The 62966-nt window shown below is 43.6% G+C and overlaps 2 protein-coding genes across 2 annotated transcripts; both read left to right on the forward strand.

Moving 5' to 3' along the window:
• Positions 1 to 3781: 3781 nt before the first annotated feature.
• Positions 3782 to 42651, forward strand: POU2F2 (POU class 2 homeobox 2). Its single transcript, XM_053452150.1, has 16 exons — positions 3782 to 3968; positions 34623 to 34682; positions 34861 to 34895; positions 34981 to 35016; positions 35643 to 35807; positions 36265 to 36453; positions 37293 to 37398; positions 37479 to 37570; positions 38078 to 38224; positions 38307 to 38448; positions 38601 to 38749; positions 39258 to 39434; positions 39904 to 39967; positions 40578 to 40740; positions 41513 to 41586; positions 42173 to 42651. Exons 1-16 carry the CDS (start codon positions 3872 to 3874, stop codon positions 42454 to 42456), a joined length of 1980 nt encoding a protein of 659 aa, XP_053308125.1. The 5' UTR covers positions 3782 to 3871; the 3' UTR covers positions 42457 to 42651.
• A 10254-nt stretch (positions 42652 to 52905) lies between these two features.
• Positions 52906 to 56707, forward strand: ZNF574 (zinc finger protein 574). Its single transcript, XM_053452330.1, has 2 exons — positions 52906 to 53158; positions 53858 to 56707. The coding sequence occupies exon 2, from the start codon at positions 53862 to 53864 to the stop codon at positions 56457 to 56459; it is 2598 nt and encodes an 865-aa protein (XP_053308305.1). The 5' UTR covers positions 52906 to 53158; positions 53858 to 53861; the 3' UTR covers positions 56460 to 56707.
• The last annotated feature ends 6259 nt before the right edge of the window (positions 56708 to 62966 follow it).

The raw sequence follows: 62966 nt of genomic DNA on the forward strand, positions 1-62966 counted from the left end.
CAACAGATTGAAGGAGTGAGCGTGGTAGGAAAAAGGAGAAACGGACAGATATAATGAAATCGAGAGGTATAGAAACAGACAGGTAAGCTAAAAAAATACAAATAAAATAAGAAAATATGGAGAGAGAGGGATGGAAGCAGAGACAGAGGGTAAGAGAGAGGCAGAGAGCCGTGTCTGGGGGGAGGGGAAGCAGTATCGATCCATGCGGCTTCCATCATTTTGTGACACAGAATGTCAGATGTGCTGAGGTCCCTTTAACTCCTTCCCTGCCAGACCCCCCCGCCTGCGCCCCCTCAATCACTCCGTACCAGCCGCTCGATGAAAGAATTGATTTTCTTTTTAGCAACTCAAATGTAGTTTGTAATGAATTAACTCCCGTCCCTGCACGCTGAGGAGCGGTGCGAGGGAACGAGGGAAGCAAGAGGAGAGAGCAAGGAAGAGCTAATGAGAGGGATGCCAGAGAAAGGGGGGCAAGAGAGGGGGCGAAAAATATAAAAATAAAAATAAAAGGGTAGACGGAGAGGGGAAGGGAGACATAAAGTGGGAGCTGAGCGATTAAAACGGGGGGGGGGGAATGGAAACTGTGAAAGCAAGAGAGACAAAGGTAGGAAAAGGGAAAACAGAACAAGTGGCAGAAGAGATGGGTAAAGGTGCAAAATAGGAAATAGAACATCGGTGGTTAAACGCTTCCAAACGCAGGAAAATAATGGTAATGGGGAAGACAAGAGTAAATGGATGGGATTCAAATAAACGAGGAAGTAGAAGGGGAACGAGAAGCGAGGTGCGATGGAAACAGGGAAATTGGTAAAGACTGGTATGGAGAATGATTTAGGATAGAAGGATGAGCTGTGAAAAAACGAGCTGAGCGCAAGACGCATTTTTTTTTTATTTAATTTGTTTTTACCAATGTTTTCTTTTTATGTGACATTCTAATAAATATTCCCATACTTGGACTTTAGAGAAAGATCAATGCAGTCAAATTAAGAGAGGTAACTCAAGAGACAGTGAGTAGAAACCTGGAAAACGAATGAGAGCAGGTAACTCCAGAGAGAGAGAGAGAGAAAAAGAGAGAGCAGGCACCTCCAGAGAGCTAGAGCAGGCACCTCTAGAAAGGGGACAGCCACCTCCAGAGAATGAGAGAGAGCAGAGAGGCACCTCCAGAGAGAGAGAGCGAGAACAGAGAGCAGACCTCTAATAAAGAGAGAGCTGTCACCTCCAGAGAGAGGAAATATGATGAGCAGGCACCTCCTGAGGCAGGGCAAGTATCTCCAGAAAGAGAGTAAGTAGCTGAAGAGAAAGAGATAGGCATAGAACAGGTAGCACCAAATGAGCAGGTGCTCCTGAGAACAGACACCTCCAGGGAGAGAGCAGGCTCCTTTGAAAGGAGAAGAGGGAAAGAGAGAGGGTACATACAGTAAGAGAAAGAGCCGGTATCACCAGAGACAGAGAACAGAACAAGACGGAAATAGAGAAAGATGGCAATAACATAAAGGGAGAGCTGGACCACCAGAGATTGAGGGGGGTAATGCAGAGTAAGCAGACAAACACCCAGAGAGAAAGACAGGACAGACAGAGAGAAAAAGAGGTTCAAAGTCACAGTCATAGAGAGAAAGCGTGGCCAAGGAGAGCAAGTGGTCACAGTCAGAAAGAGACATGACATCTCACATGAAGAGAGCAAGGAACCAGAAGGAATGTCAGCAACGGTCAGCAGCAGAGACAGCACTGCAAGCAGGGTCAGAGACACATAGGGCCAGTTTGCATTGTTTTCAATTTGTGAACAAAAAATGATTTTTTTGCACCATTAGTAGCGTGTATAGGTGATGTCAATAAAGTATTTTTAACCTTGGTGCAGATAGGGAGAGAGTAAGCAGGCAAAGTATAAGAGAAAGCAGACAGCGAATGGGAGAAAGCAGACAGTGAATGAGAAAAAAGCAGGTAGTGAATGAGAAAAAGCTGGCAGTGAATAAGAAAAAGCGGACAGTGAAACAGGGAAAGGTGCACTGAGTGAAAGAAAGTAGACGCAATGCAAGCAGTGAGTGGGAGAAAGCAGGCAGTGATTGAGAGGAAACGGGCTCTGAATGAGAGAGAATGTAGGCAGAGTTGAGGGAAAGTAGGCAGTGGATGAGAGAAGGAAGACAGTGAATGAGACAGGACAGGGGAAGAGTCAAAGGGATAAAAGGAAACATTGAAAGTGATAGAGGGAGCAGGCAGAACCAAAGAGAGAACTCAGGCACTGAGAGGCGGGGGGATGCTAACTCTTATAGAACAGACATGGATGACCAAAGTGGGAAATAGGTGCTAACCAGAACAGTCCAGAAATCTGAGAGGACAAAGTCTGAGAGACAGATTGAGGAGAGGGCAGGCAGTCTCCAAGGGACAGTGAGCGCTGGCAAGAGCCAGAGGCATGGCATCATAACAGGGAAGCAGGTGGGGAAGATGTTTTGCATAATAAGGAAAACTTAAAACAAAGTGGTTCAAAATACTGAGCCCTTTGAATTCTTTTGGCAAAAAGCAGGCCTTGGCTAATGCATGCGGCTACCCATTATTTCCTTAAGATTTGGACACTTTGCCACAAACTTCAGCAGTTCCTTTTCTAAAAGTTAATGCATTGGTAGCCTTGGCCGGAGAGACAGAGATATCAGAGGAGAAGAAGAAGCAGGACTCTGATCCTTACAGGTGCAGAATATACCCCAGGAGCAGAGACGTTGTAAATTCCAATGTGAAGGAGAACAGGACAGACCACTGGAAGTAAGCAAGTGGCTGGGAAGTTACTTGGACATCAGGGGTAATGTGTGACAGCGGGGGACAGCATCTAACAATGCATGACAGCATGAGACAGTGTGAGACAGCAGGGAATTATGTGAGACAGCAGGACCCAGTGTGACATAGCAAAGCAGTGAGAGACCCCCATGAGTGTCACCTGTCACCCTACACCATGTTTATGTTTGTGTGGAGGAGGGATTATGGAAGCCCCCCTAAGTTTCTGGTGGGTGTGTGAGGGCAGATGGGGGGGCAGAAGCTCATTTGATTCCACCGTCTCTGGCATTGAAGGGGTGTCCAGAGGCCGGGGGGAGGAGCCCCTCCATTTAGCCTGTGCTCTGTCCCTGCTCCCTCCTGGAAATCTCCATTCTTCCAAGGGAAATAATTCCTTTTGTGTGCATGGAATGGACCTCAGGGAAGAGGGGGGGTGAACAGTGGACAGGGTGGAGGGGGAATAAAGGGGGGGGAGTAAGAGGTAGCCAGAAGGGGAGGGGGGACTTGGGCATCAGGGGGGGAGGTCTGTGAGGGACGAAGGGGTCGCTTATACAGCTGTCATCAGACAAGGAAGAGGGGAGGGAGAGAAGAGGGGGGAGAGGAGGAGATATTGTGAAGTGTAAGATGAAATAGCCAGGACTCGCAGCCACTGTGTGCTGCTGTGCAGGGGGGGCTCGGATTCGTGGGGGCCATATTGTAAAATTAACCGGCTCCAGAGAGAGGAGGAGAGAAAGAGAGAGAGGAGAAAAAAAAATCCCCCACACACAAAAAAGACTTTAACCGGTGAATGAATATCCGAGAGGTGGAGAAGACATCTGTATCCTGCAGAGCATCCCTCCTTGGACCGATGCTCTGCCTGTAATTCGGACCCCCACTCACTCCACGCACTCACACTATTTCCCTCATCCAGTATCTGTGCAGGCGACACACTCACACCCTCACTCTCCCCCGCACTACACACACCAGGAGATTTTTTTTTCTCCTGTTTCTTCCCTTCTCCATCATTTCTCTCTCCCCCCCCTCACTCATTCACACACACCCTCCCTCACTCACTCCTGCATCGCACAGCACACCCTGGCCTAATTCATCGGGTTATGAAAGCTGCCTGTACGCTGCTATGTTCGTTCCACTCTCCGTTCCCTTTCTGTTTCAGCGAGCCGGCTCTGAACACACATGGCCCTTTAAGTCGCCTCTGTCCCTGGCAGGTGCTGACGGTAAGCAATATCGGCGCGGTGGGTCCGGTGTTAGCGTGCAGGAGAGGCAGGCAGTGTGTGCCTCGCTGCCAGACCCCGCTGTTGCCTTTTATTCATGCTTGTATTGATCTCTGGCTGTCAGAGGCAGCGAATTCAGCTCTTCTGGTCGATAGACAGGGAAAAAAAAAGAAAGAGGGAGAGGGAGCGAGAGAGAGAGAGAGAGGGAGCTCCAAATCAGAGACATTGGGATGTTTAGAAATTAGACCAAAGATTTTTAGGGGGTATCCCAAATAATCAGCACCCTCCCCCCAAACCTACTACCACCTTGTGCCCAACCGATACCTGATCTTAATTTCTATGGACCCCCACAAGTGGATTTAAGGATGTGAATGGGCTGTAAGGTGTCTCCCCCTATCCTAATGGGGGAGTCCCAGACACTTAGAATAATTAAGGCTGATTAGCTTAATTGGGAGAGACACTGGTGGTGGGAGAGGAGAGGGGGGCTTAGAGAATGGAGAGACAGTAAATGAAATAATCTCATGTTTGGTGACAAAAGGGACGATGTTAACCATTCCCTGCCGTCCTCAACTGTACCCCTACTTTACTTTACTTAATGTCTTCTTCTCAATGGGAAGAAAATATCTGTTCCTGTCTTATGACGAGGACACTTTGTTTGGTCTACAGACACCATGCAGCCTTCGTAATTTCCTTGGGTTTTCGTGGGAAGTTGTTGGGGGGCTCCAACAGACAGGGAACCCCCACGTTACGGCCCACGCTATTATCTGTCAATAGCCCCATTTAGAGGAAAAAATATCTATGGAATTATATATTGTTACATTGTATCATATGTAGCTACATTGTAATGTCTTCTCGATTGTCTTCTTATTGGTGGGACACAAAGAATTCCTGATCTATTATTGATAAGGAATAGACAGATCTGTTATACTGTATGTGTATCAGGATAACGTGATGATTATTTATGTTATTTCGTGGGTAACATTGTGTTTTTATATATTATAGTGGGAGGGAAATACAATATTTTTTCATATTTCAGGTGAAATGTATATTATTAGTGTATATGTTCCTGGGGTAATGCTATACTTGTCTATAATAGAGATGCATGTATTTATTTTTTTTTTTTTTACATACTATAGGTAAGTTTAATTTTTGGCAAATATATGTGTCCCTAATATTTAATCGCTAGGGGTAATAGCAAAAATGCTGGGTTTTTTGGAACTGTAATTCTCACTTGTTCAGAGTTATTTTTTTTATACTCCTTTATAAATTAATATGTTTTCTGAGAATAAATTTCGAGCGATTTTGGTTCGTTATACCCATTGAACTTTGCCATGCCTGTATCCTTGGCCTTTTGCCTTCCCAAGATATATTTACCCACCCCCCCTACTGAATAAGTCCCTACCATTTCTGCTGAGAGTCTATTCCATGTATAATACGCTAATAAGGTATGTATGCCTATTAATAATGTATGCTTCTGTGTGTGTGTGTGTGTGTGTATGTATATATTATATATATATATACATACACACATACACACACATATAGTATCTATATTCATAATAATATAATATAATATTGTGCGCTTCCTTGCAAATATGTATTATTTTACTTAATTCTTTGAGATAATTTCATCCGCATCATGGCATTTGGGAAACATGGAACATTTTTATATGTATATAAAATATAAATAATCTTAGTGTATATATATATATATATATATATATATATATATATATACACACACACACATACATACATGCAGATAGTATATAACAAATCTATATATATATATATATAACAAATCTATATATATATATATATATATATATATATATATATATATATATATATACACACACACACACACAAAGATTATTTGTATATGCATTAAATGTATGTGTATTTTTCTATGTCTGTCTATATCTATCATCTATCTATTGCTTGTGTATGTATATAAGTATGTTTAAGAAGCTGGTATATTTGTTTCCATGGTGCCAAGTTATCAATATTTTGGGTTGAAAGTTCCTTGATTTGGGACTATTCCGGGCAGTATATCTGCATGTGCTGTAATGGATTTTTAATGAGCTGATTTAATTTTCTATTGACGATCTTGGACGATCCACTGCTTGCTTTCGGGGGTTTAGGAGATCCGGGCTTTTAAACCCCCCTTGGTTTATCACGAGATTAAATCAGGTTCCCGTCCAGAATTCAGTGAATTAAAGGGCTTTTTTTTCCCCTTATAGAGGAGTTTGAATCTCATTAAAGTTTACTATCTCCAAAAATGACCCCAATCTTTGAGTCGCGGTCGGAGATGTAAATGGTGGGGTTGCTGTGCGCGTGCTGTATGGCTATTTCATGCGATGGACAGTAATATAGCCTACAGTAAATACCCAGCGATAGGATCGTGATAAGGCTTTTACAAGCTACAAAATGCTTTGCAGGCCCATTAGACTGTAAGCTCTCTAGAACAACAACTCCTTGCTTCAGAAAGATCTCAAAATGATATCCTTAAGCACCTACTCTCAATGTCTGGCTATATGTACTTATACTTAAGAACTATATACAGAATTAGAAGAAGGTAAACCTTTATTTAAAAAAATGGAGCCGTTCTTATTTCTTTAGGGAAAACAAAAATTACAAAACCTTTCTGGTTAAAAAAGAAAAGAAAAAAAAAAGATTTTTTTTGAAGTCCCGCCATCTCTGAATATACATTCTGGGGCATATTCTTTAAGTTTTTTCAGCTGTCATTGCACAGCATCACGTAAAATCCTGTTAATGACGAAGTGAATTTTATTTACACGCCGTCGTCGCCGCCATTTCAGAAGGTTCCTGCCTCAAATAGTATTCCATTAAAAGCACATTTTTTTTTTAAAAAAAACATGGATTTTCCTGTTTTTTTTTTTACTTGCTTTCAATACTGTGGTTTTAGAATTAGTTGTACATGATGCGTTCCATCTTCTGGACAGCCGAGGCATCTTGTGCATGGGACTCAAGGGCAAATTTTGGAAAGTGTTATTTTCAGTTTTATTTTATATTTTTGAATTTTTTTTTTTACATGGAATTTGGAGAAGGGATGTTATACAACAGGACTGGACTGATAAATATAGGGGAAAGCGGTGTAATAGCCATCGTCAACTTTCTAGCTATTTCCCTTTGCACCTTTGAAGGCGCGTTGAACAATAGGACTGGATAATTAAATGGGGGAAAAACAGGTATTATCCGTCATCAACTTCTTGGTTATTTACCCATCTCTGTGCCTTTGATATAGGAGATGGTGAAAGGGACATTGGTGGTTTTCTAGAATTTTATTGAGGACATGGTTGTCAAGAAGAGAGGAACGTGATTCCTGCCCTGCAGGTAAATGACCTCCAGGTGTGCCTCGTGAATATTTCGAAGGAGGCTGATGGAGGACACCAAAATATGGAGAATTTTGGTCTATAAACTAAGCTGTTGCGTTTTGTGAAGGTTATCCCAAGGTAGGAGAAGAACGGCTTGTTAGGCTATTGAAATGAGAACCATTTGTATCTTCGCTTAGTGGCAGTTCCACCACCCTTTAAGTGGGTGAACCGGGGATCAAGTCCCTTTTATATTTGCTGTTGTATCATCTTACTGACCCTCAACATGCTATCAATTAGAACCTGGACCACAGACCCCACAGCCACCTCCGCACAACGGCCGCTAAATTCTAGCACGGCCGTGGCAGCCGGTAGTCACTTCTTTGGACCGTCCACCATAATCCCCGACACTCGGATTTCTTCCATGTATTATTACTGGCCGACGGCCCGACCTCCAACCCTTAGAATTATCTGTTGATTAGCTGTATATATCGCGTATCAGTCTGTGTGAGAAAAGGCTACATTGTATATCACAAGTTGACAATTATATCATTATTGCACATTAAATATTAGATAATATACTTCAGTCTTTACTGGATCCATCATATACATTATAATGTATATACAATTAAAATATATTTAAGGGTTTGCATCACAATAGCCCTTTGGAATTTTATTACATACACAATTCTGTTTATTGATGACATATGGAGTGTTGGTTTTATAATCACAAGGAGAAATTTATTGTTTTCCACTGATCTATAAAAAGTGGAGGGTTGAGAAATAGTAATATTATATAATTTGGGTTGGATCCGTAATATTTCCACTCCTTGTCGGCAGCTTTGCCCCCACGCTGGTGACTTTATTTACATATTAATTTATTTAATTTATATAAGTTGTATAGTGTTTCTGTGGATTTGGTCTGCAAAGCCTTTGTCATAGTTCTAAGGTGATTACATATACCTGCTGTTTATTACTTGGCAGCTACTTTATGTTAATCGAACAGCAGATATCAGTTCTGTATAGCATTTGGTTTGTTTAAAAGTATGCTTTTTAACACACACACACACACACATATATATATATATATATATATATATATATATTTTTTTTTTTTTTAAATATATTTCTTCACTGATTTTGATAGTTGTGTGTAACAGTTATATAGCAGATCCATATTTGCACACTGATGTGTGTAAATATATATAATATATATATATTATATTAATATATTATTTGTGTGTATAAACGTGTGAGTATTATTACTTATTATATATATACACACACAAAGTTAATTTTTTATTAAAAGTTTAATTTATTTTAACCGGATAAAAATGCAATCCAGTGTTTTCATTCCCAGCCAAGGAATCTCTCCTCAAGGCAGGGACTGAAGAGGCAAAGTCTTGTGAACTCACAATGAATGCCCGTGTAATCTCATTAGAGCGGAATCTTAATTGTACTGAAACTATTTTGATACATAAAACAAGGTGATTACATGAAAGCGATGGGTAGGGTACTGCAGAGAGAGACGCGTTACGGAAACATTTCGCCGTGGATCCCGTCAGCTGTTTGTCAGCGTTAGGGACATCGGCTGCTTCCCGGACAATTGCTGGTGATGTCACGTAGAGCAGTAGGAAGCCGGTTCAGGCACTCAGAGGGTTAATATGTAGACAAACATCTGGTATTTTAGTGTAGAAATATAACGTTTTATATTTGTTGTCATCTCTGAAACCTTTTATTATAAAATTATTTATATTTTCTATTTGGCATAAAAAAACGATACGTGATAAAATAGGTACATTTTTCTTGTGGACGGTAATTGATGACTGGGTACTTTTATTGATTAGTTAACGTTGCACGTCGGGGATTGGAAATGATTAAACCTAACCGCTTCTCTTAGAGCGTTGTCGGACTCGTGCCTTATGGCACCCTTTGAGAGCCGCTCAGCTGTATTTTTCAATAATGAGCGAGTTAAAGGAGAACTGACCTAATTTTTACTAAATTTAGCCAAAGTAACTTGCATTTTGTATCGGAGACCATTCTTATTGTGACGTTGCCACCTGCCAATACATTAAATCCTTCCAAATACTTTCTGATGCGTACTCCGGTATGTGACATCACACACGCAGCTCTGCTCTGAGGGGTACGTTTGACGCCTGCGCATTAGGAATCACCATCTGAAAACGAGCCAGCCTCACTTTGAGTTGATGCCCATGACATCACATGCCGGCGCGTACATTCCCAGCAGGTACTTCTACACCTTGGTACGTTTTGCCGTATGCCAACTGATGAAGTAGTATACATGGTGGCGCTTGATGGTGGAATTCGGGGCAATGTGATAATAGGTAGGAACTTCATTATAAAATAGTTTTCGAAGAGTTAACAAATTTCTCTTTTAAGTTTATCAAGAATTTCATTTTACGTTTCCATGGATACATGGAGGACAACAGCTCACTTTTTTCTGGAACTATAGTCTAGAACCCAATCTTCCAGATTAGCAAAGAAATGAATGTTCTGCCAATTTGGACATAAAAAATGACTTGAGATGTCTTGTCAAAGTAACTGTATCTCATTTTATGATTGCGAAAAGGGGGCAATGGCATTAAGACACTGTGAAGGTATCTGGAGCTCATTCAGTTAGTTCTTCACTAACCCAACGTTTAAGACTAATGGTCAGCATTCTAGTATCGGAGGTGTGGTGGAGGATAATTTAGGGAATTTAAGCCTCGCTAGGAAGGGCACAAGGCCATCCTGGACATAAGAGAAGACCAAGGTTTGAAGTCTCACAGCTGGTAGAAGTATGGGCAGACTTGGTGGGCCAACTGACCCTCATCTTCTGTTCTATGTTTGTTATCACATGTGCAGTTTTATTTGTAAACTGAAACTGCTAAGGAGAGAGTCTAAAGACAAAGAAAAAAGTCTTCATATGCTCGCGTCTTTCTCCAGGCTTCACCACGGCCACATTTTCCTGGTCGACATTTCCCCTAATCCAATTATCACTATCTCCCGTCCATCCGAAATACTGCCGACGGACTCTTTTTCCTCTCTGGCAGAACCTCGTCTTCTGCGCCCATATGAAATTCCCTGAACTGCTTCTTTATCTCCTCCAGAATCAAATTTAAAATCTTGTCACTAACCTACAAATCCCTTTACCACGTTTTTCCTTTTTTTTCCCATTTTGGCCTCGTGTGTAAATATTATCCTAATAGTCACCTGCGTTGTTCACAAGACCTACTGGTCTCCTCCTCTCTGTTAACCTTCTGTCATTCTTTCTGACAAGGACCATCCTTATCTTTGGAACCCACTACCACTATATGCTATGTGAACTAAAACCGCTGCGGTAAAAAAAAAACAGGGCGTATTAGGACATCAGGAAATTCACCTTCAGCGTTGGATGTATCGTTCATACATCCAATAGTCATTTTTTTCTGTTTGAAGGCCCACATATTTTAAATTATTCCATTCTGCAATTATTATTACTATTATTATTATTATCAGTATTATTTATTTTTATACATTATCTTAAAATACAGTAACACAATTAATGAAATAATCATGTATTACAGGTTTTAGAATATTATTATTTATTAAGTATTTTAATGTAAATCACTTAAATATTTTTTTTCAACTTTCAACAGTACAATTTGCCAAAAATGTAAAAAAAAAAAAGATTTATTACTTGATAGCATTTGATATCCTCTCCTAAACATAAGTAAGACTTTAAGTACATATTCTAATATGTGTACTGACCATGTAAATAATGAATTGTATACATTTTTCTCCTGTGTATTTTAATTCTATCCCTGTGGTGAATAAAGTAGTCAGGGCTTGTACATAATACATGAGATAAGTCCCTATTTTAATGGTGTTATACCATTAAAGCAATGTGTATATTCATGCATTGTGCCCATAGCTATTCTTCTATTGAGTAACTATATATCATAAGTATGTAGTATGTGTATACCTTATGTATGTTCCTGGTGTTTGCATTTTAATATGTTATAAATATTACATGCATCTTGTATCAGTATAGCTCATGTATATTCAATGTATTTATCCCCCTCTCTCTTCCTTACACTAATCTTGTCTTCTTATAGTCCAACTTTCTTTAACGTATAGAATCCATACATCAACATCCCCACACAACTTTGATTTTCCTACGACCTCCTTTATCACAAAGAATGGTCAGGATTCTGTGAATATTAATTTAAGATGTATTCTCGGAATAATTATTTTGTTTTTCATTATTTTACCAAAATGGCTGCGTTACTATTTTATTTGTTTTATAATTTGTTTTCATTATTTTTTTTTCCCATTGAGCTCAAACTCTGTCCCAAACTAAAATAAGTAGATAAATAATATATCTATCAGACTATATATCAGATTTTAGCTGCTGGGAACATGTAGTACATTAATTGCTTATAAAAAATAAGTGCCTAATCTTACAATTTTTCACTTTTTTGTTCTTGAATAGGAACATTCTTGGTCGAAAGCTTGTAGTGTGCCAAGGCTCCTTTATAGGAGTGAATTTCTATCAATTCTGATTGTGCCAACTTGTGTATAGAATATATGGTCTTTACCCTCTATATAGGTCACCACGAGAAGAGAAGAAAATAGTAAATGTTCCCGTTAGAATAGTAATTTATCAGCTTGCGACAATTTATGTACTCGATTGACACACCAGAAAATGTAAATTATTAGCGAAGCCACCGGTACCTTTTCACTTGTGTTATTACATACAGTTCTCTACAAGATGACAGCGAGACAGAATATTGGTAAAGACTCCTATAATAATAATATTTTCTAAGAAATAATGTATTTGCAATGGCCATTTAGAATAGGTTTTTAGAATGTAGAGTTACTAGTGATATATTTTGACACCAACCACTAGCATTTTCCAAACATAACAAAATTTACATCAAAACAACCAAATCATACGCTAATAAAATGTCCCTTCTGCATGTGCTACACAGTTCTGGAATATGAGAACTAGTAACATTGTTTCCCACAAAGTGTTTATGCTGAACTGTCAAACTGATTTTAATTATAGTTAATTACAGTAAATAGTTGAGCTCCGGGCATAATTAGCATAGAAATAGTGTCAAAACAATTGGAGACTTTTTTCTAGCTGGTGGGGTTATTAAGCACAGCATGTTTAGTCACTCTATGTAGCCCTGCTTACTGATCATGGAAGGGAAAATAGAAAAAAACCAAGATGGCACCAGGTGTTGTGAGCCACAATTATATCAGTATATTTCAAACGTGGAAGGGTTCATGGAACATGATGCAACTCATGAAGTGCATTGCTCATACGCTCCCATGCTTGCTGTCTGTGCTGACAATCAGACCACATCTTAGTGGGTCTGTCAACCATCTTTTCTTAGAGGGTCTGTTGACCACCCATTTTCATTCTTAATGGGTCTGTTGACCATCCACTTCTATGCTTGGTGAGTCTGTTGACCAACCTTTCCTATTTTTGGTGGACTTGTTTACCATCCTTTCCCATTCTTGGTGGATCTGAGGACCATCCGTTCCCGTGCTTGATTAGACTGTTGACCAACCTCCCCCATGCTTGCGGGATCTGTTGACCATCCTTTGCCATTCTTGGTGGGTTGGTTGACCATTCTTCCCAATGCTTTACAAATCTGTTGACCATCCACTTCCATATTTGATTGTTTTGTTGTCCATCCTTTCCCATGTGTATTGGGTCTGCTGACCTTCTGTTGCTTGCTTGTGGGGTCTGTTCATTATGGACTCTCATAATTATGGTGTCCTTTGACCATGCACCCCAGGCTTGTTGGGTACAATCATTCACTTCTACCTTGTTGGCCCTGTTGACCATTTATACACATACTCATTAGATGTGCTAACTATTCAATCCCATGTTACTTGGATGCAATCAATTTATATTTCCTGGTATATTTATGACTGCCTTATGGATATCACCACGCAAATTTTAGCTTCAACGCACATAAAACTTTGGCCCACATGCTCCATTAATACCGTTCCACTGACCCTTGCATTTTGTTTTAGCATTTTCCCTACTTGTTTCCTTTTTAATTTGCCATAAGCTTAGTGAATATGTACATTTCATCTTCCTTTCCTTAAAGGCTTCTTTGATGATTTTTACCTTGTATGCTAATGTCGACAACAACGTTGTTTTTGATCTAAAAAGCCCAAATCTAGAAATAGTTTAGAACATGAATGTTATTTAACTATGGTATTTTTTACCCTTAGTGAAGTAGCCTTTAGCCAAGACTTAATAAACCTTTTCAAAATGTTTTTATAATTTAATTTTATTTAAAATCCCAGCCATATTATTTGATCCAGCAGGATGCGGAGATTGTTAATTGTCATTCACTTGGCTGTAGCCTTTGAGTTTATTGGTGATTATTGAAGGTCCCCGCTTACTATTGTTGTGTAGCAGCTCTCTAATTTATGACCACCATTCTTTGTGAAGGTAATTTTTCTCTCTTTTAGTGGATTTAGTTGTCTGTTATTGATTTTCTCGTTGGTTAATAAGTCTTCTTCGATTGATTGGTCCCATTGTGTTATGATAAGTCGGGTGCTTTGTCGGTCTCATGTTTTACCCCATTGTCACTATTAACTGTTGATCCCGTTCGATTTGCGGATTTAGCTATTGAGTTAGGCAGCAGAAACTCATGTCACCTCTGCTGAATTCCAGCTTCGCTTTTGATTGGTGAATTGGCTGAGATGCACCAAATTCAGCGCTCTAAACACTTTGCACCAAGGGTTACGAACACCCAAAGCGATGCCAATGATCTTCCATCAGGCGATGATCATAGGAATTTGGAGAAATATTTTTACTGAGTTAATCCCATGATCTCTCTGGTTTTTGAATAGGCTTAAATTCATGGTTTCTGAGCAATAATTACGGGCAAGTCCATCTGCTGGCATTCCATCTCTGACGGAGAAGCTAAAAAGACAGGGGTTCTGGACTGGTGTCCTTACCATTACCTGGAGAACTTTCCATTCTTTAAGGGTATACTCATGAAATCAGAAATCTTTAGGCTTCTTCCTACATTTGAGATGTCAACGGAAATACCTAGAATTGATTTCTGCATGCTGTCACAATCCTCCTGATCAATACAATGATATTTATCCATGTAGCTGATATTATCATCGAAGACATGGCGTGACCGGAAGTTGAGTGGTTGGCAGATGCTCTTACGGTTATACCATGGGGCCAGAAACACTTACGGGGAGAAGAATCATAAAGAGAGTGGACGTGTCACAAGTGGTAGGTCACCATCGGTCTGTGTTTCAGGGTGCGGAGAGAAAGGGCAGCTCTCCAGCCTCATTCTAATGGTTCTGCATGGCTAGGTGGCCTGTCGTCCTTTGTGTGTCATTGGGACAGCGGTGCCACACCTATCAGCGTAGAAGCAAACTAAAACATCCAGTCGCCTCATTGGCCAGTAGATCAGACAATCCATGGAATATTAGAATTCCATGGCAGATACATTGAAACATTATTTACAGCCCCTCGTGAAACAGTCTTAGCTTTTGGTTTCCTTTGTTTGGCCCTATTAATTATTGATTCTCTGGGTTATTATACCTTTTGACTGGTTGGTCACTTTTCTTGCTGACCCCATTAGTTGTTGTTCTTGTCATTTGTGGGTCTCCTGGTGGTTAGTCTAATGACTCTTGTAACTGCTGCGTCCAACAATATACAATATATAGCATAGTAACAAATACCTGGAGAACTCTATCTACTTTCCTATCTATCTGTCTGTCTTCGCGCACAGCAGCACATTTGGCAGTATAAAAATGAAGCAGTATATGTAAGAAACAGAGTGATATATGGCTAGAACATGCAGCAATATATATCTGTAACGTCATATATATGAAAATCAATACATCCGTGCGCAGTAACTAATGCTGGCTGACCAATAAGCACGTGTTCTCCAAATCCCGCTGGTACTCATTTGGATTCTCTCTCTGCTTTTATAACTCACATATCTGTTTTGTGATAGCTAAAAGAGCAGCGGTGCAATTTATATCTCTATAACTCAGAACCGAATACATGTTTAACACAGATTATGTCTATCCCGCGCAGAGCAATACAAAGATCTGTACGGATCGGCGCCGGCTGCGGTATTGCAGGTGTGACTTAGCTTTATCCGGGGCATTAGCTGGCTTAGTGTGCTGGGAGTTAAGGACAGATGTACGTGTGGTCAGATAATACCCACCAAAATGTAAAGTAGCCGAAGAGGGACATTTTTTTATCTTAATGGGTGTGACTAGGGGCGTGACCAGGGGGTGGGACTTTCATGAGACTTTTTATATCACTTTGTGACCACTTGATAGCTATTTATGTAACCGGGTTTACTTATAAAGCCATCTCCTGTAGAACCCTGCGATACCCTCATACCCAGCAAACATTCCGAGCACCTAGAAAAGAGGGGGCATCAGGGGAGGAAAGAGGGGCATCAGGATTTGGGGGCCCGAAGAGGGTTCTTCCTAAAGAACCCCCATTTTCCCTGCCCCTCGTGCTTCCATGCTCTGTCACCAACACACACCTATTTCCACCTGTCTCTCTCTCGTCCGCAGCATCTCCTTGTGCTTTGTTGAATCTGGTGACATCTCCCAGCCCCCTTTATGGATCCTCCTTTGTTATCCAGTTGGAAGGAGGGGGGGGGGGAGACTCTCCTGACCTATGACCCCTTCTCAGCTCTCCATGCTGTAAATGACATGTTGTGTCCCAGGCTCTCAGCTTGTGTCCCTCTGCCAGACGTGGAATGACGGACAGCTTCACCCATCGCTCAAATTGCACAGGGGCGGCAAGGGGGGAGCCCCAGGGGATCAGAGACACTGGTGCATGTGTGTGAATTGGGGGGATGACATGGGACCGACGAGGGAGGAGGGGAAGGGGACAGAAAAAAGGCTGCCTATATATATATATAATTATTATATATTCATGGGTTACATCACTTTTTAAAAAGTTTAATATTAGAAGAACATTAAAATTATTATTATTAGTAGTATTGTCTACATATTCTGTAGGGGTGTCCGATGAACAGGGAAGAACTGGCGGATCCACGGATACCTTGGTGTTTCTGCCACGTAAGCAGCTTAGGGATCCCGTTTGCCCCGCAGCCACCTCTGGGAATGGATTTGATTGAGACAGATGTGTTTCTTCACTACCTTCCTGAGTAAAATATCTTAATTGCCTTTGCCCCCCCCAGTTTTTTATTTTTTAAGGACCTGTTAAAAAGGAAGCCACCGTTCAGTAGAAAGATAGTTTAAGAGTCAATCGACAAAGGTGGAGAAATGATATCAAAAGATAGAAAGAAAGGAGATGAGACAAAGAGAGAGGGACATCTAGGGGCGAACGAGAGAGAGACACTTAAAGAATTTCTAACTATTTATGAAGGAATATAAAGAGTGTAGTATTAATAAATATAGTTATAGGGGCTATAGTTACATAGTAACTATACTGTATACTACAGTATACTTTTCCAATAGTATATGGCCTTTGGCACACATGGTATCTGGCTGTACATCTCGTTACAATTAATACCCAGCTAATTATACCTGGCGTTAATATGTTGCGCAATAAGGGGTTAAAAACATACCTCCTTGACCCCCAAATCCAGTTGGATGTTTTCTTGGATCAAAATGAAGTATGCTAAAGTTAAATTGTTATAACCGTTAATGCCAGCGTTTGCTAGAAAGAGATTCTCGAGGGCTCTACTTCCATCTGAAGAAGAGACTTCTGAGGTCCAGAAAAGTTTCTGTAACTTTACAAATTTTTTGTTTGCGTTGGCCCAATAAAGTTTCTTAACTTCCTCTAAAGACTCCATTTCTCTTGGTCTAATAAGGCAATATATGTTCTTACTAGAAATGGATGCAACTTTTATTAAGTATTACTCTCATTCACCATAATCACTTCAGCTGGCAGTGGATTCCACATCTTAACTGCCTTGACTGCAAAAAGTGGGGAGTGCCGCAATTCAACTCACCTCCCCATAACATCCTATGGCTCCATATAAGCCCTCCCTATAACGCCACACACTATTCTATATAACCTCTCCCTATAAGTCATCAATTTACTCCATACAACCCCTCCCTATAACTTCATATAGGTCCTCCCTATAACCCCCCCGTTCCATATAACCTTTTATCTATAATGCTATGTATTATTTAATATAACCCTATAATTAATTTGGAGAAGGGCCCTATATGTAATGAGGTTTAATCGTTACCGATGATAGGCAGACACCGTCAATAATATTATCATTATTTATTGTTTTATATAACGCCATCATATTCCATAGCGCTGTACTTAACAGGCCTCTTTCACATTCTGCTCCGGGGGGGGGGGGATTTCATATTCTGGGGCAGTGTCTCTGTTAATGTCCTCTGGGGAAAATACCCGCTTACCGGGGTAATTAAACTCACTGACTAATTGCAAATTAAACCAGTGCACATTATAACTTATTACTGGAAGCAGCTCTTTGTCATTTGAGGACAGTTCATCTTACAGGAACGCGGCGTCGTTGGTAACGTCCGCTAACACGTTGGAGACCGAAACACTCGCTCACTAATTACAAATTAATCTTATCTCGTTAAAGGCCTTGCTTGGTCATTGGAAGGAGAATTCTTTTCCTTGAAGTTAATTATTTCATTGGGGAGGAAAGCGCTTCGTATTCAGTCGATCGATGGTAGGACCTGCTTTCCACTGGAAGTCAGGTTCTTCTTTGGAAGGAGCTTCCTTTGAAGGTCTGGTTTTGTCACTGGACCCGCAGCCCCCGGAGGCTGAATTAAACCGGCCTCCAAAGCTGTCCCTCTCCAGAAGCCAGTGACGGGTTGGTTCTCCATGCTGAGGCATGATCTGCAACATGTGTGCTCCTGACATGTTGAGGGGAGACCTTCATTCACTATCACGGATGCCATGTCTGCACCTGTCATCGTGAGACCTTCTTCCCTTATATTTAGATAACGCAATGAGGTTTTTCATCTTGAGAGCACCTTACCTACAGCTCACTATTTAGTGAATAAGCCCCTCCATCTCTATCCCATGGCCTCTCCATTGATATGTTCTGCACCATGTACAATTCACACCCATCTTTGTTCCTTTCTTCCAGTATAATGGGGATTAAGTTCCGCGAAGCATTGTCTTCTGTGGACTTTCAGTTTGAGTGTTTGTTTGTACCCATCATATTTCCGACTGCCTTGTTATACACGTCTCACTCTCTCGCCTCGTCTTGTTGTCTCTTTCTGTCTCGCAATAAAAGGATTAAATTAACCCTCCCTGAATTCGGGATGGGTGGAATGACAATCATAAAAGGAGTTTAATTTCATTCTCTTATCGGAATACACCTATGGTACAAGTGCCAAGCATATGGATTCCAGCATTGGCAGAAGTACCCCTGGCATGTCTCTTTCACGTGCCAAAGCGGTCTCTTTCATGTAACAGAATCGACACGAAGGAGAGAGGGTTTCGGAGCCTTAACCATTAAATGGGAATGGTTGGGTTTCTAAAGAACTAGGGGAGAGTTGCGTTTCTTAAGAGACAGAATCCAGTAGACCAGAAGACAAATGGTCCAGCCTGGAAGAAAGACCCAAGATACCGAGGAGAGAGTTGTAAGGGTTTAGAGGTTTGGAACGTGTACGGTAGATTTAATGAGTAGCGATTAGGAAGCTATTAGACAGTAAATTGATTTTTGTGAAAACAAATAAAAGTGAGCTATCAGAAAGACGACACCGGGTGCGCAAGAATGAAAGTGTAGTAGGACCGGAGCGAGACATAACCCGGGGAGACAGACATACGGACGCAGACAGACAGTAAAAGAAGAGTAAACCAAAGACCTTTGAGCTGGTGGAGGAAGAGTGGGTGAGAAAGGGACGGAGGGAAGCGAGGGGAGAGACAGAGAGGAATACTCAGTGAGTTGGAGTGGGAATGGAGAAAGGTAGAGAGTGTGGATAAAGGAAGAGAGGAGGGAAGGCAGTAACAGTGGGGGCTGTGAGGAGGAGAGAGCCGCAGAGGTGTGGGGGGAGAGGAGGAGGCTCGGGGAAGCGGTATTGTATTGTGCAGTGCAGCAGAGAACCCCCCCTTGAGCCCCCTCGTAACCGATCGATACAAGACTAAGCAATAAAGCATTTTCATTGTCAGATGCCCTGCATATAGTGACTGGTGTGAGAGCGCTTGCACTCCCCCCACCTCCAGCTAATCTGTGCCGGAGAGCTCTGCAGATTCAATCCCACCCCCCCTCAAGGCCTGCACACCCCACCAACCCCCCCCGGCATGAAATGTACCCCCAGCCCCCCTCCCTTAAAGCCTCCACCTTCCGACTCTTCAATAATTCAAAGCGAGCACCTTTTTATTACTCCATGGAAAGGATCCTTCCGCCTAAACCCCCTTTTTCTCATTTCATTTTCCCGTATCCCCCCCAACTTACTCTCCCACCTGCGTCTCCTTCTCGTCATACGTCCACCGCCCCAAGAATACATTCTGCCCCCACATTTATCTCCCTGCACCCCGCTACACTTATTGTTTCTGTCCTTTCTCTCGTTTTCTTACCCCTTCGTTCAGTTATTTTATGGTCGCCTCTCTTCTCCCAACATGGAGAAAGCGGCAATTTAATCATTAAATACGATCCCAAAACCAGGTAAATTCCATTTTGCGTCAATAAAGTGTCAGATCCGAGCGGCCGCGGTATTCATTTGCCCCTCTGCGTTAGAAGGAAATCACAGGGAAAAAAGGTTTCTCGTCTGGGTATTTTAGAAGTTACATTAAAAAGGGGTTTCTAAGCTATAAAGGGAATTATAGGGAGCAGGTAATAAGGAGTTTAGTTATTATATAGAACGGCAGCAGCCATTATAGGGAGAGGCTATGGGGAGAAGCGCGGAGAATTATAGGGAAGGGTTATAAGGAGCAATAGGGGGAGACAGGGGGACGGCGTACGCGGCAATAAGAGGAATTATAGGACGAGCGGCAGGATGAAATTGTAGGGAGTGTCATATGGATACAGCTGTAGAGCTATGGGAATCGCACGGGGCGTCATACAGATAATATAGAACATGACGAGCAATTAATAGTGATTATTGGTGGGAGAGAATGTGGCAGAACGGGGCAAATTTATAGATTTGCTACTAAAACCCCCCTTATGTCGATCATCTATACGGTACGTTATAGAATTGGAATAAGCAGTGAGTATTGTGCTGGTAACCTGCACGCAACCAATGGGAATCCAGGCATTGGCCGCTCGTTGGACAAATCTGTATATGCGCGGACCGCATTTAAAATGAATGGCTCCATTCAGGGAGACGCGGTTATTTGCAAACAGAATTGATTTGTTGTTAGAGGGACTCCGGAAATTGTCACGACTGCAAAAAGGAAGGAGCATGCGGCTGAAGGAAATATCCCGGGGCTTGGAAAAGATACTCAAGGACCGAATCACAGTAGCAGTCATATAGGCAGGTGTTTAAGTCCATGAGTTATGAGGAGCAGTGGGAGAATGTAAGGAGGTTTTACTTTACGGAGAGGGTGGTAGATAAATGGAACAGCCTCCCAGCAGAGGTGGTAGAGGGTAATACAGTGAGGGTATTAAACATGCATGGGATAGGCATACGGCTCCTGAATCTAAGAGGAGACCAACGACTGATTAAGGTTTGAGTCGTTACAGCAGGAAAAACGGGCGACTAGACGGGATGGGAAGTTAGGGCCAGAGGGGCACTTTTTTAGGGGTGTGGCTAGAGGTGGGGCCTTACCATTCTTTGTTTAGAAGAAGAATCTATTTTATTTACACTATTTATAAACATCTCCTGCTGTTTCTATACACATTATCGGGGCGTTTAGGGCTGTAGAACCCTGCGATCCCCTCATACCCAGCAAACATTCTGACCTCCTAGAAAAGAGGGGGCATCAGGGGAGGAAAAAAGGGGACACAGGCATTTGGGTCAAAGAGAAGGACTAGCAATCCGAACAGGGACACTTGGCAGGTGTGTATGGGAGACTTGGTGCGTGGGTAACCTCAATATAATGTGTTATCCATCAAATCTTCGTAATGTAAACGTCTTCCATGTACTATCATAAGCATCTTAAATAATACGATTACTATAATAATATAACGCTATAATATAATAACGGCGGCTCTATGACAGATACCCCCGGTGGTCCGCGCACCGCAGCCTGGCGGGGGGAGGGCGATCAGCGAGGAGGGGGTCTAAATCACACGGGGGGGATTAAAAATAAGTGCTATATGGAGCAATATAGTACATAATAGAAAAAAAGCTATTTTTTCTCCATATTTTTCTAGGGCTATTGAAAGAATTGTGGAGAGGGGTTTATGTTCTGGTGGTCAGTAGGAGGAGCTGGAAAGGGAAATCTAGTACAGCGCGGGTTAATGATGGGGCTATAAAGGAAGGTATAAAATCATGTGGGTCCGGGTAGAGTTTTATTCATTTTTATGTGTTATTGATTGATTTGTAAATGGCCCCTGTCACATATAACGCGCCTGATAAATGATCTCGTTAGGCATCGGAATAATCGGCCCCATTAGCATATTATATGGGGCAGCTGGAATGTTTCCCTGGATGTGACCTCTAACTACCCCTAAGCTAGGGGCATTATCATACCCGCGGGATGGCACGATGTCTGCTTAACCCATCGCAGGGAGGGATAATACCAGCATCTGTCTGGCAATACATATAGATGACCGCTGCTGGGGAGGACAACTGTCATCACCCTCAGCCAGCCCAGAGGGGAAGCTACAGAGGGAAAAGTAGGCTGTGGTATCTGGTATGGTGGAGGGTGTCCCGAACCCAACGAATATTTTTCTAATTCTGCAAAACCAGAAGATTTAACTATTTTTAAAAAGTGTCACCAGCATTACAAATTAACTTAATATAAAAAAAAAAAAGAGAGTGGTAGGTAAATGGAACAGCCTCCCAGCAGAAGCGGTACAGGCTACCGAGGGAATTTAAACACGCATGGGACAGGCATACGGCTCGCGAATCTGAGACGAGGCATTTTTACTGCACGGCATCTGGTGGTTGGCGAGCGTGTGTCGCGGTGTGCATGTCGCGGTGTGCGTGTCACGTGTCACGGTGTGTACCACGTGGTGTGCAGTTGTGTAACGCTTGTATTGTATCACACGTGTCTTACAACAGTGACCTCGTGACAGCCGCTTGCCTTTTTTATTACATTTATTTATATAGCGCAGGCATATTCTGTAGCGGACAATAAGAAAAACACATGTTAAGACAAACTCGTACAGAAAGAGAAGGACTCTGGTCTAGTGAGCTTACAATCTATTGTTTTAAAAGCCCCTCTGGCCTTTCTCATACCCCTAATAAGGGAGGTTGCGACACTGATTTGGGGTATAGGACCTCGGCGTGCTGTCTCCCTCTGTGGCATAATGGGGTATTTAGTAGCAGTGTTTAGTAGAAATGGGCAGAACGTGGGGACGGTGACGGGGGGTAAGAATGGGTTGTAAATGATCGTTGAAACGTATTATCATCATTAACAGTTCCTCGGGCCCCGGCGTGGTGTTCCTCGGGCCCTGGCGCGACCTGCGGGGCAGCACGTGGCATTGTGTGGCACTGCAGGACAGGGCAGGGGTATCTGCGAGCTCGTGCCCCCCTCTCGTCTCTCCGTCCACCCCCTTCGTGCCGCTCTCCCTCGGGACGTAGCTCTAATAATGTGTTTGATCGACTGGCGGGCGGCGAGCACACGATTATTGTCTTGTAGGGAGTCAAAAGTATTGATCTTGTGAGAAATATGAGTGTGTGAAATGGAGTCAGTGTGTCAGTTACAATCAGCTCGGACCCGGGGGAGAGAGAGGGAGAGACGCGGAGTTGGAACGCCAGCGAGAGAGGGCAGGTGGAATGAGAGCGCTGAGCAAACAGTCCTGCGTAGCCATGTTACCTACAGACTGCACTCTCACGTTTCTCTCTTATCTTTACTGTCTATGCTGTCTCTATGCGCTGTCTCTAGGCCCACCATCTCCCCGTCACTCCATGCCATCTCATGCCCTCCATCTCCCCGTCACTCCGTGCCCTCTCAATCCCACCACCTCCCCGTCACTCCGTGCCGTCTCTAGGGCCACGGTCTATATTTTTGTCCTATGCTTTTGCTCTGTCTGCTCTCTCTGCAGTCTCTAGACTCTCTTCTTGTCTTTTATCTCTCACGGTCAGCCCTCGGTGTCTCCTCTGTATTTTCACCTTCTCTTTCTAACGCTCTCTGTCCTTGTAACACCCCTGTTTATACCCTGATCAGTCTCGGACACTCCGCTCCCCTCTGGTGTACTCAGTGCCGTGTATCTCAGCGTTCAGCGCCAAGGGCCACAAACTATCGGGCTGGGGATTTCTTAACCCCGTAGATCTGCCGGGCCATATACAAAAGTCTCATCGGGGCCAAGGACCTCCGTGTGGGCCGTGGTCTATGCTATACTAGGAGTCTATAGGAACCGAAGGCAGCCTCCATATTTACCACGCCATTAAAGCTCTCCATGCGATAGACTATAAGCTGATACCATGTATCCGACGCACACCACGCAGCACACGCTATCCATATCACACGGGTCAAAGAGCTCCTATACCGAGCTCTATATATTTATACATCCCGTATCGACGTCTATAAGTTCATGGTTCATCCATAAACATTATGAAAGGTCTGTACGCCTACAATAGATACAGAGCGATCCGAGCAAACAATGGATACAAAGAAACAGACAGACATATTCCGGAGGATAATAATGATCCGACTTGGATATATTGTGTTTCCTCCGTCTGTCTTCGCCTTCTCTCTGTAATCTCCCCAGCAATGCGTTACACAGCCGTACATATGTAGCAGCACCGAGAGTAATCTGGTACCGTGCGGAGCGGAATAATAACGCTCCGTGCCGTATAATAACACAAGCCTTAGAATAATAGCGAGGACATGCGCGGCGATCCCTTTTACACACAGAAACCTTAACCAACCCAATCGGCACCATATAAATAAATGTAATGGAAACCGGGGGGGTATGTGATAAACATATCATTATATATATTATATATATTTACTATATATATCATATATATATAGCTAATGACACACTAATACTATTATATGCTGATTATATTATTACATAATATGCTATATGAAAGGGCTGGGCCGCGTGGGCAGAGAGAGACAGTCTGGTTTTATTTTAGGAGACATCAAAGGGATTAATATTGAACGGCACAGTAATAAGCTGCGAGTATCTGGCTTCTGGAGTTTGTTCATATAACACGCGAAGATATGGCGTCTCATACATGCTGATATTTTAAACGGAAATATACGTCTAAAGGGCATTTCTTGTGTATGAGGCTCCTCTTCGCGCTCATCTAACTTTGTTGAGCGCCTTCCATCCTTGCAAGTAAACTATACGGTACGGCCCTGAAAATCATTCATTCTTTCCGCATGCTAGTCAAGAAAAATACTTTTACATTGCACACGATCCTCAGCTATAAACATGTAGATAAATGGAACAATCTCCCAGCAGAAGTGGTAGAGGGTAATACAGTGAGGGTATTAAACATGCATGGGATAGACATACGGGTCCTGAATCTAAGACGAGACCAACGACTGATTAAGGTTTGAGTCTTTACAGCAGGAGAAATGGGGCCGATCTGCAAATTCTATGTTTGATCCATCTTGCAGCCAGTTATAAGACAGGGGCTGTGGACAAGTTCCTCTCCAGCTGTTGCGGTAACACAACTCCCAGGGCGGTCAACTAACTTTCATTAAGGAGGCTGGCCGAGCAGCATGAGAGTTGCAGTTTGACAACAGCTGGCAGGCTTCTTGTTGGACACCCTCCGCTCAAGAACAATCGGTGAAGCCAAACAGAAAGATATATGTAAATCTATATAAATACATATTATTATTATTTTTTATTGTATATATTATATATATATATATATATATATATATATATATACACACATATACTTTGCCCTATGTATTATTTCTATATACAAAACCATGAAAACATTTTTTTTAATTTCCTATTGTTTTAATATTTTTATTTATAAAACAAATATTTTATTTATTATTATTATTTTTATACTAAATAATGCCTTAGTCAAAATGTCCTTAAACACACACACACACACACACACACACATATATATATATATATATATATATATATATATATTAATAACATGGGAAGGGGGGGCAAATTAATAGCCCCCTTTTTTCAAGAGACTTTTAAATATCTACAAGTGTGTGTACAGAGGTTAGCAGCGATCCCTGCCTTAATTGAAGGATGCTGGCAGTGAATCGGTTAACTCCACGCACTTTCCAAAAACCCGCAGAGTCATAAAATCTAACGCTGGCAAAATGTGGCGTCACGTCGAGAGATATGTTAACTCTGCCGGTAATGTAATGATACATAATAGCACGTGAAATGATATTACCGCAGGACAAACAATTTAATGGCATGCGAGGTTATATCACAACGTACAGACGGCAAAAACGGCGCACACACAAATCTGCCTTTTATTCTCAAAATATTCACGATGCAGAACATTTAAAGCAAGAAGCTTGTTTAACACTTTAGCGTAATATCGTCATACATAGAAACAAGACCCGTTCGCCAGCCGGTCCTGTAAAGACTCAGGAGCCATATGCCTAAAGCCTCTACCACTTCTGCTGGGAGGCCGTTCCACCTACCTAGCACCAATATAGGATAACTTACGGATCTGTATTATATCAGGTAAAGGTGTGTGTATTAGCCTCTACCACTTCTGATGGGAGGCTGTTCCACTTACCTACCACCCTTACATGACTACAGCTGGACCCCTTTCTGGCCTTAGTGAGTTCAGTGTTAAAGGTGCTGTTCCACCATCGCTGCTGAAACAAACACTTTAATGCAGCCCTAATGCAGCCCTAGAAACAGCCATCCCGGGCATTGAATGCTCAAATCCTTCCCCAAAATACTTAAATCCTGTCAAATTATGCCTCATTCCTAATTTTTCAGGGAATGCTTTTTGTCATGTGATGCAGAAGCAGGCACTGATAGGGTGTTGCCGTTGAAACGGGAAAAAATCTCACTCTCTGTGGTTTTTATGTGAGTGAACCCTCGGCATAAAGAATAAAACAACAGATCTGCTAGCGCTGATTTGTGCAGCACGATGGAGCGCTCGGCTCATGGCTTTGAGTTGAATGCATCCCTGAAGATGGCTGCGCGTTACATTGTAACAGAAGACGCTGGTTTCTTTAGTTATATCAGTGGGGTTGGGCGGCCCGTTGGTTTCGCATTATATGCCATGAAAAGGAAGTCAGAAATGTAAGTGTACAGAGAAAACTTAAGAAAACAAGAGCGGACGCAAGATGTTTAGAGAATGGCTTGTATCAGACGAGGATAACAAAAGCCGCGGAGAGCCGCTGGAGATAGAGAGCTTTCAGCCTTGTGGTCCTCTCTGTGTCAGGTTTGCCTGGTCTGACAGCGCCCTCTGCTGGCCAGCGCTGGTAATGCTAGCAAGGTAAGTATTTTATAAACTCATTCTCATTATAATCAGAGGATGTCCTGTATATCTCATGACATTGTGTTAAACATATTGCATCATCGACGCACATTCTGATTTGGGGTTTTTATGTATTCTATACTCTCTAAAGAGTTTCTACGTGATGGAGATCATAGAATCTCTACAGGCCTTTGTAAACTGCTTCTCTGCCCAGCCTCTGACAGTCCAGCTCTTATGTACCACAGTGTCCCTGTATGGCCTACAACTCCTATCATGCTCAGCTAGTCGGCACGGGACTTGCTGTCCAGTAAGATCAAGCCCGTGATATTCTCCCACCTCTTAAAACATAATGCCCAAAACAGGTGAATTACAAGGCCACGTTTTGCAGTTTGGCTTTTTTTCCATAAAATGTGCTGTTTGGTATGTTTGTGGGCCAGTACATGTATACATATATGTGCAAAGTATGGCTGCATATGACATTTGGTATCTGTGTTTTTTTTTTAATCTGTATGTGCGTATTAGAAGGGGTCAGCTCATCGTATGATTGGCCAGCTCTGTCTCCATGGTAACTACCAGAATGTAGACACCGGGTTGCCTCTAATGCCTTCAAACAGAGGACCAGTGTGGACATTACATCACATGATACGGCTAGCCAATCAGCTCCTTAGAATCCAACAGCAGACCCGCCTGACCTGGGCAGAGCAGCCGGCCAAGTCCGAGCTTCGCTTTGTAGATGCATCTGACAATTAGAGGGATCAAAGAATCCATCCCAGTGTCAGCAAAACACCGCCGAGCAAACCATAATGGACACAAAATTTGCCGGGGTCACTACTGTGCCTGGGAATTAACGGTAATATAGTCCGTACAATGAAAGCAGCCAAGTCCTCGCTGCTGTATTAATGGAGGGAATGGGCGTCAGGTTGCAGGTGAGCTGCGGATACGGAACCTTTTCGACTCAATAGCCTGTTTCTATATCATGAAGGTCCATCTAGATTCCGATGGCACTTCTGGATACCGAGCTGGCCTTTTCTGATGCCTAATGAAATGAACACATTCAAGAAATGTCACCAATATGCATTACTCTAATCTAAATCGGTTCTTATTCCATTAGATGCTCCCCGGGGTTGACCCTTCTAATGATCTCAGAGAGTTAAAATGTTTCAACTCGCCAAGTCTTATCCAGAAACTCATGGATAAGTAAATAAATCCCTATTCATGATAATCAGATTCACAGACGTACGTAGAACAATTTTGTAGGGATCTAGATCTGATTATTCACGTTTCAAAAAAAACGTTTGTTGCTGTTCCCCTTGATAATTCATAACGATCACTAAAATGGGAAGAGGTTCATGGACCGGCCATGACGACCAGCACTTTCCACCCATGCTTGGTGTTCACTCGTAGTCCAGAAGTTGATGATTTTGAAGAGGCAATTGGTTTGGCATTCTTAAACGAGCAAATATCTGGGATACCTAATGAAATGAAAGATTCCTTATCTCAAGTACAGAATTTCTCGTTAATCTTTAATACCGAGACATGAGTCTTCCCAACAAAGGCAAACAGAGCGGGGCATCTAATAACGCTCGCATGACCGTTCCCTTATTACCTATTGGTTTGAGGTTGCATAGAATGTTTTCAGGCGTACGGCGCTGTTTTATATATATATATATATATATATATATATATATATAATGCTTTATGATCAAAATCTTTACATATTGGCCACATGCAAGGAAATAATACAATTACCAAAGCTACAAATCTCATGATCGCACTAATGGATTGGCTGGGATTAAAAATGCCTTGATCCACTTAGTGAGATTGAAATTAGCCGTATCACAAAACCCTTGTCATAGGCTAAGCACCTGCACCGGGGGATCTCAGCAATTGCCTTAATAACATATAGTATTGAATAGGAGGTCCAGCCGCTCAGAGGAGGAGAGGATCTCTGAGCCCATATGGTTACACACTTCAAACCAAGATTCTTGGCTTCGGGGGATGAGACCATAACGATCCAGACTCATTAAAGGCTTAACGGCGTTCTTCACCAAGTTCAGCCAACAGACACCTTTCCATCTGTTGCCAAATTTCAACCCCCATGATGCTCAATGAGCCAATGGTCTTCTCTTTTTTCCTTTAGAATGATGGCTGAACAGCAAGGGACTTGTAGCCGCTCACTATCCAGAATTCCATCCTTTTGGCTTTCAACATTCCAAGGTTATACATTTCTTCACCTCTAGGTGGTGCTGTCCTAAAAGGTATCATATCAGGTGGACTTCCTAATCTCCTGAGATCTTCCTGGTTTTAGTTGCCATCAGTCACACTGATTTTATTTGTTACTTCGGACCAACCCTTATTTCACAAACTCTCAATACTGGATTTCAAAGAGAAAATCCGACCCCCCTGAAGACAAGCTGAGGCTTCACAATTGCCTCAGGCAGGAGGTGAAATGGGACAGAGATGCACCCAACAGAATAAATATATCTAAAAATATATAGACTATGCACTTAGGAGTACAGTGCCCTATGTTTTCTCGACATGTCGCATCTTTGTTTTTGATCATGTCTCAGCTTATACTCTGCCCACGGTATCTTCCTGATCAGTGGAAAGTCATTTGAAGTGTTGAAGACCCAGTGGACCTTCATTTGTTGATGACCTATAACCACAGCTGCTTTTTTCTGCAGTCTCCATGTTCATGTAGATCCCCCTGCGGTGCACCAAACCGCAGCATACATATCTAGAGAATCAAGAGTACATTGTAGGCAATTCCTAACGATTCCGGAACATTGTCAGGATAACACATCTTCCAAAGAAACGTTCTCGTTGGCACAGAAACCGAGCCTGAGTCCAGATTTCATGATGGATGTGCAGATGGCTTTGCGTGGCCTTGTAACCTCTGCTTGCCCCTATAAGCTAATAATGAGGGATAACTACAATATATCATTTAAGAAAGGTTAGCAGAAAGGTAAGCGAAACGAAAAAAAGGGAGACAATTCTAAACACGCAACAATTATACGTTGCGTGTTTTATCATTGATTTTCAAGGGAATCCATTACAGGCAATGTGTTTCTATGCGTTATTCTATTAAACGATTGTTAGGGTCAAACAATTGAGATGTGTATCAAATACAACTACAAGGCTTATGGCTTTTAAAGGTTTTAGTGGTCCAGGAAGCCTGTTTTTCAGGGCCGATATTGCATTAATACCTTCAATTACAAATACCTAGAGTCTAGATACATCTCCTCGGTTGAATGTGAAGGTCCCACCAGAATCTTACGTGTTTAATAGTGTTTTCACGGGCGATGCTATGAGAACCGCAGGCTTCCTTAGGATTCCATGGTCCAGTTCTACCAGAATCAGATCCTTAAATATCCCATCACTCACTCAATGGCAAACTTGGACATCACTGGTCCAAGATTCTGGCCAAGTCATCCACGTGAGGAGATGGTTGAGGACACAAAGTAATGTTGACTGAACTTCAAATAATTCTCTTGTAAAACCACAAAACCCAATGGTTTCAGTGTTGAGAAATTACGTTTTTCAGAAAACCACCTTTATTGTTCCATGGACCTTCATTGCTGGACCATTTTTTGGGGGCTAAATTGAAGGTGAGACTTTTATGAATCATGTAGGGCCGTTTCAACCCCGCTGGAGGATGAAGTCACCAGGGTGGGCCTCGGCAAGTCAGCAAGAGGAAATATTTCAAGTAGCCTCAACTCATGCGCGGCTCACGGTTTAATGAACAAACAGCTGTGACTGGCTTTGGCAAATAGCGAGGTCCCTGAGCTCACACAGCTTAGAGCGCTACAGCTGCACCTGTCTTTCAACTTCATTTGGTATTAAAACAAGGGGGTTAGCAAATAGAGAAGGATAACAAAGAAGTGTAACGGCGTATGACCACCGCTCAGAGTGTCCGTGAAAAGAGTGGGAGCAGCGCCACAGAGCTCTGTGTTGGTGGAGGCGCTCTGATAAGCTCACTTGTTACGGGACCACAAGGAATAAGCCCCAGCCCTCGCACGGAAAGGTGCCAAAATTGTTTAGGCAGCAAAAACCTGTCCAACTGCAGCATCACTTTCATAAAGTGAAGCTCGGCGACTGAACAGCCAGATTATTAACGTTGTTTTCATAAAGTTGTCCACCGGTGTCCCTTAGTCCCTGTCTTCCCGTGTTATTCACCTGCGGCAAATACAATGCTTGCCACAGTTGGTGCTGCTTTTCCGAGCCAGACTTTGCACACTAAGCGGTAATACCAGCCTAAACTGATGCCACAGGTGCAGTACCTTAACCCACAATAGAGACACAATTTGCACAATAAGTGGCTTGTTTAAGGACGTTTGATGCAATTTGCGGCATAAATATTTACACTATTAAGTTGCACGCTCTGCATTACTATCTATGAGATTTTTTGCGACAATAATAACAAATACAGCACATCCTTTGGAACCATAAGATTAACTAGCAGTCTGTGATCCTGGCACGTGATGCTGTTTGGCCACCTGTGCTGATATCTGCCGTGGAGGGTGTCTGGGGGGTGTAGTGGGATGTCTCTGCATATTGGAAGAGACATCACTATCAGCGTGTAACAGGGACCTCACAATGACAGTGCTGTCACTCTCGCCTTGACACCCTCTGCTGGGAGGGGCGGCTCAAATTCTCTGTTATTGCAGGATGTGGTTTAAGGGACAGTCCCGCACTCCAACGAACGTTACTTTTGTTATAGAGTTAAAACTTTCAGCCATGCAATTCCCTCTTCACTTTTTTTTTCTTAAAACGCAGTTAATCCAGTGAGTCTAGCAGTGGAATAGTTAATGTGATTCTGGTAACATGAATGCGGCAATAAAGAAATGAATGCGATACACTTACCGTAGTATTCGGGGTCTGATACAGTGTATCGGGTGAGTCTGTTTCCTTAAAGCTGGGTCTCCAACATTGACCCATAATGAAGGCTTTGGGGAGCTCCTCACCTGAGCACAGGTGAGTTCAGGGCATCTTTTGTGGAATCGATCATGCCGCTGTGAGGCTATCCCAAAAACCTGCACTGTTCAGGCTGCGCGTGGATGGGCACTGGGAACCCATGCTGTAACAGGTTAATCTTAAATTAGATCAGCACCCCCAGGCACAGAAAGTGTTAATGATATAACAAAAAAATAGGCTTGGAAATGTGTGCTGCAGGGTTTGGCGATATAAGGGTTACTAGAAGATAAATTTACTTTTCGAGTGCTGGAGAAATGTGCACACCTGGTATTTTGCGGGTTTAAATCATTTGGGTGTCCCGTAGGCAATTGTGTCTGCAAGTGCCAAAAACGAATGTGGATTTTAATGGTGGCTGAAAAATGTAACAGTCCTGGGTTTAATGCAGTGCTGCAAAGGGTTAAAAACCACAAGCCTGACTGTGCAGGGTTAACAGTCTGTGTGGGAGGGTTTGTTCCTGCTCCGCTTTATGTCTCTCGTTATTCGCTTGTATCTGCTCTGATCGGTACTTGCATCATGGTGATCTCAAACCACTGGGCAACAGGTGAGCTTTGGCAAGTCATGTATTGGGGGGGGGTGCATAGGGGGCAGCATATGTGTGTATAGGGGGCAGCATGAAGTAACGTGCAGGAATGCGTGTACCTGTGGCGTTTGTGGAGAGCTAATAGCTGTTCTGTGTGGTATAAAGTAGGGAGTCTGGCCTTAACACCCCCTCCTTTTATTAACGTTAGATGGAAAAGAATCCCGTCCATGAGATCAGTTGACAGCTGCCATGAGCATCAACCTAAGGGGTCTCTGGGTGGATGGAAGCTGTGAAGGAAGTTGAGGACTAATCAATGTAGTTTTAAGGTGATAATGCAGTGATTTGAAAATTGAATGGATGGTGGAGAGTGTGTGGTGTTTTTATGGAGGGGTAATGAGTCTGGATCTGAGTAATGTGGATGCAAAGTAGGGATGTGATGGGTCCATAGAGGGCTTGGCCAGGTGAGTCTTTTAAAAAACAAGTGGAAGACAAAACTTGGAATCATATTTGATACGGAGTAATGTTTTGTCCTCGTGTGACTCTCAGCACTTTGACCCTCAACGGGTTCAATGTTTTTGGAGGTTACCTGGCGTGCTTTCAGCTCTAGGTCTTTGCTTGCCCAACATGGTGCTAGTGAGGAAGATTAGACATGATGAGTATGCAAGAACAGTATGAGTTCAGCATCTGAGAAAGTAATACGTGTACAATCCCACACCCGTGGGAAAGATCTGCGTAAAAGTGTGGTTTGTTTTGTGTGATGCACGGCAGTAGGCTACGGCAAATAAAATCGCGATTTGTAAGATATTGTCTCTGAGAAGGTTGGGTGCCATGGCAGACCATTAACCACCATGTAGAGGCTGGCCGGTCTCTGCTCACTTTAAGACAGGATGAACTTTCAGTTTCCAGTCCCCACCAGCATCCGCTGGTTGGTGATCACTCACCAGGTTGGTGATCACTCAGGGGTTTGTGTGCCTGCTTATAATTCTGGGGAATGAAGGGAAGCTTCATTCCCCAGCATTATAAGCAGGGACACAAACCCCTGAGTGATCACCAACCTGTAGTCCACCCTCCAGAACAGAGCTTGTTCTTGTCTCCTTCCGCACATCCGGTCTACCTGTTTTTCTACATATTGTGAGACCTACAGCTTTGGTCTAACGCACCCAATGTCCCTAAAATTAAGCACCATCGCCCGGTTTGGGATAAATGATATATGTTGTTAAAGGTCTACCTTATTGTCAAGGTGTTTTTTTGGAACTCCTTGGTTGTCGATGATCAGAAAATGTATGTGTGGGTTAATGGTCTGAGGTCATATTGGCTTGAAATGCATAAGGTTGGATATCGTAGTGCTCACGGTCAGCAACTATTTGTCATCTCGTATCGGGGTTTCTAAATTGCAATGCTGTCCATCCAGTGGGAGATGAGCAACCACGAGGCTCCATCTGCCGTTGGCTGCCAGTCTCCATAACCATATCCAAAGAAGATTCGGCATCTTCTGTAAGATTTCATAGTCGGTCCACAAAACACCGGCGTATGAAAGAAAAGCGCACAAAGAGTGGGCACTGTTGGATATGGTGTAGCTATAATGTTTCCACATTCTAAATATATGAATTGCGTATAAGGTTTGCAATGTACTCTATGTGCTATCGGCACGGGGCGGTTTGGATGTACGGTTTGCACTGTGTTGTTGTTGTGTACCAGTTGGTGAAGTGATCAGTGTCTTTAATACTCTGTAACAAAATGTATTTTTAGATTGTCTTAAAATATTCTGTTCATCTTAAGAAGCAGAAGTGAGAATTCCCCCCCCCCCTTACTAAATAACATGCCTCCTTTCTCAGGCTCCTACAGTTATTCAGCCCTTGCAGGATTGCAGCTCTGCTTGTGGCTGAGGGTAGTCGGAGTTGACCCCCTTCTAGTTTTATACCCACCCCAGCTAACTCCCCAAGGACCATTCACACTTTAGTTTTCCCACTGAGACCTTCAGCAAACTTTACCATGATTCATCCAGTAATAGTCCATCTCTAGAAGCCTTAATAACCCCCAAATTCCCCCTGGATCCTCCACAAACATCTCGTTCCCTTTTACTAGTTTATTGAATACTTGTCGTCTCTCGCCTCCTTGTGTAGACTGAAACGATGGGGCCCGGGGTAACACCGCCGAGGGTGTCTGCTGTGAGACCAGGCATTTGCCACATTAATAAGGGTCAATTATTTGCAAGTTTAGATTGAGTAGAGGGGGCAGCCACCCTCTCCAAATCTTATTGCCGGTAGATACTTTTAGTGGCAGCAGCAGTCGTGCTCATGAGGTCCTATATTAGAATGCATTCTGATAGCTACATTTTAAGACTTATGGATCTCTTCTCTCTCCCCTCAGAAATAAGAATGTCTAAACCGGGCCATCTCGGAAAACTGCACGCAGACGGGAGCGTAACAGGTACTGGAGCTTCGCTAGAACGTTGACTCGAGGCATCATCGCCATACGAGTTTTTATTTTTTATTATGTAATGGAATGTGCGTGTGAAAGTATCTTACTGAATGTATGTGACTCTATCAACGGAGCCTCCCTCCTCTGGGGCCAAGAGTGAATTCTGTTTTTTACATTTTTCTTTCAGATAATGAAAGGAACGGTGCTGACTCGGTACACGAGGTGAGTGATTCTCCTCGATATCTCGTTCTGTAAGTTGGCCATTGTGGTTTTTCATGCACTAACCTATTATTATTTTTTATTGCAGCAAAACAAGGGATCGCCTTTCTCTCTCTCTCCAAAGGTACGTTCTTTACTCTACTAGGCACTAGACCGGAGCAAAATGGCCGTCAGTACCTTGTAAGCCCCGTGGCACCCTTTCTCATCAATAGTGAATCCTTTGTTTATGGACTGACATTCAAAATTCTGAAACGTTTTATCTTGTGATATTAACTATGCATTACGAAGGGCCAACTCTCCCCTTTCTAACTGGGGGTGGCCCTTCATAATGCATAGTAATGGAGTGAGATAAAAAATGTTGTCGTCATTTGGAACATGTTGTTTAGTGAAAAAGTTCCTCTGGGACATGGTGGGGGAATCCCCCGGACTGCACCCACTTGCTGTGTTCTGCTTTTGTTCTTCTTCCCCGTGTTCCCCCTTTCGTCTTGACTTTTTTCCCCCCTCGCTGAACTTTTCCTGCGGCATCTTCTTCTTCCTCTATCAGACTCTGTGCTGGGTTTCTCTATGTGGAGAGCAGTTCCCACCATCTGCTGAATTAGATCTGACTGGCTGTACTTATTTATCTTTTTAATTGATTAAATTGCTTTTTAGAAACATTGATTTTTTTTAAAAAATAAGCAAATTAAGAACCATTCGGCCTGCCAGGTCTGCCTCTACTCTGTGCTAATCAGGTGTTTTTTATTTTTCTAGATTACTGATGAAGAATGTGGGGACCAGTCCCCGTCTCTTCCTGGCACCCCAGTTCCCCCAATGCCTTCTGCCCCTGCGACCCCTCAGGCAGCTCCTGCTCCCCAACAGCCTCCTACCTCCCTCCCTCAAACACAGCTTCTCCTGGCCGGCAGCCAGCTTGCTGGGGTAAGTCGTGACCCTGTGTAACAGCACCCCATAATGGTGAACTAGAAAGTATTTCCTCCCCTTTATAGAGTTACAAAGTTAGTGAGACCTGATTGAGACCCCCAAGATATATAAATAAATTCCATGAGCTGGAACGTTTTTCCCGGCAGTTTAAAGTTGTCCTTGGTGTCCGATGGCTGGAATGTGGCCGCTGATCTCTCTCTGTTCACTGATTGTGTGGTTACGGTTCCCGGATGGTCTTATTGCTGCTTTTATTTACTATGTGTGTAATGTGGTGCTTGGCTTTATCTAAATTTTTCTTCTTTCCTTTTTCTCTTAATCACCTTCCTCCCCCAATCCGACGTCCTATTCCCTCTGCTCCCTTACATGTTCTCATATATCTTCTGCCTTCATGTATGTCCATCTCTCTCATCGCCCACCTCCTTCCCCGGCCTGCACCCGTCTCTCCCGGCTGCAGCTCACTGCTCTCCTCCCTGCACAACAGCAGTTGCTTCTCCAGCAAGCGCAGCTTCTCGCCGCAGCCGTGCAGCAATCAAACGCTGCCGTCAGCGCATCCCAGGCAGGAGCTGACACGCAGACTAACCCCGCCAACCAACAGCAACCCCCGCAACTCGCCCTTTCTCAACCCATCCACCTCACTGCACAGGTGAGCACTTCCGAGCCAGCTCTCCCCAGGTGAACCCCTCGCTTGTTGGAGCCACACTGGTTCTCGCTGCAAGTCAATGACCGATCCCTACACCGTCCCGTCAACTACACGGCTCTGGTTGCATGCTGGTGGCAGATCACGGCACGCTCATTGCACAAGTACACCTTTTCTAGGCTGAAGCACGAGGAATAATTTATGGGGGGCTACGCAGATGCCCCTGGACTTCCCACTGTTTACTATAAATTGGACAACTGTGATATAGCAGTGAGAAAACCAATCGGGATGCACAGATATCATTAGATCAGAGGAGAATATGAAGGAGTCTGCTCCAGGCTGTGTGACCCTGATACTTCCTAGTAATGCCGGTTAGCACCAGTACCGTACTTTAAATTATCTTGAGATTATCGGGTAAAATGTATAGGTCTACTGAAATAAAACCAGTCCTCTTTTTTTAGGACCCATTCCCCAGTTCCTCTTCATAATACTTGAATGGGCTCCCAAGGACATTGAAAGGATCTTTTGTTTTTTTTTGCCCAAGGCTACACAACTCATACGGTTGGACACCTCTAATTCCTCAAAAAGATGTGATATGACCGACGTATTGGCCTCAGGGCTTCCCAAAGGAAGGCTCTGAGGGCAAAGTGACCATGTGTTATTGACACAATAATTTTGCTTTATTAAAGAATTATTTCTGGGAAGGGTTTGAGCGACACTAGGAATGAAGTTTCAGCAGAGTAGGTGGAACAGCGCTGATTTCATGCCATTCTAAAGTTGAGTCTTGATCTGTTTATATGCATAAACTCTCCTTATTTTATGTACCCCCCGCCCTTTTATTGTAGGATATCCAACAGTTGCTGCAACTCCAGCAGTTGGTGTTACTCCCTGGCCATCATCTCCAGTCCCCCACCCAGTTTCTGTTGCCCCAAGCGGGGCAAGGCCAACAAGGTAGGTCAAAATTATCTTCAACAACCCCCCCCCCTTGTTAATATGCCACGTCCTCAACCTTTCTATCTTCTTTCTTCTAGGTCTGCTATCTGCACCAAATCTCTTCCAGCTACCTCAACAAAGCCAGGGGAACCTCCTCACGGGTCAGCCTCGGCCCGGACTCCCCACTCAGGTAAGGAAAAATACCTGCGTTTGTCAGTGGTAATATAGGGTTTGTTAATATATTTTGGCTCATGGTGCGGAGGATATAAAATGAAGTGTTGTAACACGTCCTAGAAACACGGAGGGCTTACATGGGTAACATTGCTTCAATTTGTGATATTGGTACTTTGTGAGGATCTGAGATAAAATACTGATATTCAGGGCGCCTGCATGGTCCGGGCTTTTCCAGATGTCAAATATGGCAACCCAAAGGGCCAGTTTCGAAGGTAGTCCAATTCCTAGCGAGGGGGCTTGAGTATTCCTTTTTAATTCAATTCTCCAACAATCAGCTGGACTCTTCAACTTCTACCTAGCCCAGCCTAGTGGCAGGACAGCAATTTCTGCGGAAGGTACCAGCCACCGGCTAACAGAATCCAAAATCCATTGTTCTGCCTCAATCTACATGCGTTCTTCACGATCCTTTGAAAAGGCACTGAGCAGTAAGGTTTACACAGGTGCTGTTTGTTTCTTGATGCAGGCCGTGTCTCGCCCCGGGCCCCAAGATGCCCCTCTCCTATCACATACCGAGTCAGCATCTCACCCTGAGGAACCCAGCGACTTGGAGGAGTTGGAACAGTTTGCGCGGACATTCAAGCAGCGCAGGATTAAACTGGGTTTCACTCAGGTGTGTAAGAGCGTCCCGCGGAGCGCCACGTTACTGTGTACCCGCGCTGATTAATTTGACGATGGATGGTATTGTGTTGCAGGGGGATGTAGGTCTCGCTATGGGCAAGCTATACGGAAATGACTTTTCGCAGACGACCATCTCACGGTTCGAAGCTCTTAATCTTAGCTTCAAAAACATGTGCAAGCTGAAACCGTTGCTACAGAAGTGGCTGAGTGATGCAGGTGAGATTGGGGGAAACAATGTGAGGGTCACAGTAATACTATAACCCTATTTGCCCCCCTTTCCTTTTCTCTGTCCTTCTTTCCCTTTAAACCCTTAACACCATAGCTTTCTCCAGCCTCACGCTCCCTTTGTAACTTTTCCCATCCCTCAGAGACCATGTCTGTGGATAGCACCTTACCCAGCCCTAATCCCTTAAGCAGCCCCGGAGGGGGTTACGAAGGGCTCCCTGGCCGCAGACGCAAGAAACGCACCAGCATCGAGACCAACGTGCGCTTCGCACTGGAGAAAAGCTTTATTGCGGTGAGAGGGGACAGGGTATGAAGAAGGGCAATGGGCAAAGTTTATTTGGGGTGTGGAAAAAATGCATAGTGGGATGCAGGGAGGTGGCAACCGGGTGAGATTACTGAAATATGAGCTTATTCAGTGAGATGAAACAAATGGCTATTCAATTTGAAGGGTCAATGTGTCCTTTAAGAAGGGTTGAGGTGGACCTTTGTAATCCATACTTAATGTAATGAGAAATCTTTCAACACCTTTAAGTGAATAAACTGTATTTAGACTGTACTGAAGTATGAAGCGAGTGGGCATCAAGGATAAGGAGGAAGGATTCCAATGAAACGAGGGGTAGATGAAATGTCTGCAATTAGAACCAGAAGATTTTCTTGTATCTAAAGGATGTCCTTTCTCTGGCTCCATTTCCCCATTATCCTTATCTGCCCGGCCTCCGGATTCTGCCCTTTTTGTCCATTCCTTCTTTCCTCAATATCTGTCTCATCATTGTTTCCTTCGCCCATGTCCACCACCACAGAACCAAAAACCTACCTCGGAGGAGATCCTTGTGATTGCTGAGCAGCTGAACATGGAGAAGGAGGTCATCCGTGTGTGGTTCTGTAACCGCCGTCAAAAGGAGAAACGCATTAACCCCTGCAGCAGTATGCCACTTACCCCAACCCAGGGCAAAGGGCAGCTGTATGGAGCACACATGGTAAATATTCCCTTCGGTACACCCACCCAGGGCAGGTTGCAGCTTTACGATGCACAATTGCCGCTCTAGGGCCATGGAGAAGATTTGAACTTGTGTTTCTGGTTTTAACCCTATAGTGAGAAATATTTTTGCATCATTTGATTTATATAGTACCGTCTTGTATTCTGCAGCAAGGTACAATGCATAAGGTGTAACAACCTGTAACCACAGCAGGTTTGTGCATCGATACTACAGTAATACAAGACGTTATACTTAATTCTAACCATATATACTGTATGATTATACCCTGCTGTATGTGGTACACATATACGTGATCTACTAGTAACCTCTAGACTCTTATTACTCCACATGCACATTATTATGGTTCCCTGCACAGCGGTGACTTTCTACCCCTGACTTTCCATCTCCCTCCTTGACTCCTTCTTTGGTCCTTACATCCCCCTCTCTCTGTTTCCTTGGTCTTCTCCAGGTGTCCCCCCCGGTGTCTGCCCCCATCCTCACTTCCCAGGCTTCCAGTAACCTCAGCACAACAGGTAAACGTCCAGACCTGCCCCCTTTTGCCACACTTCTCCGGTCTCATAATCACATGGCATGCCTCCCTGGTGTCAGTCTTTTGCTGCATAAATACAGAGGAGGTCACCCAATATCACAGGGCCACAAGGTGTATATGAATAGGTCCAACCTTCTTCTGAGTCGCTTGTGGTGCTAGATTTCATATGCAGCTACCACCATATTTGAAGTGGATCTGTCACCATATTCCTAGCCACCTTGTCTATGACCTCATTATACAGCTGGCAGGGAAACTACATATTGCTCCTTTCAGAAGATGTATACATTTTCAAAGCTGTTCTCTAATATCATTGGTTAACAAAATGCTTAACGACATAAACTGACCTTATTTAAAGGGATTTTTTTGTTTGTTTGCCAAAGCGAGAGAATATCGGCTCAATCATTTTATGGTTCCTTTAATTAAAACATGTTATCTGATGCAGCTGGCAGATCCCCATTTAATTTCCTCCATGGTAGATCAGTGCCAATTTAACAGCCCCTCATCAGGACCTACGTCTCGAGCTTAAGGAACGTGGCACAGGTTTAGCCCTCCAAAAATACTAAGGATCTTCCTTTTATTTTTTGTCTTTGTAGTGACTACCTTACCTTCCGCAATGGTATCTCTCGCCCACTCTCGCCCTCCGTCCAACACAGCCCCACCATCTGCCACACCCCCACCAAGCAACAGCACAAGCACTAGTCCTCAGAGCAGCACTCACTCCGGACTAAGCCTAACGGGTCTCAGCCCCAACGCAGGGTAAGTGACCGTTCACGGCAAGAGAGCTGGTGTTGCTAGGTGATCGATGGTCTCTATATGTTTTTGCTACCTGTTGATTTTATCGGTCGTGTTGATGATTGAAGCGAGTTGATCAACGTTTCCTGCGAAACTTTGTCTACTTGCTGATGCTCGACAGATTTGGGTTTAAATGAAGGTTTTGAGAGAATGGTTGGTTGCGTTTCATTGGCCAATGAAATATGGAGCTTTATAATAAACTATTGGGTTCTTAGCCTTGCCACAAGAGGTAAAAAGCATCTTCCCGAGGACGTTTGGGGAACGTCAATCCGTTTGAGTGTTAACATCATTAAAGCCTTCGTTAAACCTAGCAAATGAGGCAGTCCCAGTGAGTCCACTGCTTGGAATGTGAATGTTAAGTCCAGCCAAAATATTCTGCGTAATTATACCAGAGCGGGTGGTTCTCCTGGATAGATCCTCAAGGGAAAGCATCAGGGTTTCAGGCATTGTGGTTGTTAAAGTGCACCACAATTAAAACATGGTGTGTTACGTGTGTATTTCTTTACACAATGTGTTTGTTTTGGAAACTGAGAACTCTAATGCATCCCAGCCTTCCTAGATCCGTCAGTAAGGTTAGTGGGGGTAGAAAAAGTGTTTGGCAGATGTAGATATTGGTGAAAGGAGAATAACGCCCCCTGTTCATGTTCAATTTTAATCTTTTGTAACCCAAATGTTTCATGGTGTGATTGCTCCTGCTCCTGGATTTCCCTTATGACCCCTGCCCTTGATCTTGCAGGGGTACAGTGCTCGGGGTCAGCGCGGGGTTGAACCCAGCCCTCATGGCTGGAAACCCACTGGCCACAATACAAGGTTTGTAGGACAGGATGAGTCGCATGACCTCACCTTGAGTCACCTGACATTTCATGGCATGCTTCATCCGTGTGAAATGGACCTTGTTTGCCGTGCCCATCCCATATCACTGTCTGCGTGTCAGGGGTTCTCATTGTCTGTATTGGGAACGTGAGGTTGAGATATAAATACGAAAGGTAGAGCAAGTTCTCTCCGATCTTCTGAAATGCAGGAGGAGCAGATTTGTTCAGTGCTACAGTTAAAAGTGACTAACAATGTTTCCCAGACAATTTGGCTCATGTGTTTCTATAGCAATAAGTGTGTGTGTGTGTGTATTTTGTACATAAATACTTTGCCTACTGGGGATCCCTGCTTCCTGGGCAAATATTAATTGTTCAAGTGAAAAAGTATTAGTAACAAACTTAGGGCTAACAGCAGAGATAAGAGCAAAGATGGATATCTTTGGTGAAGGACGATGTAAGATACAGCCATAAGTTTAGGTGAAGGGGGTATTATGTTGTGAATTTACATTAATGCCAAAATTTCTCTCTCTTCTCCCTATGTCCTCTTCTCAACATATCATCTCTTCTGCTCCATGCTTCCATAGCTCTGACCAGTGGTGGCTCTCTGCCTCTCTCCGGGCTTGATGCCAGCAGTAACCTCCTCCTGGCAAGCGGCTCCAGCATTTCCGGTGCCCCCAGCCTGGTGAGCCCTCCTCTCTTCCTGAATCCAGGGGGTCTCCCTCTCATCGGTTCCAGCCTTGGACGCATCCCATCTGCTGGTGGCACTCCAAGTCTTTCACCTTCCTCAACCACCTCTTCTGCAGAGGCTGCGGTACCTACCCTCCAGCACAGCCCAGGAGGCTCCCACCACAGTGTGGATAGTGAGTGAGGAACAGTTTCTCCCCCCCCCTTCAACACTCACCAGCACCAATGCTGAGCCTTTGCCGTGATAGAGGCTCCTGGATACATCAGCGCTGGGGAGAAGCGAGGGTGAATTTTTGGGGGACGCAGCCTCATTTCTCACTCTTCCTCCCCAGTGAAGAAGAAATGTGTGAAGTGGGGGGGGCAGGAACAAAAAAAAGAAGAACCAAAAATAAGAAACCTAAACCAAATAAGAACCAAAAACCCAAACCTCGGAAATGCAGAGAAACCAAAAATGTGCTGTCCCCTTGTTGGGTGCACAAATCTCCCTTCAACCAAAGGAATTCCTAAAGACTGACCCCCCGCTTCCTCGTTAGTCATTGAGCTATGTGCCATTTTAGTTAACTTTTTTGCAGGATGATTGTGGGGGAGGGGGTAAATTTAGAAGTGGGGGGGCAGGGAGGTTCTCTACCTTTTCTATGCTCCTCTCGCTCCGCACTTCTAGCGGGAAAGCTTTACGGGAGAAAAGGGAGGAGTTCATAGCGGGAGAGAGTCCGCTCGCTGGGTGAGATTGGGGAGGTCTAACTTACTGCCCTCCCTATAACCTATCACTCCCCCCAACCTACGCCAAAAACCAAAACAGCTTTATCCAAAGCCGAACACTTCTCAAGACCCTCAGAGTAACTCTGTGTATATGTGTGAAATCCATATTGAAAAGTACATGCATAGATTTAGCTATACGTTTGCCTTGCTTCTGGCTAGCAAGAACTGAACCCATCGTCTCCTTCCTTTTTGGACACGTCGATGACATTTTATTTTTCTTCCAGGGGTTAAGCGCCCTGTTTACCCTCCCCCAGATCCAAAACAGAGCCCGAGTATTTAATACCCCGTCTAGAGAGAAGTGTGATTACAGATCTACTTTTGACGATTATCAAATTGCTCTTATTTTGTGCCGTGTGAACGGAAAATTTATATATGTATATTTTTTCTCTTCCCTTCCTCCCGGAAGAAGACTCTATTATTTTCCATTCCTTGATATTTTTCCACTTATCACAGCATTTTCTATTTTATGAAAATTTGTATACGTATGTTTTAACCCATGCTGTGCATAATAGATTTTTAAGGCTCTAGTTCTACTGAATCCCTGCCCCCCCTATTTATTTATATTGTCAAGCTCCATATTTTTTAATTCAGATCATTTTACTGGGATCACACACCTCCACGGATGAACATAAAAATAAAAAAATATAAAAAATAAAATAAAAAAAAAACAAACAAACCAAAAATGAAACCAAACCAACATAAAGGAAATACCAAAAATGACAAAAAAAGTAGCCCTTCGGTGGCGCTGTGCCAAAGTACAGACTCTGAGCGTCCATCGAGAGGTGACCTATACCAAGAAACAGTATTACCAAAAAGAAATATCTCGTTCCCCCTCCTTCTAGGCCCTGACACCCACGGACAATGTATAAAATTGTGAAAGGGTAAGGGCTGAAGGGGTTCGTCTTTCTCTGTCTTATATACCTCATCTGAAGAAGCCGATTCTATAAAAAGGAAACTCAAGGAGCGAATGTTTATTGAAACCAAAAATAGAAAAAACCCAAAAATTCTGGTGAGGTGGGCGGAGTTTGAACTGTCCTTCCCGCTCCCCCCTCCCCGTCCACAAAAAGCTTTAACGGCCTCTTTGAAAAACTTCTCATTTTTCCATTTTATTTTTTATTTCTGGGTTTTACAAAGTTTTTTTTTTTTTCTTTTTCCTCTGTGCCAAAGTGTTTTCAAAAATCTATTAAGACTATAAAACTTCAGAGAAGGCGCCATAAAAAAAAACAGGGGGGAATCAACTGTATACCAAAAATTTCTGTACCAAAAGGAGGACATATATCCGAACGAGGGTTGAATGAAAGAAATCAAAAAAGGGAGAGACAAAGGAAAAAAAGACCAAAAAAGAAGCACTCTCTTTTTTTTATTTATTATTTTTTGCTGTTATTTTTTGGAAATGTGAACTTTGAACTTTCTTAAAGGGATGTGGACCTCATTTTAGCTTTAGCTTTAGACGTGATGGAACAAAAAAAAATGTAATCAGGGGTAATAGGAAAAAAAAATACTGTGAAAGGGAACAGATTTACCAAATGCTGTCTAATGTCGATAAACCTGTTAACTGCCGGTAAGGTTTGCGTTGAAATGCGTTTCAAGCTCCTTTGCAGAAGGGAGGGTTAACAACCTCTGTGCATTGCTACCTTCCTCCTTCAAAGAAAACCGGGTAAGCTCGTTTTTTTTTTATTTTCTCTATATCGTTTTTCTTTTTACACTTAATTTTAGAAGAAACATCTGTGGAGGAAACGTGCAGTATGTGGTGCCGTGAATGGGGTGAAGATACATTAGAGACCCCCTTCCCTCTCTATGAAATGTGATTGGTCCAATAAATGTTGTGTACTTTGAGGTCTACAAAGGGACATGTGACGTTGTGGGAGCAGGAAGTTAGAGCAAGAGTTTACCGTGCAATCTGTTACTTTTTGGTGTATGAAGATCAAAAAAAAAATATTTTAAACATTAACATTTCAGGCAAAAAAGTCCAAGGTGGCATCTTATTACATGTCGTAGAGCCTGCGAAATAAAGCTCCCCAGGCATTGTAGGGTGCAGTAGGGGTTATGTAATAATAATAATTAAAAAAAAATGATTGCGCAAAGTTTAAAAGTGGTCTTATTACCATAACAACGAATGCAATGATCCAATCAGCAGGAACATTCTATTGATTGCTATGACGATAAAGCTACTTTCAAACTTTATACAATAATTCCTTTTTATGCTGTCTAGCATTTGTTTCCATGTGTTTCTTGACTCAATATATATATATATATATATGCTTTTTTTTTTTCTTTGTTTTGTTTTAAATTAACAAGAATTCCAGATTTTAGCACTTAACTTGTAACATCTTGCATGTGTAACCACACAACTTTGGGAAAATTTTGTCCAGGTGAAAACTAGCAGTAGGTGAATTGTCAGTAGTTTAACCCATAAAAGGAAACCTCTAAAATACAAACAATTCTCATTTGGTCGCTATGTTTTTTTTTGTTTTGTTTTGTTTTTTTTTTACTTGTCATTTGTGGGTGTTTTATATGCATACATTTATTAACTGGGTTTAAAAGCAGAATTTTACTTGATTTTTTTTCTCTATCCTTTTTCTTTTCAAGATAGTGGGAATCCAAAAATAAGTTTTGTACTGTATTACTCTAGAGATTTTTCTCGTATACATCAGTCCAGTCCATTTTAATGTAATAAGTCCCTTGTTTTTGTTAATATTAAATTAATTAGTGTTTTCTGATCACACTGGATATGGATATATATAATTTTGTTTTTGACCTGCATATTAGGTGTCAGAGGGTCTAGGTTTTATTTGCTTTACATGTTTTTTTTAATATATAATTTTTTAAACTTCAACCATATACTTGATTAGTTAGTGTGGATTTATTCCTGCCCCTTAATATTGTGGAAACCTTCTTATAAGGTTCGATTCAATAAAAATCCATTACTAAATAAACAATTAGTGTCCAATTACTATTTTGGGTAGTCACCAAAACTGAACCTGGTTGCTAATATCTGAGCTATAGTCTAGGCTTCAGTTTAAAAGGGGATCTTCTACTTGTTATTTGAGCCCCAATCTACTAGACAGACATCCCGACTCCTTATCATACTGCCTGTGGGAAACAATACAATGGCTTAGCATTAATAACCCAACAGGACCCTCTCCCTAATGAAAGTCTATGGAGGAACGGACTTCATTAGCATTGCCATAAAGCATCAGCTCAGTGTGGTGATTGAGCCGGGAAAGTCACCCAAAATATCACATGACTGACAGCAATGGCGGCTCCAGGTCTGCAGATAAATGGAGTTTATTGGAACAAACTGAGATTAAAAACAGGTTTTTGTCACCGACCAACATTACTGTATACAGCGCTGGGGGGGTTACGCTTAAGATGCCTCCCCAGGGGACTTCACTTTTAGGTAGCACAAAGTCTAATTCCAACTATAATTGTTATCCTCCATCCTGAAAGCTGACTTTGGGGGTTATGGCTGTTGTGATAAAAGCGTTACGATCCATGCCTGATAAAGAAATGTCACCAGATAGCGACATAACTTTTTAATTTTTTTTTATTATTATTATTCTGAAACCTACACATACTGATGACCTTAATAAAACAATCAATTTACAAGACTTTTGCAACATGCGCATCAAGTGATAAACATACAGCACCTACCCCCTAAGTACATTTCTATACATCCCCAGACAAACACACGGACACAAAACTAACCGATGTGAGCGCAATGTATGGATAGTATAAAGTGACGATGCATCTTACGTATTAAGAAGACCTGGCTGCAAAGTTACCACCAGGGTCCCCTAAATACCCACCGCTTTATAGATCGGCCCTTGCTGAGAGTCTACACGTAATAAGGCTGTGCGTATTCCTTATGGATAATTCTAATTATTTCACCCAGCATTAATCCGCATAAATGTTCATGGGGTTCAAAGAACTTTAGGCAGTGGAAGGCTTCAGGTCTTTACCAACATGGTCTTTTTGACATGGCCTCCAAAGGTTTTTTTTCGTAAGGGTTGGTTCACCTATTGGGCCGCGTTTTAGTAGTAGATGTGATTAGCGATGACGTTCCCATTTCGTCTTACGCCGTTGGCTGGGTGTTCATCGCCATAGCAATCAATGGAATAGTCCAATCAGCAGGAACACGTCCTTGGTTGCTATAGTGATGAGACCACTTTCCCAACTTGGCACAACAATCGCTTCTCTAGACGGGACCCTCATTTAAATCTTTAACCCTTAGGACCCGATCTCCGTTAGGGATTTAACAGTATCTGCCTCTTTAGGGGGCAAGTCGGTATATTTTCAATTAACACCCAGAATGTTAATCATATCCTGACTGTACTCCTTGGGTTACAGCCGGAAATATGTTTCCCCCAACAATAGTTTCTTTAGAGTATTTTTTTATTTTTTATTATTTCTTTGGAATTTTAATTTTGTAGCAAGAAAAAAACCAAAGCTTGATGTAGCGGCGTCTGGATGTACCGTGATACGGATGAGCTCTGAATACCAAAAATAACGTTATCGTTCCGAGAGCATCTTTGTCGCTCTATCCTGTGGAATTCCAGGTCTTATCCGCCATTTGTAATAATGCGTTGTTTCTGGATTGTACGTAAATCTTTCTATATGCGTCCATCTGTACAGCGGACGGAGTAGACAGGGAGACGCGTGCTCTGACGCAAAATGATTAAGGGCTCTCCGCGGGTTTTGTATATAAAAGGCGATTATGGCGGAAATGGAATAGTCCCGTTACCGTCATATGGAACCAACTAGTGGAATACCAATGCTAAGACCCTAACTTTGCCCCAGAGTCGCTTTTTATACATACCCCCACTTTCAGACCGCTCCCGTTACACTTGGTTCTAATATTTGATTGTAAGCTCATAAGGCAATAGTAACCTGGACACGTACCGTGCGCAGTGACGCTATCTGCGGCCCCAGATAACCCTTGATTGTATAGACACGTTATATACACACGTGGTGGCAGGAGACTGTATACACCCCCTCATCTCACCTATGGATCAATGCATATACCCGCGCAAAGAGAGAAAAGCATCCCCAGATAGCTTTATACCCCCCTATCAACCCCAGACCTGTACTAGATTGCTGAACACCTTTAAGATGCACGCACAATGGTACCCATAGCAATATTACATAGGATGTAGAAGGACGTAGTCGTGTCCAGCTCACTTGCTGACGCGGTTCCCGGTAGTCTTAGAAATACGCTGAAAACACGCATTTATTTGCTGACACGGGAGTTTGCGGGAAGAGATCTGATTTCAACTCCCTGAATTCGCCAGCCCTGCATAATGTATCATTCAATCAATGGAGGGCAGTCCAAGCTATTCTTGGAGGGACCTTCACGATGTGGAGTGAAGTCGGGGAGATGAAACTGCAGCTCTTCTGCCAACTCCCCATTCTACCAGAATGTTCTTTTATAAACGGTGGCCCTTTTGGCTCCCATGTAGTGTCTAGTGAATCGTTGGCAGAAGGACCGTCACTCTTTGTTTTAGAGATGATTCTCAGCTTTTTAAAGTAATATGGGGGGGGATAGAAGGATTTGAAGGTTAAAAAAAAAGAGAGAGTAGATGAGAAAAGTGCTGAATTTTAGACCAAAAAAATTGTCGCACCCCTCATGGCTCCAATTGGTGACGATTCGGTTAGTCACGATTGGTCAAGTGATCTGTAGCTAGCTGGGGTGTGCAGCTATACCAAAGGCACCAACTATGTGTGGTTATCCACCATTTTAACCCCTTCCCTGCTGGAGGGGGGGTTGCAACACATTGCATCGCACAGCCCATGTAGCAGCAAAAGGTTTAATGGTGCTGTCCGACCATCTGAATTATTTTTGTGGGGGTAATAAATCCCATTTTCTGGCAATGTGAAAAAACATGTATTTATCTTTTGTTGTTATAAAAAACAATCGCTGTATACCTTTTTTTTTTTTTTTTTCCTTTTGATTTGCTGAACAATAATGGCCATTTGTGTTTTTCTACTTAATTTCATTTAAACCAAAGCCTTTTTTTTTTATTTTTAACCCGCTGGTTTGCTGGTCGATGCGCCGTGGAGATAGCCGCAGCACCTGTCCCTCAGTGAATGTTCTAGCCCCTAAAGAAAGCAATGTGTATTGTATATTCTGTGGTAATTGTCGTTGTTCTGTTATTAGGTCTCTCTGGCCTACATTTGAAAAAGCTATTAAACATATCTTAAATCATGAGCCTGTTGTCTCGTTTATCTACGACGGACTGTTTGACTTCGCAGCCCATGAAAGTATGAAAGTGACCTTATTCTTACCATCATCTCAGATGACCGAACGCATTCCCTTCAGGGGTAGAGAGTTCTCGTACCCCCCCCCAACATTTCAGGTGCCCTGAAGCGGGACGGGTATATTGGGGGAAAGTTGCTACATGAAATCTCCTTGATGGACAATTAAAGAGTTAATATTGTCAGGGTCGGAGTTCAGAAAGTTCCCGGTTATGCGAAGGTACGGACCTCAATCAATTTCGCAGCTTGTGAGGTCAGCTCTTCCTAACTGGCCCGTGATCCCCAGTGGTTTAAAAACAGGACTGTAGCCCTTAAAACGTGACGGTTGTGATGTATGTTTTCATGAGAATGTTTTATGCTGATCCAATGTTAGACAATTAAAAGAAAATATTTAAACATATGATTGGGGCTTTTAGGGATGTAGAACCCTGCGATACCCTCATACCCAGCAAACATTCTGAGCTCCTAGAAAAGAGGGACATCGTGGGAGGAAAGAGGGACATCATGGGAAGAAAGAGGGGCAAAGGGATTTAGGACTAAAAGAGGAATTCACCCTCCTCAGAGCGACACTTGGGAGTTACATTTTCATAAATATATTACTAGATATGATCCTTCCTATTCCCAAAGGTAAGTCTGTTATGAAACTGGTGCTCAGAGGGTTAATGCCCTGTGGGATTTATGATGATGATTATTATCTCTCGAGAAAGTATCACTCAGAGCTTCAGGAAAACAAGTGAAATTTACAAGAAGAGTTCCTTCCAAGCAGTTTTGATGGGAATCGCATCGTTACGGCAAATGAAACTCGTTCTTTTTTTAAAAAGGAGGAAGAGAAACTCGCTACGCGGTATTCTGTCTACAACTCCGCGTCAGAACTTCACACCAAAACAACAAACATCACATAGACCATTAAACATGCCTACAGGTTACATCGACACATACATAGATACATAAAGACATGCGTCCATCAGGTTCCCATATCCAGTTTGTGTCTCTTTTCAGCTTCTTGACCCCAGAATGGCAGTCAGATCTCTCCTTGGATCAAGAAGATATTTCCCCATAACTTAATAATGATATCCATGAATATTATGTTTTTGCAAGTATTCATCCAATTGCTGTATAAACATCTGTACAGACTCTGATAGAACTACCTCTGCAGGTGAGCAGTTTTCCACACAATGGTTTGTATCGGCCCCGAATATATTTATATAATGCTATCATATCCCCTCCGAGGTGCCGTTTTTCTAAACAGATTTAAATTAATTCATCTTTCTTCATAACTATAGTGCTCCATTCCTTTTATTCATTTTGTAGCCGCCTCTGCGCTTTTTTCCAGTGCTATAATATCCTTCTTTAGAACAGGTGCCCAAAATTGCACAGCGTATTCAAGGTGTGGTCTTACCATTGATTTATAAAGAGGCAAAATTATATCTTTATCCTGCAAATTGATGCCCCTTTTTATACATGACAATACCTTACAGGCTTTAGCAGCTGCTGACTGACATTGCACATTGTTGCTTCGTTTGTTGTCTGTAACAATTCCCAAATACTTCTCATTTGTTGTTATCAATAATTCACTACCATTTAGGGTGTAAGTTGCTTGTGCATTCATTCCCCCGTAGTGCATAACTTTACATTTATCAACATTGAATTTCATCTGCCATTTGTGTGCCCAGTCCCCCAGTCTATCTAAATCCCTCTGCAGCGAAGTCATATCCCGCTCACATTGTATTACTTTACAGAGTTTAGTGTCATCTGCAAACACAGAAACATGACTTTCAACGCCTATTGCAAGGTCATTTATAAATGTGTTGAATAAAATTGGTCCCAGAACAGAACCCTGAGGGACACCACTTACCAATTCTGTCCAGCTTGAAAATGTACCATTTATGACAACTCTCTGTACTGTATTATTACTTCTATAGATTTCTACTGACTGCTTGGGTGAATGACTATGTAATTACCTATATAAAAGTGTGTGCTTTTCAGTGTAATTATTCTGGAGATATTAAGTTTAAACGTTAACACCATGGAAGCTGAGATCGGTGGCAGCCAGTGGCAGAGCCGGGCAATTTCTAATTAATTTCCTATCCTGGGATTCTCTGCTGTCCCCCCCCCCTTACATAGGCTGCCTGAACCAATCAGGAACTTAGAAATAGGAAGCGGTAACCTACAGATCCAAGAGGTTCTCTGCCCATAGTATACAATTATGGGGGGTGTTATATATCTATCTGCACTATAAGGACAAAAGTATTGGGACACCTGACCATGATGCCAACAGGGACTTGGAAGACACCACATTCTAAATCCAAAAGTGTCCCAATATATCCATCTATCTCTGTGTAATTTTAATTTGTCTCCTGTTGCTCTCCCTCTTCTCATGTGGCTGAGGCTTTTTGGGGGGGGGTAACACAATCCTTGACGCTCCTACACCAAGTATCTCCAAAATAATTACACTGCTTGAAAGACAAAGTATATGGGCTAAGCGTCCTTCCCTGGGAAAGTATAGGCCGTCCTGCATTTACAGCATGAGCCATTTATCCGACGCTTGAAAATGCTAAATTTAAATTGAATTCTGTTTATTTCTAGACGCCGGATTCTATTTCACAACCTAATTTTTTTTGTCATCAAAATGTTTCCTTCCTTACCGGTGACAGGCGCCATCTGTTCACAGCTTGGGCATTCCCCACGGGCGAAATCCTGCCTGAGATTTAAACATGGCTCCTTGACACAATGCCTTCTGGATGACTGGAATACCCCGGGCAGACATCCATACCAAGCATGGAAGAATCAGAATGACGTCTCCGCGGGGATCCCTGATAAAACACACGAATAAAATGTAATAACTATAAAAACTACGGAGCAACTATTTAATATACAATATTAATGATTTAATCAATTACCTTTTAGAGTGTAAGCTCACGTGTACGGATCTTAAGCCGTTGGGTGAGATTTTGGAACATTTCCCGCCAAGTGTTACTATTATTGCTCAGATTAAACCTTTTCCAGGTTCTTTTTCCAGTCACGATGTTGAAGAATAAGAAAGCAATAGGAAGGATTTATAGTTGCTGATGGTCTGTTCGAGAACATGGCGGTGACATCACACGTAGCAGAATGACATCATTACCCAACAGCGTTAGGTGCTGGCTGGTATTATTATTTACTGATTTATATAGCGCCATCGTATTCTGTAGCGTTGTAGTCAAACAAGCAATATTACACATCCTGTTGGAAATGTTCTATCTGAAGCAGGACAGTCTCAGGCCAAACAAGTTGCTATGGAAACTAAGGTTGGTATTTTTTATGTTATAATCTTGTTTTTCATATAAAAGCCCAGTAGAAAGGCCTATATTTATATATTCGGAAGTATGGCTACCTCAGAACATAGAATATGATTTTTTAACAATGTAAATAATATAAAAAAAATACGCTATTTGATTCCGTGAGGAAACGCAACACGTTTTCACCAGACAGGACGGCATTAATGAACGCTAAACTTTATAAATAAAGTTTTGCCAGTAGCTAAAATGGCGCGTTCGTCACATCCTGTCAGCGCGGAAGGAGTACCAGCTAGTCACACGGTCTGCTGGACGAGGCGCTGTACGTCGTGTCGGCCATTTTTCCGGAGACCAAAAAAAGTATTGACCGCTACGCAGTCGGCTCTAGCGAAATGGCTCTATGAATGGAGACACGGCCGTAACGCACGGCTGCGGACTCTTCTGCTTAGAGTCCTAAGGGTTCCGGTTTCCGAACGGTGTTTCCGCTGCAGGCCGCCGATTGGTTCGCACGAGGCTTCGGTGCAGCCAATGAATAGGCTGCTTGTTGGGAGGTGTTTGGAGCCGCGCGGTGAAGCTGACAGCGAGCTGCAGGAGGAGGTGAGACCGGGGCTGTGTGAGGAGCCACGATGCCCAGTACGATAGCAGGCCCTAGATCCATCTTATCTACCGGTATACTGCATGACCTTTGCCAACAGAGCTTACACTCTAATGCTAGTGGGGTCAACACATCCCCCTTTAAAGGGGGCTATTTGGCTACAGTGTGCATTTACCCTCCTGGCATTAATTGCACACCTAGGGGGCATGAAATGCATGTAATTAGTATTACTTTTGCGTTAATGGGGTGTCTTTATATAGCTATAACATGCACCGGGGTGTCACATGGGCATGGTGTGGACCCTTTTAGGGCCGCAGCTTTTGATGGACCGTCACTGATCTACATCATCTAGGAGTCTGCAAATCTTTATTAGCAAGGAAGATACGAGCAAGAAAGCAAAAAAAAAAAAAAAAAGTCAAGAAGTAAAATCCTAGAGAAGACCCATACCTCCCAAGTGTCCCTCTTAAGAAGTGGCAGTCCTCGTGACTTCAAATCCTGATGCCCCTTTATTTTCTCCCCCTGATGCCCCCTCTTTTCTAGGAGGTCAGAATGTTTGCTGTGTATGAGGGCATCGCAGGGTTCTACAGCCCTAAAAGCACCGATAATGTGTAAAGCCTACTAATAATCCAGTCGTTGATTAACGCATATCGAGTTCAATAATAGTTTCTCTCCTTTTCTCTTGGCAGTGTTGCGTAGGGCAGCGACATGGGAGACGCCGTTATGACTGAGTCAGAAGAGACTGTCTTGTACATAGAGCATCGATACGTTTGCTCAGAATGTGGGGAGGAATATTCCAACCTGGAAGAAGCCGTTATCCACCAGCAAAGCCACGGAGCGGCCGTCCAGGAACCTCAGTATCAGGTGCTTGGGCTCGACTCCCAGGAAAATCAGTACCAATGTCTGGAGTGTGGGCAGCTCTTAATGACCCCAGGAGACCTGCTCATCCATCAGGAGATGCACCTCAAGATGCTGAACCAGGCGCAGCCTGAAAGCCCCAAACCCAAGCGCGCCTCACGAAGCGAGATCCACTATGAATGCCCTGATTGCAAAGCTCTGTTTAACAGCCAAGATGTGTGGATGGCCCATAGGTATACTCACATGCAAGCTCAGGATGCGCCGCCGCCGTCCAAGGTGCTCGTGCAGACGGGTGATAACGTTATGGAGGAAACCTTACAGCTGATGTGTTCTTCCTCAGTACCAGGGGAGGTCCACCTAGTCGCAGGTCAACAACATTTCCAGGTGCCCGTCGCCCCGTCCCCTGCTGTGTCACACACTCAAGTCCTGGTGGATCTGGAACACTCCTACAAGAAAAACGAGGGTGCTGGAGAGGACTGCGCGGTGGAAGTTCTCCTTTATAAGTGTTCAGAATGCACCCAGTTGTTCCAGACACCCGGGGAGTTCCTAGAACATCAGGCAACACATTTCCCTGGGCAGGAGACTGCCCCCAACGCGGAATATCAAGCGGTAGAGTCATCTCATTCTTCTGTGACGGAGCAAATAAAATGTGAGATATTGAAGGAAGTCTCCACCACTAACCAATCCAAGGAGGCGAGCGAAGACGGTTCTGTACCAGTTAAAGGGGATCCATTGGCCATGGTTTCCAGTGATTCCGAATTCCCTTGTGGTCTGTGCGGGGAGACGTTCCCGAGTGTCCAAGAGCTACAGCTCCATCAGGTGTCCCATCAGAGTGGGCCTTTCAGTTGTCCGCTCTGCAGCAAGGTGTTTTCCACGCAGACAGAGGTAAGGGAGCACATGACCTCGCACCAGGGGGACTCCCACTTTCTTTGCATGGAGTGCGGGCTAGGCTTTGCTAGCGAGGCCGTTCTGCTGAACCATCGGCGCTCCCATCTGGAAAACCCGTTGTACTCCTGTGACTGCGGAGAGGCCTTTCTCAGTATGACCAAGTTCCTCTACCACCGGCGGGTCCACAGCACCAAACCAAAGGAACCGGCGCCTCCGGAAGAACCCAAAGGGACGTCGTGCGCTGTCCAAACACCCGCTGGCAGCTACCAGTGTTCCCCCTGCGGAAAAGAGTTCCCTTTGCTTCCTCAGCTGCAACGGCACCAGCGTTTTGTGCATGGGCAGGAGAGGAGGCACAAATGCCCAAATTGTGGAAAGCCCTTCAAGAAACGCTCACACCTGCGCACTCACATGCTGACTCACACGGGGGAGCGGCCCTTCTCCTGCACGGAGTGTAAGAAGTCGTTTAATTCCCAAGCTAACCTGCTGCGGCATAAGCTCACCCATACCGGCGAGCGGCCGCACAAGTGTCAGCTTTGCGGCAAGGCCTTCAGCCAGTCGTCGACTCTGCAGCAGCATCTCTTAGTGCACAGCCAAGCCTATCCTTATAAGTGCACGGAGTGCGGAATGAGCTTTCACCGTCCTTACCGTCTGCTGATGCACCAGTACCAGCACACCGGAGAGTACCCTTACAAGTGCCAGGAGTGTGGCCTCTCGTTCCTGCTTAGGAGGCTGCTGGAGGTGCACCAGCTCGGGCACCGAGGAGAAGCGCCGCATCGCTGCACAAGCTGCGGCACAAATTTCCCAACCGCACACCGGCTGCAGGATCATCAATGCAACAGCTCAGGGTCTACGGGGGACGATAACCTGGAGTGCCCCATTTGCGGTAAAAAGGTAGTTTCCGATTCCCGCCTCAACGCGCATGTAGCATCGCAGCACGCAGGGCCCAAGACGGCCAAGGGTTCTACGCCCAAGGGGCGCTCTCTGTGTACGATTCTGCGGAAAAATAATAAAACGGGATCCAAGAACTTGGAGTGTCCCGATTGCCACAAGGTATTCAGCACCGAGACATCGCTGCAGGTTCACCGGCGGATACACACCGGCGAGCGGCCGTACCCGTGCCCGGATTGCGGTAAAGCGTTTAGACAGTCAACCCACCTGAAAGACCACATTCGCCTGCACACGGGGGAGAAGCCGTTCAAGTGCGAAGTTTGCGGCAAAGCGTTTGCCATTATGGTTCGGCTGTCGGAGCACAAGCGCATCCACACCGGGGAACGTCCTCACGTCTGTCCGGACTGCGGCAGGGCCTATCGCTCCTTCTCCAATCTGTGGAAACACCGCAAACTGCATCGGGAGCAGCCAGATCCCCCACCGGCCGCCGAATCCAACTCCGGCGACCTCTCCAGCACCGTGGCTATATTAGAGACTGTGGAAAGCATGCCCATTATCGAGACGGTGGAGATATTTCCCGAAGGTAGTACGATTAGCGTCCAGGACATACAGTTTGAAACTCTGCAGGTTGAAAATATCCATTTGGGGAACATTCAGATCGGCAGCTTATGAGAGCGACGAGAAGTGCGTACCTTCAGCAGTCTGTGAAGCGGAAATGAACCCTGCATGGACGATGGACGTTTATTTACTGCTTTCAATGCTTCCTGAACGTTGTAAAAAAACAAAACAAGAAAAAATATATATATATTGCATTTCCAAATGTTTGACATTTATTCTATGGGATCGGTTGAAACCCACGTACGTTTTAATGAACACCTCTAGTTATTAATCTTTAATAAAGAGCTGTAGCGTTCCCTTGACACCGGTATCCGTCTCTGATTAGGGAGAATAAACTGTTTTAGACTTTTGCATGTCACAAACACCTCTTCTGTAAGGGGGGAGGTGAGAATAGGGGGAGGCAGAGTCTAAACTGAGCTTGCAGATGATGGTCCGTTTCGACCCTTTGACTCAAGTGTTGGTTGTGAAACCTTGGTGAGTTTCCTCCACGCGAAGGGTTAAATTTGCACTGCATAATGCGTATAGTTTATTTGCCATGCGTGTTCCTTATTTCATTAAGTAAAAGCGTAACGGTGCTTCCAGATTCAAATAAAACAGGCCTGCATTATAAGTATACCATGGGAGGAGCAGTCTGGCTTCCTTTTTAGATTTGAGTGATTATTCCTCCCCGTACTTTATCTAGGAAGCCGATTGGATGAGGATGCTGCCAGCTTCGTCTGCAGACCCCAGCTTCTACGAGGCTAAGATTGTGGGAAAAGTTGTGACAGTTCCCCAGGTTCCAAGAGACGTAGCTGTGCGGAGGGTCAGCGGAGCCCGTGTTTTGGGGGAAGATTACTATATTTGGCCATTTTTAACGCAATTCAGACATTCCTCATGGTTTAGTAACTACCCTACTTTACAGGAATATTTACTCCGAATGCATGGAAGATTCACCTGCTCTGCCTTACTGCGTTATCTCGGGCGCCCTTGCTCCTCGTTGGTTGGTGTCGGTACAGCGTCTGCGCCCCGAGACAGAACGTTCAGACTATTTCTGCTTCTGCCTTTCCCCGTTGCTCCTGCCCTCTGGTTTCGTGTTATTCACAGACCTTCTCCTTCCTCCTCGCGTCTCGGCGTCGATCTGCTTTTGACTCATGACCCAGGTGTGTCACTAAATAAAGCGTTTGTTTCCAGGAATCGAGTGTGCGTGTGTAACGTGGCAGAAACCTTGCAGCGATCAGCTGGCTTTGAGTAGCGCAAGAGGAGCCCGTTGTGCCTTTGTATTTGGGCTACGTGTTCTACGTGGTTTCAAACGCCCGCTAGTCGCTCGCTCCGCTGGGTTTGTGGTCGCTGGTTTCCCTGATGCCTTGCCACTGCCCCCCCCCGCTGCCCTTTACACGTGGAATGACCACGGATGAGGTGGGAAGACGTTCAGGGCCAGCCTTCGTCTTTGGAGAGGGACTAGCATTCCTGTTGTAGTAAGGATGTGGGGTATTTGAATTGCTATCTACCCCACTCCCATAATCGAGGTTGCTGGCTCTTGCCGGTCTTCTTGTTCAACCTTTTCACGTGGTCTTTAACACCTCGGTCGATTAGAAACCAGTTCATAGGAACACCCCCGGCAGAGCACCTCGGTTATAAATACTTGAGTTTGAATTTAAAAAATACACCCGAAACTTGGCGTTGGCTTATTTGCACATACCGACCATGGCCGGATTCTGGAGGGCAACAGGAAAGATGGCGGTAGGAGGTGGGGTTGAGCAGTAGCAGTGCGGCTGCTGACACGCTCTCATGAGAGGTTGAGGCTTTAAAGGGCGAGTAGTGTGCGTGTGTATGCTAGTGAGTGTGTTAGTGTAAGTGGGTATGTTAGCATGTGTGTGTGTATGACAGTGTAAGTGTAAGTAAGTGTGTGTGTTTAGTGTCTGGGTATGTTAGCGTGTGTGTGTTAGTGTTTGGGTATGTTAGCGTGCGTGCGTGCGTGCGTGTGTTAGTGTCTGGGTATGTTAGCATGAGTGTGTGTGTTAGTGTCTGGGTATGTTAGCGTGCGTGCGTGTGTTAGTGTCTGGGTATGTTAGCGTGAGTGAGTGTGTTAGTGTCTGGGTATGTTAGCATGAGTGTTTAAATGTTCAGCTTATCCACACGTAAGAGACGAAAAAAAATAAAAAAATAACATAAGCAACACTTTACTGATTAAAAAAAAATATATATATATATATATATATATATATAAACCCGCATGTAGATGTCGCGCATCATTAGTTATTTAATGTGCTTGATGCTTTGGTCTGCATCTCGGTTTGGTATCTGTTACAGATCCAAGCATGTTTTTCTGGTTCTGTACCATGGCTTCATTTGACCCGTCTCCTCCTACAGATCCCACCGGTCCCTTCCATATCGCAACTTTGCTGCAAAGCCAACTTAACAGGAATAATAAACAGTTTTGTCTGTGTTGGCACCTGTTATTCAGGGCCTCTGCCGGTCCGTGTGCTGTTTCTTCATGTGGCCACACGAGGGAGTGCTTGAGCTACAGCTGGATTTTAATGTATACAATGCTGTTTCCCAGCAGCCTCTATGTCATGTGGCTACTGAATTGGTCACCTGGCCTTTGACCCTCTAGTGTTAGATTATGGATTCTTATTCTAATATTTCTCTTTGAAATAAAAAGATTCACACCAAAATACATAGTGAACAAATAACAGGCACAAAACACTTCCCAGCAGCACCTCTTCCGCTACAACGCTACCTAATAATCACCCCAAATAATACATGCGCTCCCAGGCATCAACAAAAGTGATAATCACTTAGATACATTGTATCCGGCAACCGGGGGCACTGCCGGTAAGCGATGGGCGAGCTACCACTATAGGGGGAGGAAATCCGCTGCCTCGTATCCAGAATTATCACTCTGGATCTTCTGCCATCTTCCACGTGGAGCAAAGACTCAGAAAGGGCAGCTCTTCCTCTTGTGCAGAGTGTCTGTCCAGGGCTGGCCCTGTATAGTTACCAGGGTGGGGGATAGTGTGGTGCTCTCCACATTAGCAATGAAACGTATGCTGGAGACATGGCCCTAGTACCCCTCGAAATCCTAACGCTGGCCCTGGACTTCTTCCCACCTCATCCGTGGTCCTCGCGCTCATCCTTCATTCCTGATGCAGATCAATCGATGGAGAAAATTCCCCGCAGGCTCACTAAAGTACTGTCTGTTTGAGGATGTTTATGTCACACGTTGTGTATTAAACGTGTTTGATTTCATAATTTGCACATCGACAGCATGTAGAATATTCCAGGTGTGAAGGGCGGGGGGGGGGCAGTGGCAATGCACACAGATATAATACTGTATTACCCTCTAACACATCTGCTCAGAGGCTGTTCCACGTATGTACCACCCCCTCAGTAAAGTAAAAATATCTAGGTAGGGAAGAGGGACAGACTCAAATCCCTGATGCCCTTAATTCCTCCCCTGATGCCCCCTCTTTTCTAGGAGCTCGGAATGTTTGCTGGGTGTATTGCAGGGTTCTAGAGCCCTAAAAGCCCCGATAATGTGTATAGAAACAGCAGATAAATGTTTATAAATTAAAATGGTAAATAAAATACATTGTTTTTTTTCTCCTTTTGTTACATAGGTTACAAAGTGATATAGAGTGACTTTGGTAAAGCCCCACCCCTAACCCCACCCCCAAAATAAACGCGCCCCTCCCGTAAAATGTCGGTAGGTATGATATGGCGGATTAGAACACGCGTGATATAAGCTGAATGAGATCCTTTCTTTGTACGCAGTATTGTGTGCGTGGCCCTATAGACGCGTGGCCCTATAGACGCGGGCACCCATGCGTTTTATACTTCCCTTTAGTCCTTTTTTTTATTAAGGAAATCTAGCAACGTGATCATTCCCAACATTTACAGGAGAGGCAAATTAAGGAAAGACGGGGGTGGGGTGGTGGGGTGAGTTCCATCTATTAAGCTCTTACAGTCAAGGACTTTAAAAGACAATTACTTTCAGGCCATTAGATTTCACTGACACAGAACATCTGTGAGACACAGATGATTAACCCCTCGTATTACCTCGGGCCGTGTCAAGGACACACTTTTCCAGAGATGGTATATAATCGAAGCACGTTCACCATCCACGATGTTTTCTCGTTTCGGAGCAGAAGGCCGCGTTGGTCGCGTTGGTGGCTTCAACAACCTGTGTCTGGGATTGGTCTTCAGGATCCACTCGCTTTGGGTTTTAAAGGGGGATCTCTTATCGTCATCATTAAATTTAGTATAACTAAACTTGTGTATTGTGTGTGCTTTTTGTGTTAGTGTTACTCATTTTGGAGATGTTTGGTTTAAAGACACCAATTATCTTCCTGCAAAGCTTAGCCGCTTCCTACTAGGCTACAACCAGCTTCCTGTGAGGCTACAACCAGCTTCCTGTGAGACTACAACCACAGAGGCTTCTATCTACTTCCTGCAAAGCTATTACCCACTTCCTACACTGCTACTTCCTGCAAGGCTTCTACCCACTTCCTGCACTGCTACTTCCTGCAGGCTTCTACCTGCTTCCTGCAAAGGTATTATCCACTTCCTACACTGCTACTGCCTGTACATCTTCTACCAACTTCCTATAAGGCTACTATCAACTTCCTTCAAGGCTTCTATCTGCTTCCTGCATAGCTATTACCCACTTCCTACACTGCCACTTCCTGCAAAGCTATTACCCACTTCCTGATGTTATTCTTATCTTTCAGAGGTACCTGTAGTGTTTGTGCCTACGGCCACCACAGATACACCTATCCCTAAAACACAAAGTAATACCCTCCTTCTTGCAGTTGAGTTTTCCCGCTGATCTATAAATCACAAGCATTCGGAGGCCTATATGCCGTGTATCACGACACATGGGGCATATCAATAAACATTGCGTCCGATGTGGCTATCGGTTTCCGCCTTCTCCTGTAGAATCACGTTGTCGCCCAGTCGTACTTGGATATTAATCCAAGTCAAACCTGCATTTTAAAAAAGGTGACAAAATCAGTACCAGCACCTAACCCCCCCATCAGTAAATAATCCCCACAGTGCTACCCTAGGGGCAATTTCATATTAATCCTACTCAACGGAGTCCAGTCTGGCTAAGAGCGACAACCAATCTAATTGCTACGAGACTTTTCTGTAACTGATTCTTCTTCATCCTGTGGGCGTTAGAACCACACAGCCCGTCTTTTCCGAGTCCTTCCAAGCTGGTCTTTTGCGACGGCTGCCAGTTTTTCCACGGTGTGCGTCCTCTCTTTATTCCAGACAGAAATTGCCTCCTACAGAACTTCCTGTTTCCGCCTCCGCGAGGACGCGAGTTCAAATCCACCGACGGCAGCTTCTTGCTGGATTATTCTTTGTTCTCATTCTTCTGTCCAGGGTTCTGTTCAAACAGAATCTTCTGGAATCAATACGACATCTAATAAGAATGATTCCCCCCCCTTTCAAATGGCCCTAAACCCGCATTTGCATCTGGATGATATTAATTCAGTTAGTTACCCCATTCAGTATTCTCTGTGCAATATCTTTATAGCCTGTCAGTTTATAATGTATATTTATTGAGTAATCAGACACACTGTTATGAATAGACATTCATTCATTCGCTGTAAAATCCCGTTCAGGCAATAGTTAAAGGTGCTACTTAACCTACTTTGTTAAATGTATAACTAAATACAGCCTTAGCCACAAAGTAAAAGCACCAAGCCTCCCCATAAATATTTGCATTTTTCAGGGAATGCTTAACTGTCATGTGACATAAAAGCAGGCACTTGAAAAGTTGTTGCCGTGGAAACTGAAGTAAATGAAATAGCCGTAGAAAGAACTGTAACTTTAGAATCCTCAAACCACCATCAAAAATTATCTCATTATGCCCAATTTCCCTCCTACCAGTCAAGTTGTTTAAGGGATTGCGTAATCCTAGCTGATTGGCTTAAAAAACACGTTGCCATAGCTGCAGAAGAATCTCAAACGTTTCTGTTGGTGTCCAACCATCGAAGGAAGGAAACAAATTAGAGATCTGCGTAATGATCTTTAGTTGACATACTGGATGATTCACTTAGTACTATTTATTAACTTCAACTTAGTTTTGGATGAAACCAGAAATCGTTGGCTGTGATTGGATATTCGGCCCCAACCTCCTCCCTTTTTTCTAGATGGACAGGGTCCTATTTGGGATGGGATTTAGGAAACGGGACGGCCGCCTTTGGTATTGTTGGCCAAATGTCTGCTATGGGCTCCATATTGCGATCTATTGAGTTCTTGCTTCTGGCCGCGCTCCATGAATGAACGTCTCTTCTCTCCAAAACAAGAGATGTCAATATCATAAAAGACGTCTGGGTGTCCCCACGGCTGTTACTTTATCCTATAGTCTTTATGTCAGTGGTTAACGAGCGTTTGTTTCCATTGGGATCAAACATTTGAATTATGATGAAGAATCGTAAGAGCGTATGGGATCAGGCTGGAGCCGAAGGAGGTACTTACCAGACGGAAATAAGACAGGTGACAGCTCATCAGCCGCCAGAATCTGTAACGCGAGGCTTATGATACACCGAGGGGAGCCATGGTGACCGGCTA

Source organism: Spea bombifrons, chromosome 12 (genome assembly GCF_027358695.1).
Source record: "Spea bombifrons isolate aSpeBom1 chromosome 12, aSpeBom1.2.pri, whole genome shotgun sequence".
Classification (NCBI taxonomy): Eukaryota; Metazoa; Chordata; class Amphibia; order Anura; family Pelobatidae; genus Spea; species Spea bombifrons.

Excerpts from the sequence above, each read along its gene's own strand:
- ZNF574 (XM_053452330.1), top strand. The coding sequence starts at position 53,862 with ATGGGAGACGCCGTTATGACTGAGTCAGAAGAGACTGTCTTGTACATA.
- POU2F2 (XM_053452150.1), top strand. The coding sequence starts at position 3,872 with ATGTTCGTTCCACTCTCCGTTCCCTTTCTGTTTCAGCGAGCCGGCTCT. Across the intron at positions 34,683-34,860 it reads CGCAGACGGGAGCGTAACAG|ATAATGAAAGGAACGGTGCT; the intron begins GTACTGGAGCTT and ends TTTTTCTTTCAG. Across the intron at positions 41,587-42,172 it reads CCCACTGGCCACAATACAAG|CTCTGACCAGTGGTGGCTCT; the intron begins GTTTGTAGGACA and ends ATGCTTCCATAG.